Genomic DNA, 68,457 nt, shown 5'->3' with positions numbered 1-68,457 from the left:
CCGAGAGCTCCGCCTCGTCGTCCCAAGGGGGCCTCGGCTTTCTGGGCCCATGCCCGACGGCGTGGCGCCCGGTAGGACGAGGGGCCACGGCCGAGATTTGCACGCGCGAGAGGCGCCTGGCCCAGGCTGTGGCAGCTACTGAGGTCGTGCTGGACTCGGAACTCCCTCGGGGGACCCCCACCCCCTGCTCTTGCTCGCGCTCCTTGTCTGCCTGGCCGAGCGCCTTCGAGGCAGTGAGGTGGCAGCCCGCACCGTGTGGTTGGGTGACCGTGGCCAGGAGGGTGCGGGCGGAGCCCCGTCGGGGGACCGTTGCAGGTCTAGGCAGGATGTGACGGGGGCGGGACGAGACTCGGCCTCCTCGGGTTGGGACACGTCTCAGAGGCAGCGCTTGTCAGGACACGCCGCCGGGTGACACGTCGGGACGTGCCGTCAGGTGGACGTGGCGCGTGCGTTAAACAGAGCGGACGGGCACGGTCCCGGGCTCTGTGCTCGGTGGATGGCGACGCCATTTCCTGAGATGGGGACACGAGGGAGGAGTGGGCTGGGCTGGGGGCACGCGGGGAATCAGAAGTTTGGTTCTGGACACGTGAAATCTGGGATGCCCGCTCACCATGTGGGTGGAGAGGCCAGGCAGGCAGGTGGGCCTGGGGGTCCGGGTTCACGGGAAGCACGTGGGAGAGGCACACTGAGCGGGAAGATGGCCCAGAGCTCCGCACGTCCTAGATCAGGTCCGGAGCGGGGAGCGGGGAGCGGGGAGCGGGGACGGCGCCCAGTGGCTTTGCTGTCGGGGGCAGAGCTTACGGGCGGGGGTTGCCACATGGTCCCACCCACACCACGATGATGGCACCCACCCTGGGAAGTGTGGTCCCGTGACCCAGAAGAGCAGAGGTCGGGGGGGTGACCATCCCACGCCGGGAAGGGAGGAACACCGAGCCTCGCCGCATCTCGGAAAACCTGTGTCCTGACTTCTTTCAGGAATGTTCTCGGCGACACCACAGCCTGAGTTCTCCTGATGGCGTCGTGATGGGGGAGACACGTTTGTTTGAAACCTGTTCATAAAAAAACCACAATTTTGACTTTTGACAAAAAGAAGAATTGATCGAAAAACCCCTGGAACCAAGGACTTGAGGGCGACGAGGACACTCCGTCCCTGTCACCCCTCCTCCCTGCGTGTGGGTTCTGTTCGTGCTTGCCGACTTCCTCTCCCGGGTGACACAGCCCGTGCGGCCCTGTTGTCGGAGCCTGGGCGCCGGGGAGGGCCGTGTCGGCCGCACCGTGTTTCAGCGCTTAAAGCCTCGAGGGGGGGCTCCAGTTGTGCGGAGGCCAAGTGCCTGCCCCATCCGTCAGCCGTACTCAGGGTTTGGAGGGTTTGCGGCCGAGCACGTACCTCCAGCCGGGACCGTGTGATGGGGGCTGTGGAGCGGACGACCCCTCAGAATAAAAGGGAAGTGCTGCTGGACCCAACGATACATGTTCCTGCAAAACCAGGTCAATAAAGATCCGTCTTTTCTTGACCCGGGGAGGGACCTCCTTCACGGCGGACACAACGCTTCGATTATTGGCAAATACTCACTCCCCTCCCGCTGCAGGAGGGGCCGTGTGATCCGCACCATCGGGGCGGTGGAGGCTTGAAGCCCGTTTCCGTGCTGGGCTCACGCCCTCGTGCGTCGGCCTTCTCCAGCAGTGGCACACAGGCCACTCGTCCCTCAGGGACGGGAGACGCCGGAGCGGGGCCGTCCCAGCCGCGTGCACATCTGGCACCGGGGTCGGCTCCCCGTCTGCCCAGCTGCGCTCACACCCGCGGGCACGCGGAGTCCCCGTCGGAGCGCTGCACGGGGCCGGGGGGCTCCTTACGCAACAGCATTACCGCAGGGGAGCCAGCTGACACGGCTGCCGCGGCTTCCTGTCCCAGCCTCAGCCCCACAGGCTCTCTGGGGCTCAAGTTCACCCTCTTCTCTTTCCCTGATGCCCCTTCGGAGCCACGGACGCGGCCCGTGTCCTCCTCCAAACCCCGCACGTCTGCCGCTCGGGGTCTCCTGACCGCTCCTCGTCGGTCACTGTGTGGTCCTGGCTCGGGCCTCATCGTCTGTGCCCGACGTGACCTCAGCGGCCGCGGTTAGGTTCCAGAACTTGTAAAGAACTGTTCAACTCGGTAAAGAAAACAATTTGAGTTTTTAGGAGACGGACGCGTGCTTTGAACGGATGCTTCGTGAAAAGAAGGTACAGAAACGGCCAGTGAACACACAGAGGTGTTAAAACCACGATGAGGTGTCACTCCAGACCCACCAGAAGGATAACATTACGAGGACGGACCACACGAGTGTTGGCCGGGGGGCGGGGCGCCCGGGGCCCCGCGTGTGGCGGGGCTGGGGCACGGTGGCACGGTCACTTCGGCACATGCTGCGGCGGTTTCCAATGAGTTTGAGCTTATCCGTTCAGAACGCGGCAGCCAGAACGAGCCGCTTACCGCACGGCCCCCCGCAGTCCCACCGCTAGATGTTTCCCTGGGAGAGACAAACACTCAGTCCGCTAGGAAGACTTGGCGTGCAGCGGTTTTTAGCAGCTTTATTCGTGACCTCCCAAACCGCCGGGCGGAGAACGGATAAGCCCCTCGAGGTAGATCCACACGACGGAACGTATCGCTCGGTAATAAAAAGGAACAAACTTGATTTTCTCAACCGCGTGCACGACCGAAGCCGTTCAGCTGAGCGCCAGAAGCCAGGCGTGTGCGCTGACTGACGTCCCGTTTGTGGGATTTCAGGCCAGGGAAAAGGAGCCCCCCGTGACATCCAGCAGACCAGTGGCGGCCCGTGGCCAGAAGGGGGGCGTAGGGGACCGGCCACAAAGGGGCGCGAAGAGACGTTTCGGGGTGGTCGAAACGCTTCGTGCGCTGACGGGGATGTTGACACCGGTGAGAACTCACTGAAGTACACGCTTCAAGTGGATGGATTTTTATGTCTGGAAATCCTCCCTCAATAGCGCTGATGAACAGCCTGTTTTCCCGTCTTCCTCAGTAATCAGTCCTGCAGAGATGGTACCTCCTACATCACAGATCTGACCGTGTCTCTCCCCTGCGTAAACCTCCTGAGGTTCAGGGGCGCCCGGGTGGCTCAGTCGGTTGAGTGTCCGACTTCGGCTCAGGTCACGATCTCACGGTTTATGAGTTCAAGCCCCGCGTTGGGCTCTGTGCTGACGGCTCGGAGCCTGGAGCCTGTTTCAGATTCTGTGTCTCCCTCTCTCTGACCCTCCCCCGTTCATGCCATGTCTCTCTCTGTCTCAAAAATAAAAAAATAAAAAAATGTCTTTTAATAAAAATGATCACATGTATCCGATGCATGCACAAATACAGATTTATACATATGAGTGTTTTAAAGCATCGTATGAAACCCGGGGTGCCTGGGTGGCTCGGTCGGTTGGGCATCCGACTTCAGCTCGGGTCATGATCTCATGGTCCACGAGTTCGAGCCCCGCGCCGGGCTCTGTGCTGACGGCTCGGAGCCTGGAGCCCGCTTCGGATTCTGTGTCTCCCTCTCTCTCTGCCCCTCCCCCGCTCACACTCTTTCCCCTAAAAATAAATTAAAAACATTTAAAAACATTTTTGACAACCTCCCAAGGTTCCTCTTCCTTTTCGGCCCGTTCCGAGCTCCCCGAGCTGCCGTGGCCTCGGATCCGCATGTTCTCTTGGCGTGGCTGAGAGCTGGGCCAGCTGGGTCGGGATGCATGTCTGTCCTCCCCCCTGGCTGTGCTCAGGCTCGGCCCGACGGTCCTGTATCCGTCCCCAGGAGCCAGCTTGAAGCTGGCCTTCCCTCGGGGACGCCCCTGGCCCCCCGCTGAACTTCAGGTCCTGTTGTGCTGTGCCAGTGTCCCTGACGCTCTGTGGCAGAAACATCTGGGGCTTTGGGAGACTCTTGCACCGCGAGCGCCTGCTAACAGCGCCACCCCCGGATGCCGCGCGGGGCCCCGCCCGTGGCAGGTGCTCAGCGAGCTCGGGGAGCGTCGGCCCAGGCAGCGGCTTCGGGCTGTTCTGAGCTCTTGCTCCGCACAGAGCGCTGCCCTCGGGCGCCCCGGTCTCACCCGCTGTCACCGAACACACTTCTGCTTCCTCCCTTTCTGTTTTAGATCGGCTGTTCCATCCCGAGCAGGGGAAGTCCGAGGCCTTCTGCCACACTCACTCAACGGTCCCATTCAAACGGGCTCTTCTGCTGCGTACCTTCCCCCACGATGACATTCGGGGAGAGAAGAGGACTGCTTCCACTTTGCTGGGTGGAACTTGGTGCCAGAACCGATGTAGCTTCAGCCGTGACGTCAGCGTCGGGAAAATCCTCAGCGTGGCCGGCCGTGGTAGTGACAGAGCGCCGTGAGCAGGGCAACGGGTATCCAAGTAAGACGCGGACGGGGAAGGAGAGGCTGGTCCGGGCGCGCACCTGAGCGCACAGGTGTGAAGGACAGACTGGCGCAGTGCTCCAGGTGGCACACAGGCATTCTGTCTTACGTGGGACCGTTCGTAATTTTAACCTCCCCCTGGCCTTCCCCCCCCCCCCCTTCCATCCCCTTTGTGGCCTCTACAACCGTAGTTGAAAATCCAACCCCAGGAGCCACGTCTGTGGACGCCTCTCTCCAGCCCTCCGTGCCTCCCACCTCCCTTCCTTCCCAGCTCCGTGTTTTCTCCAGCACCCACCTAGGCCTTTCTCCCAAACACAACAGGAGACTGGGGCAGGGGGGTCCTACCCGCTTATTTCCCTCACATAACTTCCTGGAAATTTGTCTCCCTGGATGGAAAACAAGCTCCCACCAGGAGCCTCGTCACATTGGGACAGTGGCTTTTCTTTTGTTTTTTCTTTTTTTTTAATTAAAAAAAATTTTTTTTAATGTTTATTTATTTTTGAGAGAGAGAGAGAGACAGAATGTGAGTGGGTTAGGGGCAGAAAGAGGAGACACAGAATCCAAAACGGGCTCCAGGCTCCTAGCACAGAGCCCGACGCAGGGTTCGAACTCACAGACCGTGAGATCATGACCTGAGCCGAAGTCAGACGCTCAACTGACGGAGGCCCCGGGCGCCCGAGGACAGTAGCTTTTCTCGACTGGGAGTAGACTGGCCTTTGTTGTTTTCTGATGGTTGAGGCGTGGCCCCAGCAGACGGACGGAGGCGGATGTCCTGTGGTGCACATGCCCCTGCCCTTGTGTTGAAGACCGGTGCTCTCCGGAGAGGCAGCTCCCGCCGCGGCTCGGGAAGGGGACGCAGCTTGACTCTCTCCGGCGCGAAGAGTAAGCCAGGGCTGGGGGCTCCCCCGAGCCACCTCCTGGAGCAGCCAAAACCCCAGCAGTTTCCCCCACAGGTTCCGCCTTTGGGGAAAAGAGAAGTCGACCTCAGCAGCCTGTGCCTGAGGTCACGCACTGGGGCCCCGTCCTGGAGCTTGGGTTCCCCGGGCCACTCGCCAGCCAGGATAACCTCAGGGCTCTTCCCTCCTGCCCCCCATCGAACCCCGCTGGAACAGGAGGGGACTGATGACACAGTGGGAGGCATGAGATCCAGGCCACCTTGTCTCCGGGGGGTTGTGACCCAGGGGGTTCGCAGCCCTGCGGTGGCCTGGTGGGAGCGGGGCCGGGCAGGGCGGCTCCGGACTGCCTCCTGGATCCCTCCCAGGTCAGTTTCCTCTCTGCCAGGCTGCTGTGAGGACCACGCCGACTACACCGTGCGACCGTGTACGTCCGTGTGGGACCGTGTACGTCCGTGTGGGACCGTGTACGTCCGTGATCTTGCACGTGCGGCCCACATCGTGCCGGCCTAGAACATCCTGCCTGTCCTCTGACGCTCCTCTTAGCAGTAAAAGTGGCCTGCGTTTCCTCTCCTTGAATCGGTGTGGGCTCGTGACTACCCATCCCATAGGACAGAAATGGTGCCTCTGAGCTCTCGGCTGGGTGACGAACGGCCCGTCACATCCCGCACCTGCCACTGGAGCCCCTGAGCTGCCGCGAGACACGTGTGAGCCCTCTGAGGTCGCCATGCCGGAGAGACCGCACCGACAGACCCTGAGACTGCAGCCAGCCCGGCTTTCACACTCGTGAGGGAAACACTGGTTCAGGCCCCCGAGATCTGGGGTCTGGCCTGGGAAGCAGCGGATGGGCTGGAACCCGCTTGTGGAGATACGGTGACGTAGGTAAACACAGCAGAGAGATACGAGGCGGTTCCCGTGCAGGGATGTGGCAACAATCGCAATCCCACAGCCTAACGCCCTTTGCAAACGGAAGAGGTGGTCGGTTGTTAAGGTGACTCACGCTCTTCCGATTGTTCTCAAACGCTAATACTTCCCTCAGCCGGAGCCAAGGCGCCATGCTTCTCCGGTGGAAGCTTCCGGACGTGTACAGAGAAGGCCTTGGTCAGGCCACGGACGCTTGTCCGGTGCGGACAGATGTAGGAAACCACCTGTCATTTCCCTCCGACCGTCCGCCCCTGGGCCCACAGCAGATCAGTGGGATACAGGTGCGTTTCCAGAACTGGTGCTCGTCGTGTGTCCACAAACCTGGCTCCTCGCCTTAGGGTGGGCTCCAGGAAGGGGCTTCCTCTGATTTCCTCCCGCTGCTCCTTTCGCGGCCTCCACCCTCGCCTACTTTCTCCTACACCAAAACCTCCCTCCGGGCACAAATCTTCATCTGTAGCACCTAACACGGGGCGTGGATGCTTGTGGAATAACTGGGCCCCACTCATTCTGGCCCACTCCCTCAGTGCGCTCCGAGCAGACCCCCAATCGCATGCAAGATTCTGCGTGCGGACAGAGCGGCTCAGGGGACTGTTCGCTGGCCCCTGGTGAGTGCAGACCCGGACTGGGGTGGCATTGAGAGAGGTCACCGTCCTCTGTGTTCGCACCTAGTCCGGGGCCAGCTGCTCGTCCCTTCCACCCACCTCGGTCCCCCTGCACTTTCCAAAACAAGAAGTCATTCTCTCTGGTAGAGACTCTGTCTTTCTCTCTCCCACCTGTTCCTGCCTGGAAACTCTGAAATAAAGTAAACACGCTGCAATTTTTAAGAGGCTTTACGGCAACACCTTTGTGGATGCAGATCAGGCAGATGGAGCCCTGAATTCGGCTGGCCCCCGGGGTGATATAAATGCCCCTCATTTACTCACCGAAGACCGACTGCCCGCCTCCCGGGTGCGGCTGGGGCACTGGCGTGAGAGGGAAAGTGAGCCCTGGCCTTGCAATGCCTGACCGTGGTTCTTACAGCACACGCTTACACTGCTTTTCCGGAAATACTCGCGACCATGGGAGTACGGGGGGCAGTCTCAGGTCCCTAACACGCCCCATCCCTTCAGAGGTTCTCATGACGCCCAGCGGCGTCCGGAGGGAAGAAGGCCGCTGCTCCTGGCTTCTGCTCCGTGGGTGAGTGGACGCAGTGGTGAGGGCAGGGGAGGACATTCCCGGGGACACGCTCCTCCGTTCCGCGCGGGTCCCCTGTCACCCCGGGACTCCAGGATCAGGGCGTGTGATGTTCAGGTTTGTGGGGACACCCTGTGCGGGAGGCAGGAGCGGGGAGGCCGGAGAGGCCGGGAGGAGGAGGGAGGTTGGCCGGGAGACCCTCGCCCGCAGTGCAGTCTGAGAGCGTTGACGGAGGGGCCTATGGGGCAGATGTACCTGCTGCGGGGGGGGACTCGGGACGCAGCCGCGGGGCCGATGCCGTCACGTTCCTGAAGGAGGAGGCCCGACAGGTGCCCCTTCACGGCCACCTCGAGCCCCGTCGCCATCCCCTTCGGTCCCCGCGTGAAATACAAGTCAGCATGAATTTCCCCCGGTTTGTAGTGGTTCGTGGAAACTGACGGAAAGGCTCGCGGTCACTCCACAAGTGGATGGAAAGTGAACTCTGCTTCTCCAGGGAGCCCGTGTTGCCTGTGCGCTCTCTTTCAACCCCCACGGCTCCCGCCTGCTGGCAGCACGGCCGGCCGGGGACGGGGTGACCCCCAAACACCTGAACCACCGGGCGCTCTGCTGAGCAGACTCGAAATCCGCCCTCGGTCCCCGACGCTCCTCTCAGCCAGACACTTGGCCACGTCTGCCCTGGGTCCCCAGGCCGCTGCCCGAGCTCCAGACGGCGATAGGGGTGCCCTTCACGTCCCGCTGCGCACTTGCCCAGCTCCGTCCTCGCGGGGAAGCCGCGTCTCCTGGGCGCAGGGGCGGGTGCGGGGAGAGGGGTGGGGCCGCGTTCGCACAGCGCCGGCCGACCGGGCTTCCCGCCTTGTCCCACCTCCGCCCCAATGCCAGCCTGCCCTCCCCGTCCCTTCCCGTCCCATCGTAGAGATGCAGGGCCCGCGGTGGGCAAGGAGGGAGGCGGCGGAGCGAGGCCGGAGCCGGGGACCTGTGTGCGCGTAAGTCTAGAGCCCCGTCTGGTCCCGCGGTTCTGATTCAGACGTGGGATAATTTACCTGATTTCAGAACGTGGTGCGAGCAGGACTCTGCTGTGTGTCTGGCAGGGGGGAAGACTGAGGGGGTGCCGTCCGCCCGTGTCACCCGTGCTCAAGTCCCAGGGGGCGAGGGTGAGCCGCCAGAGCCTCGCTCCAGAGGCCCCTGTTCTGTCTGCTTCGGACGGAAGTTCCATCCCAGATCTTCACGAACCCGCGGCAGCCGCTGGGTGGCTCTGTGGGACACTTCTCTGCGGGTGGCATTCACACCGTGTGAAACGACCCGTTTACGAGCGGACAGGGCGGCCGTGTCCAGTATACTGACGGTGCCGTGCTCCCCACCGTCTCGTCACAAATCCCACCCTGTTCCCAGGAAGGAGTAGCCCCCGCCTCAGCCCCCGGCGGCCCCCAGTCGGCTGTCTCCACGGGCCCGCTTATTCCGGGCGGCCCATACTGAATGGAATCACAGCACCGCGCCTGCCTGGCTTCTTGCCTTGGCCCGTGGTGTGTCGGAGCCCCGTCGCTGTCGCAGCCCCGCTCGCTACCTCGTTCGTCTCGGGGCTGAGTGACGTTCCGCCACTTACCCGTTTATCCGGCAGTGACCGTTCGCACTGTGCAATCGAGCCGGTCGCCGTCCCCGGCGCTGCGGTGAAGGTCGCGTGCGAGGGTGTGGGCTCCTGTTTTCAGACCAGGGGCGAGCTCCACAGTGGAGCTGCTGAGCCGTCCGGTGATCCCACGCGCAACCCTCCGAGGAACGGCCGGGTTCTCGCGGGGGCCACCGCCCCGCCTGCCCGCCAGCCGCGTGGGAGCGTTCCGGCTTCTCCACATCCTCCCACGGGAGACGTTTGAGCGCCTGCGTCCACCGCTCACGGTTTGAGGAAGTGGGCTCTCGCCGAACCGTTTTCCTGCTTCACGCTGTCAACTTTCTCTTTCACACCCGGCCCGGGCCGAGTGACTGGGAGGAAGGATACCGCCCGGTGATGCAAAAGGAAATTTCCCCAGCCTCCACGCGTCGCCGTGCGTCACACCCCGCCGGGGGCCGCGAGCCTTCACCTGCCGTCACCTCGCCGCCTCCCCGAGAGCAGGCTCCAGACGGGGCTGCGCAGCGGGCAGAGGATGGCGGACGGCGAGTTTGGGTACGTTCTCACGCTGGCCCGGGACTATACGAAGCACGTTCTGCAGGGGCCCCAGCCCGGGTGCCACCCAAGCAGAGTATCCCAAGTGCTACAAGACGTGGCCTTCTCGGTCCAGGGGGAGGTTGAGAAGCAGCTGAAGCCGTGCCTGGACAAGTTCCACGTGGGGTCGGTAGACACGGCCAGGACGATGTTCCACCAAGTGATGGAGAAGGAATTTGAAGACGGCATCATCAACTGGGGCAGGATTGTGACTATATTTGCGTTTGAGGGCATCCTCATCAAGAAGCTTCTCCAGGAGCGGATCGTCCCAGACGCGGATGCGTTCAAGGTTTCCTACTTCGTTGCCGAGTTCATCACGAAACACACGGGAGAATGGATCCGGCAAAACGGAGGCTGGGTATGTGCCGTGGGATATTTCTCGTTGTTCTTACCTCTGAACTAGGAATTGACAGTTTCTCCCCAGTTAAAAAAAAAAAACGGTTTTCTTCAGGTGGTTTATTTTTAAAGGTTCTCGTTTTTATTAAAAAGCTTGTTTATTTATTTTGGTGGCGGGGGGGGGGGGGGCAGAGAGAGAAGAAGAGACAGAATCCCAAGCAGGCTCTGTGCTGTCAGAGCCCCGCTCGGGGCTCGATCTCATGAAAGGTGGACGCCTAACTGACTGGGCCGCCCAGGTGCCCCTGAAGTTTCTCATTTTATAATGAGAAGACATTTCTGGCTCATTTCCAGTGAATCCTAGAACTCTCTAGCTGGAAAACACATGCGGTTCCAGTTTTGACTCCTAAAGGCCTTACGAGTGGGGGTAAGATTTGGGAGCACGACAGCGTCTCCCCAGGGCACCTGTCAGAGGCGCAGTGCCCAGCGGAGGACTTAGCTGTGGCCAGGCTGTCACGACAACGTACAATTAGTACAGAAGGAGGTGGTATCAGATGCTGTTATACTTGGGTATTTACTATTTTGCAAAAGACGGGTACATTTTTGCAAGTTCATTGTTTACAAACTGATTTTCTTTTTTTTTTTTTTTTTTTCTCAATTTTCCAACATGACAAATTCTGGCTGTTAAAGCCTATTGACTAAAAATAATAATAATAACGTGCTATACCACCAGCAAGAAGCTTCATAGAAGAATTTCCAAGTAACAATTCACTTTATTATCAAAGCCTCAGAAAGCCCAGACTGGGGGGTGGAGGGGCTCTGTTAGAAGGCACTGATAAGGGGCTTTCCACGGCTGGATGTTCATGCTTGTCTTTCTACCCCAGTACCCTTAACACTGACTTATTTTTTCAACTTTATTTTTTAAATGTTTATTTATTTTTGAGAGAGAGAAAGAGAGACAGAGAGAGGGAACAAGCAGAGGACGGCCACAGAGAGAGGGAAACACAGAATCCGAAGCAGGCTCCAGGCTCGGGGCTGTCAGCACAGAGCCCGACACGGGGCTCGAACCCACACACCGTGAGATCAGGACCTGAGCCGAAGTCGGACGCTTAACCGACTGAGCCACTCAGGTGCTCCTTAACAACTGACTTTTTGAAACTACTTACGGCTCCATGGATCCTCTTTCCAACCCCCAGTCCTAGCCCTCTCCTCTCCCCAGAGGGGAGATATGCATTCTTAGCAATTATTTTCCACGCAAATCTTGCCTGTTGAATAACTCTATAGAAAATATACACACTACTTTTTTGTAAAAAATTTTTATACATATAAATACTACGTGGTACTTATTCTGGGTTTATTTTTCACCCAAGGGCCTTTAAAATATTATTTTAAAGAATACTACAGAAAAAAAAAAAAGAGCCCTACATCTATGCTGTTGTATGTAAATGCTGCTGAACGTCTGGCCATCTCTGGCTGATGGATATTTCAGTTATTTCCAGTTTGCGATCACAACAATACATCACAGAATCTCTATCCGTGCACTCCCTTGTGGAATATCAAATTGCCGGGTCCTGGTACATGTGCATTTTTTTGACGTACTTGATCCTTGCCCTCCAGGGGGGCTCTGCTAAGGCCCCCCCCAACCAGCTGACCAGTGTTCGGTCGCGGCAGCCTGTCCTAATTTCCCCAATCCACTGGGTTAAGAAAATGTAATCAGGGACACCTGGGTGGCTCAGTTGGTTAAGCAACCGACTTCAGCTCTGGGCATGACCTCACTGTTCGTGAGTTCGAGCCCCGCGTCAGGCTCTGTGCTGACAGCTCGGAGCCTGGAGCCTGCTTCAGATTCTGTGTCTCCCTCTCTCTCTGCCCCTCCCCCACTCATCCTCTCTCTCTCTCTCTCTCTCTCTCTCTCTCTTTCTCTGCCCCTCCTGGGATTCTCTCTTTCTTCTCTGCCCCTCACCTGTGCCCTCTCTCTCTCTCTCTCTCTCTCTAAAGAAAATTATAGCTGTCTTTGGTTATTATATTTTATTTTTATTTTTTATGTATTTATTTTTTAACGATTGTATTTTTAAGTAATCTCTACACCCAACGTGGGGCTCGAACTCACAACCCCGAGATCAAGAGTCGCACGCTCCACCGACTGAGCCGGCCAGGTGCCCCTGGTTATTACAAATGTTCTAAATTTTGATGCAGTCACATTTTACGGGATGTCCCCTGCATCTCGTTTAAGGCTTTCCGGTGTCATGATGGGGCATCCCGCACTTGGTCCCCCCCTGACTCAGACTGACTCGGGGCTGGATGAAGCATGGCGGGGGCGGGGGGCGGGGTGGGTCTTGCTCTCTTCCTCTCAGCTGTGGGCGACGGGTGGAAATTCCCACCGTGCCACGGAGGTTTCCAGTGAAAGCAAAACTCCTCTGGTGCAGACAAATTCAGTTCGCAGCTCTCTGCGGGCTCTGTGTCCTGGTGCCCCACGTGGTATCTGCAGCATACACGTTGTGATGAACGTTACTCGAAATCTAACGACTTAGCAGTGTTTTGTGAGCTCGTGGAGCCCTTGGCCGGGCGATGGGATGGTCTCTGAGAGTTTCCGGAAGCGGACTCATCTCTCAGGGGGTGGCCTGGTGTAAGTGTGCGCGCGGCAGGATGAAGCCTTCCCGAGTGGACGTAGACATACACACGCGTGCCCACGCACACACTCAGCCTTCACGGGGTCGTTGGGTGTAGGTAGGCTTGAAGCCCCGGACTTTCACACCTGGACGGCTTCGCTCGTAGACGTGACGGACGCGCTCCCGACAGCGCGCTCCTTTTCGGCCCACACGAGACACGGGTCGCGTGAAGGAGTCAGGATTTGAGTCCGAACACGTTAGCACGGCGGGCTGACGCAAGTAAACGTACTCGTGAGGGTTCATCTCGGGGCAGATGGCTGCGCTGCAGTCGAGATTTCCCGATCCGTGAAAATCGGTCAGACGTGACCGTCCGGAAAGCTCGTCACCGGCTCCAAATGAGAAATGCGCGTGCATCACGAAAGATGAGAAGGTCAGTTAGCGCACAACCAGAGAACTACTGTGATCTAAGTACTTCGCAAGTACGATCAGACACGTCATGAAAACTTTTGGGTCAGGAAGGCAGTATGTCGGCCGCTTGGATACTATGAGCACCGACTGTGGGTCACACGGTCCTGGGCTGGCTTCTGGGGTCATTCAGTGCCCGTGGGACGTCCACAGGCTACTACTCGGAACCTTGTTTCCTCGTCTGCTGAACGGGGAGAATAATGCTTCCTCCTCCCAGGACCCGGCGTGACGATTAAATCAGTTAGTGTTACACACGAAGCGCCTGGCATAAGACTCAGTACAAGTGTAGGGTTATTGTTAGCGGTAATATTGTCAAACTTCCCCGATTAACCAGGTTCGGTCCTCCCAAGTTATACCAGCCAGGGTTAGATATTAGTCGCCATCTAAACCAGATGCCCTGAAGGGAAAAGGTAAGAGCAGCGTATCGCTAGGACCAGCTGTGAAGGGCACACGGGAGATTTCAAGAGGCTTCACTATGTAATTCGGAAAACCACCCTAACGCGGAAAGAAAGCCCCTTTCAAGACGGGGACGCACAGTCAGCACTGGTACTTCCCAAGCAACCGCAAGAGTCAGAAGGGGCGAGACGAGCCGTTTTTGTTTGCTTGGTTACGGCTGTTTATGATCTTCCTGCTCTAAAGGATGGTCTTTGTGCACCAAACAGAAGGACACACAGAGACCTGTGCCCGCGTGGCTGGGTGCCCGGCTGGCAGAGGCGTTTCCGAAGTGTGAAGCACAAGCAGCGAGGGGACAGAACCTCCCTGAGTCTCTCACATCCTCTGCTTCGTTAGATTTGGGGGCCAAGTTCTCCCGATATTCCTCTCCAATTTTGACTTGAGATTGAAAGTCATTGAATGAAAAGAAAGACGGAATTCTAGCCCCCCTCCCCCACACCTTGGGCCCTTCGGGAACGCGCTCTACCTGGGGCGTCCCTCTCCACCCCTCTCCCTCACACCCTACGTCCGGGGCACGAGCCAGTCCTGTCGGTCGGTCATGCACCCAGCCCACCCGGGACGCGTCCTCCTTCGTCTGACGCCGGCCGTAACCTCTTACGGTTTCCATCCTTGCCCTGCTACAGTCTGTTCCCCACACGGCAGCCAGAGTGATCTCTGAACGACGTGAATTCTCTCGTGTCCTGGCCTAATCGGAACCCTCCCAAACGCCCCTTCGCCCGGGAGCAAAAATACAATAAACGTCCTGACTGCTGTAGTCAGAGCCCTACCTGGTCTGGCCCTAAATCCCCAACCAACCCCACCTCCTGTGAGTCTTTCCTTTGCTTCATAGCTCCAGCCTCCCTGGATAAGTCAATCACACTCCGCCCTCAGGGCCTTTGCACTTGCTGTGGCCGCTGCCTGGAATCACCAGGGGTCTGCATCGGCCCCGCTGCCCTTCCCAGGGGTCCGTGCCACGGTTGCCCTCCTCGGGGAGTCTTCCCTAGCCGTCCCGTCTCTGACGGCACCACCACCGCTCTATCCTGTACCCTGCTTGACTCCCTCGTAACTGCTTATCTGTTCCTTGTCTTTCTCTGTGACCAGAACTCAAGCTTCGTGAGGCCAGGGGTCCTGCGTGTTTAGTTCACCAGTTTGTTTCAGACAGCGCCTGGCATGTGGCCGAAGCTCAGTAAACGTTTGTCGGATGAGTACACGTAGTGAATAATCGCCAGGGAAACGCGGGGATAACGTTGGTGTCTTCCTAGATGTCAAACATCCTGAGGATCTGGGTTTCTTTGCATTATTGATGCAGGACGTTATTTTACGGCTTAGGCTTTTCTGAAGCCACGGTACCCGAACCTAATGAACTATTCCTGGAAAGAACCAGATCTGTGCGCTCCTTCTTTATTCCCACATTACGGACAAGATATCGAATCCCTGTTTCTCTAGTTTCATACAATGGTTTTAAGATACAAATAGTGTCACTGGAAATATGTTTTTGAAAGAGGAAACGTCTCTCCTGCCACTGTAACCGTCTGCGTGCGCGTGTCCTGTGCAGTGACGATTGAGGAACGTGAGTTTTCTCCTTTGAGATCACCTGCCTAATGTATTGCACGCCAACACTTGTAACGTCTACAGAATATCCCAATTTTATGCGTCACAATTACTTTACCAGTTCCGAATCGTTGGACATTTGGGTTGTCTTCCTTCTTGGAAATGATGCTTCAAGACTGGCCCCGGGTGGGTTTTCCGCCCCATCGCTGAGCAGGCCGCCTCTTGATCGGTGTCTAATGATGGATGGCCCATCGCACTGCTCCCAGAATGCATACTGCCTCCCGAAAGCGCTCTATCAATGGAGGGACGACCCAACAACCCCACCAGCCAGGGGGCAGGACCAGTAAAAATAATTTGGGGGATTTCACAAGACTCAAAATAACGAGGTCAACTTAACAGGTCTAAAAATCCGTAAGACCGTATTACAATGTGAATTCTTTAACTGCCGGTAATGTTGAATTTTCCCCCACACCCTTGTGCGTGATTCGTGTTTTCTGCTTTCAACAGCCCTTGTCTTCTCAACTCTTAGGGGCTCGATGATGAGTCTCTTACCCTTGAATGAGCCCTTTCATGATAAATGTAAATATTTTCCTGGTCAGTTCTTTTCTGTTTTTTTATTATTATTATTATTATTATTATTATTCTGTTAAAATACACGTAACGTAAAAGGTACGGGCTTAACCATTTCTAAGCGTGCACATCAACAGTATTAAATACTCGCACTGTTGTGGGACGTCACCAGGATCCACCCCCAGGACTCTGCACCCCCCCACCCCGGATCGTGGTAGCCACCACCCTACTTTCTGTCTTTATGGGTTTGACTATTGTGACCACTTTGTGTAGATGGGGTTAAACAGTATTTGTCTTCTCGTGACTTGCTTAGCTCACTGAGCCTCGTGTCCTGAAGGTTCATCCACGTTGTGGCAGGTGTCAGAACGTCCTTCCTTTTTAAGGCTGAGTAGTATTCTGGTGTATGTATGGACCACGTCTCGGTGACCCATTCCTCAGCTGAGGGGTGCTGGCATTGCTTCCATGTTTTAGCTACTGTGAATTCTCTCCTTCTTTTAACTTTAGCTTTTTATGGCTAAAAAACCTCTAATCTTTTTTTTTTAATGCTTATTTATTGTTGATAGAGAGACAGAGCAGGAGTAGAGGAGGGGCAGAGAGAGAGGAAGACACAGAATCTGAGGCAGGTTCCAGGCTCTGAGCTGTCAGCACAGAGCCCGACGCGGGGCTCGAACCCACGAACCGTGAGATCGTGACCTGAGCCCAAGTCAGACATTCGACCGACTGAGCCACCCAAGCGCCCCAACCTCTAATCTTCTAGCTGGATTTGTCAGTTACTCCTTTTTTTCACGCTCTTTAGCTGAGAAGTTGAGTGTATGTCAGATGATATGCTACGTGCCACACAGTGACCACTGTCCTAGCAAAAGCGGTCGTTGGAGAGTGCCTCGTTGCTGAGGGTCACGAAGATCCCGGGAAGGGAGGCGGTGAGGGCGCGTGGGAAACGTGTGCGTGTGCAAAGGCGGAGGGGGAGGAGGGGGGAGAGAAGGAGCAGCCTGTTCCCTGCGTTAGGCCATGACAGCGTGTGCTGGGCATGACTCTGCACTTGACACTGTGGGGACAGAAGCCGGCTTTCTTGGGCAACCCTTCGCGTGCAAAATCCCCTTGACCGCCGTCTGTGCGCTGGCCGTGCTCGGGAAGAGGCCCCGGGCGCCGCATAACGGGTCTCTCCCAGCCCCAAAGTGGAGCCCCCCGGGCTCCGAGCTGCTAGCAGGCGGTTGTCACCCCAGGACCTGGAACCTGCCGGGGGCAGAGCAAATGTTCACTAGGCGAACATTTAAAACAATTATTCCGACAATTTTCTAATCCTTTGGGTGATCGTTTGGACACTTGCAGAACGAAAGAACAGCGTTGGCGTTCCCGTACGGGCCCAGGCGCTAGGAAGTCAGGTAACTTCAGGTAGCTTACTTTTTTCGCATTTGTCAGGATAACGGAGGGCGTCAGGCTGGGCGATCTCAGAGGTGTTTTGCCGTAAGGATGCCCTGTAATGATAGGTCATAAATTACAGTGGGCACTTCACACTCTGTTGTTTTAAAACCCCGATCAAAAAGAGAATGAATCCTGGTTTTCTTGGGCAATCCTTCGGACGGAAAATCCCCTTGACCGCTGTCTGTGCGCTGGCCGTGCTCGGGAAACCACCTTGTCACAGGCTCAGAGGCACCGACTGGCTCTGGCTTTATTGTGGGTCCTCCTGACTCTGCACAGTACCGCTTACAAACATACATGCACATCGCAACACCAGACAGTTGAAAAAGAGGGGAAAAAATGAGACCTTCCTCCAGAGCTGTGCGTCCAGTATGGTAGCCACAAGGCACCTATGGCCGTGAACACTCACAACGTGGCTAGTCTCAGTGCAGATGGGTTGTGAGTACAAAACGCATGTCAAATTGCAAAGGTTTGGTACAAAAGATATAAGATATCTCAAGCATTTTCATACCGATTACATACTGAAATCATAGTATTTTCGATAAATTAAATCTATTTTTAAAATTAATTTTACGTATTTTCTCTTACTTTAAAAGATGTGGCAGGGGAGGGGTGGGGCGTCTGGGGGGCTCAGTCAGTTGAGCGTCCGACTTGGGCTCAAGTCATGATCTCACTGTTCATGGGTCTGAGCCCCACGTCGTGCTCTGTGCTGACAGCTCAGAGCCTGGATCCTGCCTCTGATCCCGTGTCTCCCTCTCTCTCTGCCCCTCCCATGCTCGTGCTCTGTCTCTCTCTCTCTCTCTCTCTCTCAAAAATAAATAAACATTTGAAATGAACCGACATTTTAACTAAAAAAGTAAAAAGTGTGGCTAGGGGCACCTGAGTGCCTCAGTCCGTTGAGTGCCCCACTCTTGATTTTGGCTCAGGTCACCATCTCGCTGTCTGTGGGTTCGAGCCCCACATCAGACTCTGTGCCGACAGTGCGGAACCTGCTTGACATTCTGTCTCTCCCTCTCTCTGCCCTTCCCCTGCTCACTCTCTCTCTCTCTCTTAAAATAAAGAAGTAAACTTAAACACATAAAATAAAAAATTAAAAGATGTGGCCGGTGGAACCTTAAACTTCCCTCTGTGGCTCTCACCGTACCTCTGTCGGTCAGCGCTGCCCCGGAGAGGCCCGGAGCAGGGCTGCGGGGCGGTGATGCGGTGGACGGAGCGACGCCGGTGCGGGCGCAGAGGTGACCAAGGAGCTGCCTGTTAAGCGGGGGTCCTTTGCTCTCCATCCCAGTAAACTGTCGCCCCTGATTTTTAAAATGTGAAATTTATTCTCCAACAGGAAAACGGCTTTGTAAGGAAGTTCGAACCCAAGTCTGGCTGGCTGACCTTTCTGGAAGTTACAGGAAAGATCTGTAAGGTATTGTCTCTCCTGAAGAACTACTACTGAGCGGCCAGAAGCACAGAACAGTCTGGATTGTGAAACCTGCCTGGCTGTCTTGACTCTTGCACTAAGTGTTGCCGGCACGCACTTCCACTGGACAAACGACTTTGGTGATGTAACTCGATCTTGCAGAGTTACGGGGATTTTGTTCTCATTTTGATAAATAAACCGTATTTGTCTCAGTACGTAATTTGCGTCCTGCCTGGGAGTCGAGCAGAAGGGCAAAGCTGGAGGCAGGGGACGGGGATTGAAGGAAGAGGGTGGGGGGCCAGGAAGGGGGCGCCTCCTCTGCCCTGGGGCAGATTTTCTTAAGGGGTGCCCGTTACCCAGAAGTCATTCGCCAAGTCGCTCCTCCGACTGCGTGGGGGTGAGGTCTACATCCTGCCTCCCGGTGGCCCCCGTGACCCTGGATACTTAGGGGATTCCGCAGATGCCCTCCCCACAGACTCTGCTCCCTGGCCCACCACTCAGAGTTGACAGACACGGCGGGAGGTACCCAGGATGCTCCGGGGCAGTCTGAACGCAGACAGTTAGGTCTGACTCATGCTGAGTCATTGTCAAACTTTCCTCTTAACAAATGTCATAAATCACACAACTGTGTCTTTTCCTAGACCCTGAGTTCCAATTCCGAGGTCAGTAAATTTGACTGCAGTTCAGGAGCGCCAGGCTCTGTTCTAGAACCTCCCAGTCTTTCTCCGTGTCCTCTGGCCCTCGGGGCTCGAGTTTCCGAGGAAGTAGCTGACGGATCTGATCAAGAAACCAGGGCCTCCCGGGGCGCCTGGGTGGCTCAGTCGGTTGGGCGGCCGACTTCGGCTCAGGTCATGATCTCGCGGTCCGTGAGTTCAAGCCCCGTGTCGGGCTCTGTGCTGACAGCTCAGAGCCTGGAGCCTGTTTCAGATTCTGTGTCTCCCTCTCTCTGACCCTCCCCCGTTCATGCTCTGTCTCTCTCTGTCTCAAAAATAAATAAATGTTAAAAAAAAAAAAAAAAAAAAGAAACCAGGGCCTCCCTCCCAGGCTCTGTGCATTTCCACAGGGGATTTCACTTAATTTACACTTTGCTTCCTCTGTGATTCTTTTTTTTTTTTTAAGGCTGATTTGAAGAAACCCCTTTAGAAATCACCCTTCAAAATTTTTTTTATGTTTATTTATTTTTGAGAGAAAGAGAGAGACAGAGTGTGAGCAGGGGAGGGGCAGAGAGAGAGGGAGACACAGAATCCCAAGCAGGCTGCAGGCACAGAGCTCAACGCGGGGCTCGAACCCACGAACTGCGAGATCATGACCTGAGCCGAAGTCGGACGCTCAGCCGACCGAGCCACCCAGGCGCCCCAGAAATCACTCTTAAAGTAGGGGTCTACTCTGCACACCTGCACACAGATTTCACACGCACGCACGCTCTCACCGCCCCAGTCTTACTGCTTCCCATGGCTGATGCAAGGTGCAGAGAACAAGACACCTGTAGACTTGGCCTTTCTATCAGCTCATCCCATCCTGGTAAGTGCACTTCCTGATCTCCGCCCCCTTGTCCCCTATCCCTCACCCACCTCTCCTCCGGTGACCGTCAGTTGGTTTTCTGTAGTTAATAGTCTCCTGTGGTTCTTTTTTTTTTAAATTTTTTATGCTTATTTTTATTTTTTTATGTTTAATTTTTTAATGTTTTTTAATGTTTAATTTTTTAATGTTTATTTTAATTTTTTAATGTTTATTTTAATTTTTTAATGTTTATTTTAATTTTTTGTTTAATTTTTTATGTTTCATTTAATTTTTTATGTTTAATTTTTTATGTTTCATTTAATTTTTTATGTTTGTTTAAATTTTTTAATTCTTTTATGTTTATTTATTTTTGAGAGAGAGAGAGAGAGAGAGAGAGACAGAGCACCAGCGGGGGAGGGGCAGAGGGAGGGAGACACAGAATCAGAAGCGGGCTCCAGGCTCCCAGCTGTCAGCCCAGAGCCCGACACGGGGCTCAAACCCACAAACCATGAGATCACTACCTGAGCTGAACTCAGATGCTCAACCGACTGAGCCCCCAGGCGCCCCGAGTCCCCTGTGATTCTTAACACTGGGGATACGACACTGGGGCAGGTCAGCAGGGAAACGTTTCTTGCAGAAGTGACTTTGGCGTATTCAGCCAAGCCCATCTGAGAGCCAAGTACCTGGGCCTTGCGTCTGCCCTGAATGGGAACATTTCTACCCCGTTTCACCTCGGTGCCTCCCCGCCCCCTGCTCAGTGCGTGAGGTCCTACTGTGTGTTGGCATGAATCAGAGCTAAGTGTAGGGAGGAAGCATCACGAGTGGACATAACAGAAGTGTGTGTCCGAGTCCTGCCAGCTGGAATACATTTGCACAAGAGACCACAGACCCTGACCTTTATACCACAGCGATCTCGTTAACAGAGCAACACCGGGGAATCAGTGACATTTCGGGCTTGGTTTGTGACCTGGTCTTTCAAAGTGCAGCTCTGTGTGTTTTATTACTAAGATAACAGGGGGAGGGCTTACCCTTAGCGAACACCGCACACAGAGACGGAGGTGGAACAGGTCGTAGACCGAAAAGTAAGCTAAAGCCATAACAATCCCGGAAGAGACATCGGAGAAAATCATCACAGCCTCGGAGGGGGTCAAGATTTCTTAGCTACAACAACAAAAGCCTGCGCCAGAAAAGAAAAAAGGACCTAAAAATTATACTCTAGAGACATGATTTAGAATTCTGTCTCGAAGCTGTCAAAAAAGAAAAAAACAAAACCCGATCTTCAAAACAGCAGGCCACCGAGTGGGAGGTAACACATGTCACACTGGTAACTGACAAAGGACTCGTGTCCAGAATGTGCGAAACACAATTCAGGAACAACGCAACCATCGACTGAATTTAAAAATGGGCAGAAGACGGCAGGCGGGCAGTTCACGTGGAGAAGGTGCGAGACACCACTGGCCACCAGGGAAGGGCAAGGTGAAACCACGGGAGACCTCGGCGTACCCTCCAGAACGGCTCAGACAAAGGCCACCACCGGTACCGAGCTTTGGGAACGCCCTGGCGCGCTGCTGGCGGTTCTTGAACCGCGTGGCAGGTTCTTGTAAAGCGAAACCCGCGCTGACCCGGGGCGCGGCAGCTGGGCTCCTGGGTCTCCGCTCAAAAGCCCCCGAACATGTCCCCACGATTCACGGCAGCTGCACTCACGAGGGCAGAGAGACCCGGACACAACCCACGTGTTCCACAAATTGCAGCCCGCCCGCGCAAGGGACGAGCCCCAGCCACGATCAGGTGTGGGCTGGCGCCACGGGATGAACCACCCTCAACACGCGTTGAGCGAGAGAAGCCGGTCACGAAAGTGTACGTGGGGTCCAGTGTCGTCCACGCGAGACCGGAAAAGACAAATGTGATGTGTCCGGTGGCAGAAAGCAAGTGAGAGGTGGCCTGTGGCCGGGGTGGGGGTGGGGGGTCGGGAAGCCGGCCGGGAAAACTCTGTCTGGGGTGATGAGGATGCCCCGCCTCTTGGCTGTGGTGGGAGAAGCGTGTCCAACATTCACAGAGGCGCTCCCTTAAAACAGGTGCATTTTACTGCAGATGATAACGTAGCTGATTGTTAAAAAGCTCCGGTTTTTGCAAAAGAAAAAAAGAAAAAAAACGAAAAAGGTGAACGCTCATTGTGAACAGTGCAAACGCAGGAGAATAAAAGGAGAGACACAAGCAGGACCCCAGATACCAGTTTAAGTCCCAATAAAATCACGAAGCACTATTATTTTTGCCTCGGTCACTTAGAAGGATCTGTCGGTGTGCATGACAGCCCGTGGACACCACCAGGCCTGCGGGCGTGGGGCCCTCCCTTCATCTGCCTTACCACCCCCCCCCCCCACCCCGTGGTGGCCCGTGGCTCCCGTGGCTCCGCTGGCCTGTTTCCAGCACCTGCTGCCACAGACTCTGCTTAGGACACTCCTCTGCCTCGTCCCGCCCAGGCTAACCCGGCCTGCAGATTTCCGCTCAGAGGTGGCCGCTTTAGGGACGCCCTCCCCACCGGGCTCCCCCTACAGCCTCTGAAAACACCACTGTCTCCATTAGAGCCTCACATCTGTGCGAGTTTCAGTTCGGTGTTTCCCACCTGACAGCCAGCTCCGGGAGGGCAGGAACCGCTCCTTCGCGTCTCAGAGTCTGGCTCACAGCCCGCTGAAGGCTCAGTGACTACTGTTCACAAAACGCACGGATGGACGCGCATCGGTTCCCGAACGGGCCGCCCACGAGGCCGGGCACCGTGTTCCCCGCGGCCCCGGGGCAACGGCCGCCTCTTGTATGCTCCTGGCGCACTAGGGACTTCAGAGAAGTGATGGCCTTTAATTGTCAGGCGGTCTCCAAACTAGATACTATCTATCCCCACTTAGAAACAGGCTGGGAAGCGGGAAGAAACTTGCGCCTTGCAGGGGGTCACGGGGGCGAAGGGTCCCTTGGGGTCACGGGGGGATGGGCTGGTCCCTGGGTGCACGGGGTCATGGGGGTGGGTGGCCGGGTCCCGGGTCCCTCGGTGCATGGGGTCACGGGGTGGGGGCTGGGCAGGTCCCTGGGTGCACGGGGTCACGGGGGGCTGGGCGGGTCCCTTACCGCCCTGGGGCGTCGTCGTTCTGCACCACTTCCCCCTGACCCCACGGCCCCACCCAGATGCCTGCTTCCTTCCCCATCCCGCTCACGGGCTCACAAGCTCACAAGCTCACAGGCTGGAACTGTGTGCAAATGCCAGCGGGGTGGGGCTGGCTTCCCCACCGACGGTGACATCAGTCTTCGACAGCCAGGCGGGTATCCTGATCTCCCTGGTCTGCGCCCCTCACCCGTTTATGCGCGGTCTCCCTGGAGACCTGCCCCGGCTCGAACTGGTCATGGCTGGTTCGGATCCGGAAACTTTTTGCAGGTCTCCATGACTCCGTGGGACCTGACAATAAACCCTTTCTGGACGGCTGGTAGCCACGGGTGGCTATTTACCTACTTATTTAATTTTTTACAGTTTGCATCCGAGTTACTTAGCATACGGCGCAGTAATGATTTCAGGACTAGAACCCAGCGCTCATCCCAACAGGTGCCCTCCTCAATGCCCCTCACCCATTCAGCCCATCCCGTCTCAAAATAAATAAACATTAAAAATTTTTTTTAAAAAGGGGCGCCTGGTCGATTAAGCGTCTGACTTCAGCTCCGGTCATGATCACATGGTTCTTGGGTTTGAGCCCCGTGTCGGGCTCTGTGCTGACAACTCAGCCCGGAGCCTGCTTCGGATTCTGTGTCTCCCTCTCTCTGCCCCTGTCCCCCTTGTCAAAAATAAATAAACATTTATTTGTTTAAAAATTTTTTTAACCTTTATTTATATTTTTGAGACAGGGAGAGACAGAGCATGAACGGGGGAGGGTCAGAGAGAAGGAGACACAGAATCCGAAACAGGCTCCGGGCTCTGAGCTGTCAGCCCAGAGCCCGACGCGGGGCTCGAACTCACGGACTGCGAGATCAGGACCTGAGCTGAAGTCGGACGCTCAACCGACTGAGCCACCCAGTCGCCCCTAAATAAACGTTTAAAAAAAACCATGTAAGATAACTTGAGTGGATAGGCCATGAGGACGAAAGGTACAGCGCATAGTCAGTGGCATTGTAACAGTGTTGCACGGTGACAGATGGTAGGTACGCCCTGTAACGATGGAGAAGTTGAATCAGTCTGTTGCGCACCTGAAACTAACGTGACACTGTGTGTTAACTGGACTTCAATAAAAAGAAAAAGAGAAAAGTGTAAGATGACATATGGTTCCTCTCCACTCGAAACTCTCCAGTGCTTTCCACCTCGCTCCGAGGAGAAGCCGAAATCCTTAGAACATTCTTACGATGGCGCCCGCCTGCCCCGCGAACCGCCTGAGTTCATCCCTGCTGTGCCAGGCACCCTCTTGCCCGTGGTGGAGTCTGACATGCTCTTCTCAGTCTACTGATTTCTGCCTTGGATGCCCTGTGGCTCCCGAGGGTGGGACTTGGGGACACACAGATGCCGAGGGCTCCATCACGGGGCTCCCCCACAAGCCCACAGAGAGCTCTGGAGATGCGGAGATCCAACCAACACCGTCCCTCATGTTGCGTGTACATATACGTTCACGGAGTCCTTGATGGGGACGCTGCGTATGGCTGCTGAATTGTCGTATTCTCAGAGATGTGGAGTAAACGAGGAAGACGGTCAAAGCTTTACTTAAGTAGACGAGGCTCTCTTATGGTCAACGGGTGCTACCCAGAGTACGGAGCCCGCCAGAGTAGCCACGGACACGCAGCAGAACAATGCCTCCGGAGTTCAGCAGGGGCGTTTGAACAACAGCATACCCCTGCCCCCCAGAGCCCTGGGGCTGCCTCCGCTAGGGAGCCCTCGGAGATCTGCCTGCCCGGTGACCGTGTCCTCTCGTCTTCAGCCTCGTCGATGTTCAACCAGCTGCTGAAACCGTGAAGCTGGTTTCTGGGAGTCATCCTTGAACCTTCCTTGCCCTCCATTCCTGTTCTCCAACCAAAGAGTAACCAAGTCCTGGCCACTCTACCTCTTAAATATCTCTCGATCCGTGCTTGCCCGTCCTTCTAGCCCCTTACCTCCTACACGAATGCAAGCCACCCTCACTTCCACGCAGACCGCTGCTCCAGTGGATGTGACGCTAATCCATCGCGGGCCCCCTCTGGTGGATTCAGTGCAGCGAGCATACTCGTCTGAAATGTGAATGCAGCGTCACCCCTCTGCTTAAAATCGCCCAGTGGCTTCTCATGGTTCCTAGGAACTCAGATTCTGCCACCAAAGCCGGGGTCGTTCTTTCTCTTCACTTGAGTGTGGGCTGGACTCACGCTCAAGAACAGAGCGTAGGAAGGAGAAACAAAGGTACCAGGGAGGAGCCTGGCCAGGTGATCGCCGGTGACATCACCAGTGACCAGCCGTGTTGATAGCACGAACCTTTGGTATCTTGATGAAAAGGGCACGAAATCTCTGTGGCATTCTTCCCCAAGCCCACGGCCCCGGGAAAACGTCAATCGCAACTTGAGGGACAATGTACAGAGTCCCTGACCAGTGACTCCCCAAAACTGACTAGGTCATCAAAAAACGAGGGAAGCGTGAGGGGTGGGGGCAGACGAGATGAGCTGTCAAGACACGGTCGGTAAACACAGGGTCCCGGACGGGACCCTGGCACAGAGCACGGGCATCAGTGGAAAAACTGACCCAGATGAAGTGTGGAGTTTGGTTAGCAGCAACACGCCCATGCTGGCTTCTCAGTCTCGACAAAGGTCCCGCGGGGTGTCCGGCGTTACCTCTGGGAGGGCGCGGGAGAGTTTACGGGAGCTCTCTCTATTGCCACTGTAACCTTTATGTCAACTTAACCTTTAAAGAGGTTCGCTGAAACACACAGAGGCAAATCAAAAGAACCCCGTGTCGTCTAGCCTTATGTCACCCCTCTCTCCTCCCGGCTCTTTGCTGGGGAGAATTTCCTGCCATCTCTCAGTTCCTCGAAACGTCACGGGGTTTTTCCCTTTCGGGCCTGTGCACACACGGTTGTCTCTTCCTAGAAGACCCTCTCACCTTCCCCGCCTCCGTTCTCACTCGCCCTCTCGCCTGGTTAGTGCTTACTCAGCCTTGGAACTTGGTTACTTCCTTGTGACGGGGGCGGGGTGCCGGGGGAGGATGTGGGGATCACCAGCCACCTCCTGACCTGTCTAGACGGAGGGGATGATTGATCTGTGCAGGCTGACCACGTTAGAGTGTGCGGGATCGTTCGCGTCCTTGCAAGTTGACACGTGCTTTATACACCAATCCGTGGTCGCGTTTCCCGAACGTTTGTATGAATACAAATCACTTGGGGATCATGTTAAAATACAAATACAGATTCTGGGGACGGCCTGAGACCCTGCCCGCCTGACAAGGTCCCAGGTGGTGCCGATGCGGTCGGCTCAAAGCAGCAAGTTTTGGTAGGCGGATGGCACCCGGGGTGCTGACGAGAATTAAGCGTTAGGTCTGTAAATGCAGCAATGAGGCCACGCGCTTCAGTAAATCCATGCCTGTCTCACCTTAGAGGATGGAAACTCTGCTCGTTTCTGCCACTCTTTCCTCCACCTGCCCCTACCCACCCACCTGCTCAGTTTCCACACAACTCCTTGAACTGAAGGTATGTAACCACTTTGGCATCACAGAGGTGAGTCAATGGGTTTTCCCCGCTGATGTGACCTTTCTTTTTTAATTTCCAGAATGGCTACCTACTACCTAGGGCGGAGGGAGCCGCCCTTTTCTGGATATTCCCTAGTTTGTAAAATTATTCTTTTTTTAAGTCTCTTTTTAATGTTTATTTTTGAGAGAGAGAGAGAGACAGAGAGTGTGCGGGGGAGGGGCAGAGAGTGAGGGAGACACAGAATCCGAAGCGGGTTCCAGGCTCTGAGCTGTCAGCACAGAGCCCAACGTGGGGCTCCAGAGGCGGCGCGGGAGGCGCTGGCCGTGGTTAGTGGTATTATTCCAGCTACAACGGCAGTTCTGCCATCTCCCAGACCAAGCAGTCCTGTATTAACCCTGAGAAGCTACCCGCATGGCCGTGCCACAGGGACCACTGAATAACCCGGCAGGGAGACAGGGAGGGAGGGTTTACGCCAACCGTCCAAGAGCACACAACCCAGAAAACCCTTCTCAGACACTCGTTTTCCAAAGTCCTCCCTGCCCCCCACCGTGGCTTCCAGGGACTTTCCTCCCTCTCTCTCCCCTCAAATGCAGGGAGGGGAACTAACTGTGTGAGCTCCCCAACCCTGTCTTTCCATGTGACTTACTGACCCCCCCCCCCTTCCCTCTGGGAAGCGACATAAAGTCCTCTGGCCATCTGACACAGACAGGTGAGGTAGGAGCCGTCTTTTTATTATTTTGGCTTTCACTCTATCACCCAAGTGGCTTCTCAAAGTATTTCTTCTTAAAAACACTAAAGTCATATGGTGCTTTCCTAGGACGAGTTGTGAGTTCTGGTGAATAAAAAGGACCACTGTGCACTCAGCTGCCCCCGGGGGGCTCCAGAAGCATGAACCGCTGAGCCAGGGAGGCTGAGCCAGGGAGTGGGAAGCTTCAGGGCTGTGCAGGTGTGGCCCAGGTAGCTGAGAGGAGCTGTGTTCCCATGACAGGTGTGCACCAAAGGAATTTTCTTTTTTTTTTTTTTTTTTTAATTTTTTTTAACGTTTATTTATTTTTGAGACAGAGAGAGACAGAGCATGAACGGGGGAGGGTCAGAGAGAGGGAGACCCAGAATCCAAAGCAGGCTCCAGGCTCTGAGCTGTCAGCACAGAGCCCGACGCGGCGCTCGAACTCGCAGACCGCGAAATCGTGACCCGAGCTGAAGTCGGCCGCTTAACCGACTGAGCCACCCAGGCGCCTCCACCGAAGGAATTTTCAAGAGGGACAGTGATGGGGTGAGGTTTTCCTTCCGAGGAAGCCGTGTTTGGCAGTGCTGTGACCAGGCGGGAGGAGAGTTTGATCGCTGGGAGATCAGTTAGGGCCTGACGCAACAGGCGGTTAGTAATGTTTGTTGACTTACACTTGGGTCAAATAAAATTTCCACTGTTTTCACAGGATGATCTCTCCCATCGCAGGCTTGCACAAAGTTTACTTATTTAACAGGTTTTTTTTTTTTTTTTTTACCTTTTCTTTTGAATTTTAATCTTACGGAAATTCATAAAAATAGACTTCCCATACACTCTGAGTCCAACTTCCAATAACAACATCGTCAATGTAATGGGCAATTATCCAAAGAGAGAAACGCACACCGATACCCCACCATTAACTAATGTACGAACCTTACCTGAATCCACCAGTTTTCCCATTAACGTCCGTTCTCTGGTCCCGAAGCTGACCCAGGAGAGCCAACTGTATTGAACTGTCCTGTTGTGTCTCCTCACTCTCCTCCAATCCCGTCTTTCTTGGTCTTTCGTGACCTTGAGACTCGTGAAGACCACCAGTCAGGTGTGTGCTAGAACGTCTCTCAATTTGGGTGTGATGTCTTTCTCATGATTGAGGTTTTCCTGATTTTCCTGTTGGGAGGAAATACCACGTGAATGGAGTTGTGTCCTTTCAGTGTGTCCTCGGAGGGGCCACATGTTCTTGTCACATGTTAACCTGTACTGTCTTGTGGGGAGATGGTTCAAGACCACAGAGATGTTCTTTTGGTTTCTTATTCTCTTGCCCACTGGTTTTAAGCCCGTTAATGGTCCTTGCCTGCTGATTAGAAGGGCAGTGTTTGCCTAACGGTGATTCTCCGTTTCCATAGTTCCTTTCACATTTATTAATGAGAGCTCTAGGATAAGGGGTTATGCCTCTTTGTTTTGTTGTTGTTATGGATCAGTATTCATTTATCAATCACGAGGCACTTACGGATATTTATGTTATTCCATGGGTTATAAAGTAAGACTATTTTTTTGTTGCTCAAACTGTCCCAGCTTTGCCCACTGGGAACCCCCGTTTGGGTCCCGGCTCCCCTCCTGACCTGCCCCCTTCCATTGTGGTCACCCCCTTACTCTGTGGCACCACTAAATCTTCTAGGTCCACCTTGGTCCTGCCTCAGCTCTGGAAGCCCTATTTTTTGTTGTTGGACAATGACATTTGGAAACCAGGATCTGGATGCTAGATTTCACTGCTATGGAGGGTCATTGCTTCCAGGTCTGCTCAGGAACAGGACTAGGAAACATAAGCATATGTATCTAACCCACATCTCTATTTCTGTGTCTATGCATTTCTGTATCTACTTAAAATCGCAAATTTACATGGACACTTCCAATTCCAACCCAACACAACAAGGTTCATTCCAACCTTCCCTCATTCCTTATTTGTTACTTATTTTTCAGGATAGGGAGAAACTGGGACTCTCATCATCTACAATGCGTTTACTTATTTTGTTCAATTCTAGAACACAGATAAAGCAGTTTCACAATTACTAATTTATAACCCTTTGAAAAACAAATGTCTTAACTAGAGTGGCCATATTTGTGTGAAGCTATTTTTGTCGTTAGTCTTACAGAAAATCAAAATGCTGTTTTCCACAGTTACTTAAGTTAGTTCTTCTTTTCTTCTCCAGCATTCGTTGTAATTGTTAATCGTGTACAATGCACTTCAGTTTCCATGTGCCGGCTTGCACTGTTCCTGCTGTACGAACGGGTGCGTATGTGTATGCAGACGTGGTCAGCATGGTTCGGAGGGTCAGAGCTACACAGACAGGTGTCATCAAAGGAACATCCCCTCCCCCCTCTCCCCCACCGTCCTCACCCATTCCCTACAGGTACCCAAGCTTGGTTTCTGGTTTATGTTTATTTCATTTTTTGTCTTGCAGAAATGAGCAGATTATGTGTACGTACTTTTTTTTATATTGTTTTTTATTTTAAGGACATGTAATTGACATTAAATTCACCCTTTTAAAACGTCCAGTCTATTTGGTTTTAGCACATTCACAGTGTTTTGCAATTATGACCTCCATCTAATGTTAGAACATTGTCATCGCCCCCAAAAGAAACCCTGCCCTCCTTCCCTCGCAGCCCCAGGCAGACACTCATCTACGTGCTGTCTCTGTAGATTTGACTGTTGTGGATATTTCATGTAAATGGGATCACACAGTGTGTGGCCTTTTGTGTCTGGCCTTTTACTGAGGTCCATCCGTGTTGTCGTGTCTCATATTCCCGTTACTGTGAGGGTTCCTTTCTTCACACCCTCACCAACACTTCCGTTCTCGGTTATAGCCCCCCTAGTGGGTGTGAAATGGTAACTCTTCTCTGTTTTGTTTGCATTTCTCTAATGACTAATGCTGCTGAAATCTTTTCATGCGCTTATCAGACATTAATCTTATGTGGAGAAATGTCTATTTAAGTCTTTGCCCATTTTTACATTAGATTATCTTTATTGATGAGCTGTTAAGAGTTCTTCATGGGGGCGCCTGGGTGGCGCAGTCGGTTAAGCGTCCGACTTCAGCCAGGTCACGATCTCGCGGTCCGTGAGTTCGAGCCCCGCGTCAGGCTCTGGGCTGACGGCTCGGAGCCTGGAGCCTGTTTCCGATTCTGTGTCTCCCTCTCTCTCTGCCCCTCCCCCGTTCATGCTCTGTCTCTCTCTGTCCAAAAATAAATAAAAAAAAAACGTTGAAAAAAAAATTAAAAAAAAAAAAAAAAGAGTTCTTCATGTATTCTGGATTCAACTCCCTTATCATATACATGATTTGTTAGTCCTCCCAATCTATATTTTTTTCATTTTCTTGATGATGTGCTTTTGACATACTGATGTTTTCAATTTGGATGAAGTCCAATTTACTTCTCTTTTGTTGCTTGTGTGTTTGGTGTCAAAACTAAGAAACCACTGCCTAATCCACAGTGATAAAGGTTTGTGCCCATGTTTTCTTCTAAGAGTTTTGTTTCAGCACTTACTTTTAGGCTTTTGATCTACTTTGAGTTAAACTTTGATTATGGCGTTAGGTAAAAGCCCAACTTCCTTGTTTTCCACATTCCAGCACCATGTTTCTGGGAATAGACTATTCTTTCTCTGTTGAATCATCTTGGCATTCTTTTTCAGGACAATCAATTCACCATAAATGTGGACATGTATTTCTGGGCTCTGAATTCTGTCATTTACCTATCTTTCTTTCCTTATGCCAGGACCACAATGTCTTGATTACCGTAGCTTTGTAGTAACTTTTCAAGTTGGGTAGTGTGAGTTTTCCAACTATGTTCACTTTTTTCAAGACTGTTTTGATTATTCTGGACTCCTTGCATTTTCACAAGAATTTTAGAATCAGCTTATTGATTTCTGCAAAAAAACCAAGTCTGATAGATATTGCATTGACTCTATAGATCAATTTGGGGAGCAGTGCTATCTTAACAATATTAAGCCTTCCAATTCATGAATGTGGGATGTCCTTTAACTTATACTTGTTTTCTTTCAACAATGTCATGTGGTTTTCAAAACTCTGACACTTGTTAAATTTATTCCTAAATATTTTTTTGATACTATTGCAAATGAAATTGTTTTTTATATTTCAGACTATTTATGTTATTATAAAAATCTTAGGGTTCTCTAGAGAAAGTGAATCAATAAGAGAGATATTTTTATTATGTATACCTATATCTTGTTATATATACCTAATCTATTATATATACTTGACATTAAATGCATCATGAAATATCATATGCATCTCTTTATATTATCTCCCGTGTATATATGAATACATAGTTGACCATTAAACAATACAGGCATGAGCTGTGTGGGTCCACTTACACATGGATTTTTTTTTGATACAGTCCAGTACAATAAATGTATTTTCTCTTATGATTTTAATAATTCTTTTCTCTTACTTTATTGTAAGAATTCAGTATGTAATACATGTAACATACAAACTAGTGTTCATAACTGTGCATATGATCCGTAAAGCTTTCATCAATGGTAGGCTATTAGTAGTTAAGTTTTCAGACAGTCAACTGTGTGGCGATCAGTGCCCCTAATCCCCATGTTGTTTGAGGTTCAGCTATATATGTAGCACAACAGAACCAAAAGAAGATATCTATTTAAAAAATGTTTTTAGTTTATTTATTTATTTTGAGAGAGAGAGAACACAAGCAGGAGGGACAGAGAGATGGGGGAAAAAAGAATCTCAAGCAGGTTCCATGCTGTCAGCACAGAGCCCAATGTGGGGCTCAAACTCATGAACTGTGAGATCGTGAGCTGAGCTGAAATCAAGAATCAGACGTTCAACTGACTAAGCCACCCAGGTCCCTCAGGAGATATCTACTGATAACAAGATTTATGATAAGAATTGACTCATGTGATTATGGAGGTCAGCAAGTCCAAAATCTCCAGAGCCACGGTCCCAATCTGAATCCAAAGGCTAGGAGCTGCTGTAGAACTGGAAGAGCCAGCAACACGTCTAGTATGAAGGGTGTCAGGCTGGAAGAGGTGTGCTTGTATATTGGTCTTGTATCCTGCAACTTTGCTGGGCTCTACTTCACTCGTCCTAACGAACGAGTTAGATCCCTTAGGACGTCGGTATATGAGGTCATGGCATATGCAGAGACAGTTTTACTTCTTTCTTTCCAGTCTGGGTGCCTGTTATTTGTTTTTCTGGTTTAACTGCCCTGTAACCCAAATTTTTTTTTTTTTTTTTTTTTTTAATTAAGAGAAATTAACCCTTGGTCTGTGGTTTATGTTGCAAGGATCTTCTCTCAGTTTGTCAGTTGTCTTTTAATTTTGTGTATGGCTTTTTATGCTATAAAAAATTATAAGAAACTGTCATATAGTTATGTCTCAATCTTCTCTTTTATTGCCTTTGGATTTTGAGTCACAGCGAGGATGCCTTTCCCTAAACGGAGGTTGAAGACGAATTGTCCTTTTCTTCTACTACTGGTATAGTCCCAGTTTCCACACTTGGTCCTTAATCCATGTGGTTCTTCTTATGTATGGTGTGAGGTACGGACATGATTTTATCTTTCAAAAAATGGCTGTTCAGCTGTTCTAGCACCATTTACTAAGATCATGCTTGCCCCAGTGATTTGAGATATAATCTTTGCCATACTCTAAACTTCCATATGGTTTCAGGTCATTTCTGTTGTGTGGTCTACTGTGGGTTTAAGCAGCAGTACCCTCCTGTTTTAATTATAGAGGCTTTATAGTATGTTTCAAGGTTTGGAAGGTCCAGTTCCCCAAGGGCCTTTCATTTTCAGTGTTTTCCTAGCTATTCTATTCTATTCTATTCTATTCTATTCTATTCATTTTTTAAAAGTAGGCTTCATGCCTAGCACAGAGCCCAATGTGGGGCTTGAACTCACAACCCTGAGATCAAGACCTGAGCTGAGATCTAGAGCCGGATGCTTAACTCAGAGTCACCCAGGGGCCCCTTTCTGGCTGTTCTTGAAAGCTTGTTTTTCTGGATGAACTTTAGTAAAGTTGATTAACATAAAATTTACTAAAATTTCTCTACACTTCCAATTATTTTACAGTTCAATCTCTTTATCCGTTAAATTAGCCCTGTCACCTTTTCAAGGGCCCTCTGATGTCAACGTGTGAGGGCAAGAGTCTCTCTCCACACCTACTTACTCCCTTGAATTACCCTCTTCTCGCTTCCCACTGCTGGTAAACGCTCTGCGAGCAAAGAAAACTCGGGTGTCTCCGTCTCCTCCGTGTTTGCTCCTGTAGGAACAGCGCTTTCACAGGAGGAGCGGGCACCAGGCGTCCCACAGTGAAAATACTGCTGGACCTTGAACGTGTCGCGAATAGGGTAACTTACTCTGGGCCCTGAGTTCTCCAGAGGTGAACACGCTGATCTGGTGTGGGAAAGTCGGCCGACGCATCAACGGCCCGTCCTACCCCTCGGTAATAAACCGCCTTCCTCCGACCCACTGGAAACGAAAACGGTGTAAAATGCTTTTGCCAACAAACAAATAATTGTCCCTTTAACCAGCAGGACTGCGCATCCTGCGTACTTCTCACCGGCCCGCCTGGGCGCTCTTTTCGGGCCCCACACAGCCCCTCGCGACGCAAGGTTCACGCACCAGGATCTAGGCTGGCGCTAGGGTCTGACTGTGCCCCTCTCCCCGAGCCCACGATGGGCCAGGGCCGCGCGGCCACTCGCTCTCGGCCAAGGAGGGCGGAGGAGCCGCCTCCCCAGAGCCGCGCTGAGCCCGGACAACAGCCGCCCTCCAGCGACCCTGCTCCGGAGCCCGCAGCGAGCCCAGACCCCCCCGCCCCCCGCCCCGGGCTGCACCGATCCGTCCCGGGGGCTGCACCGAGCCCGGACCCTCCCTTGGACTGCGTCGTCCTCGGAGCCTCACCCCGGTGCCCCGCAGACCTCGGACCCCACCCCCACCCCCCGGGTCCCCGCCGAGCCCGGACCCTCCCCTTGGCAGCGCAGAGCCCGGGTACTGGCGGGAGGCTGGAGGCGGGCTGGGGGCGGGACTCCGACAACCCGGAAGCGGGGACGAGCACAGGGGCGGGGCTGGTCCGAGAGATGGCGGCGGCGACGGCCGTGAGCAGCGCCAAGCGGAGCCTGCGGGCCGAGCTGAAGCAGCGTCTGCGGGCGATGAGCGCCGAGGAGCGGCTGCGTCAGTCCCAACTCTTGGCCCAGAAGGTGCGAGACCGCGGGGACCGCCAGCATTGCGGGCCGCTCCACTCACGGAACGGCCCTGCGCCTCTGGGCTGGCGGCTCTGCGCAGGCGCAGGCCCCGGCGCGCGCACGTCGGCACGGGCGCGCGTGCGCCCCCGCAGGTGCCATAAGGACCCTTCCCCCCCTCCCAGGCGCAAGCACGTCCCCTCCGCGGGTGCCGGGGCCATCCCCCGGGCGCGCGCACGTCCCCCTCACGTGCCGTCAGGGCGATCCCGGGCGCGCGCACGCCCCCACAAGCCAAGAAGATCCCGGGCGCGCGCACGTTTCTGCGGGGGCGCGCACGACCCTCCGACCCGGCCCCTCACTAAGAGGGGGTCCCGGGCTGAGGAGGGCCAGGGTGGAGGTGGATGGCGGCCCGCCGAGGTGAGAGCAGGGTGGAAGCAGGAAGTTCTGGCGGGCTGAGCGGTGGGCGCGGAGCAAGGGGGACCCCGCGAGTGGCCGGGAGCCGTGGACGCGCAGCGGGAGTCCCGCCGCTTCAGGGACGCGGGCGGAGAAGCGCGTGGCCGCTTCCGACGGGCGTCCGACGGGCGTCCGCGCGCTGCCCCGGGGTCGGGGAGGCGGGGCGGGTCCGCGCGTCCAGACGGGTCCGCCCCCCGCCTCCCCCCCTGGTTCTGACGGGCGCCCGAGCTCCCTGCGAGCGGCAGGCGGTCCCTCCTGGAGGTGCCTGCAGCGAGCTGCGCCTCCAGAGTTCCTTCATCGCCCTGCCCGCTCTGTCAGCCACCTATTCCTTACGTGCAAGGTCCCCTTGGGTTAGTGGAGCAAAGCAAGCCCCCCCCCCCCCCCCATCTCCTTGCACGTAGGTGTGCGGGGCTGGGGTGTCCTGGCGCACCGAGGTGTCCGAGCTGCTACCTACGAGAGGCGCTGGCGGGTGCCCTGTGCGCGCAGACGGGTACGGGAGCCCAGCCTCGCTCGCAGGTGCCCGATCTTAGCGGGTTAGCTGGCGCATGGGAACGCACTCTGTGGTCCGCACTTTCCAGTGTGCGGGGTTGCAGGGATGAAAACCGTCTGGTCGTTGCTCTGAAGGAGAGTCTGCAAGAGGCAACAGACTCGTGAATAAAAGACTCGCAGTGCTCCCAGATGCGTGATGTCGAAACTCGGGGGAGGGGCTGTGCTGTAGGAAGATGTTTGAGATGCACTTGTTAGTCTAAGATGACTTTTGTCAGGGGAAGGGAAGATGGCACGTGCAGGAATATTTTGGTAAGAGAGGGAAGGGCACAATTGGACCCGGCCTTTGGAGCGCCACAGATCTGGATTTAATCTGGCCCCACTGTATTTTAGCCGTATGGGGCCGTGGCCAAGTCTCCTAGTCTTTCCCAGGGTCTGGTTCCTTACCCATTAAAGGGATGACGTCATCCTTGTAGGCCTATTGTAAATGTTTAAACAGGTGTGTAAAGGGTACATTCAGTGCTTCACATGTTTGTTTTGTTTTGTTTGTTTTTGAAAGACCTTATTTTATTTCTTTGAGGAGAGGAAGAATCTCAAGCAGGCTCCTCGCGGGGCTTGATCCCACAACCACAAGATCATGGCCTGAACTGAAATCAAGGGTCAGCCGCCCAACCGAGCCACCCAAGCACCCCTAAAGATTTTATTTTTGAGTCATCCCTACACCCAAGGTGGGTCTGGAACTCACAGCGCCAGCTCCACCAGCTGAGCCAGCCAGGCTCCCCAACACATGTGTTTGATAGATCCTTTAGGAAAAGCACATTGGCGGCATTTGGGAGACCGGAGTCAGTGCAGTGAGAATCAGCAGGACCTGGGAACTGGTCGGATAAAGGGTAGCACTGGAAAAGGAGGGCAGTCGCCTGTGGTTTCAGAATTCAGAGATAGGGGTTTAACGTCACTAAGCACGAGGCACGTAGGAGTTGGTGCAGAATTTGGAGTGGCATGGGGAAAATAAAGTTCATTCTGTCTGCCTGTAGATTAGAGTTCATAAATTTTAGGTGGGAAGAGTAGCTCTACAGACGTAGAGCCAGTGACAGAAAAGGGTGACAACTGAGAACTGGCCTCAGAAGAAAGAAAAGTTGAAAAGCAGACCATGACCCCCAGTAATAAATACATTTTACCGCCTGCAAATACACACATATATGAAATGTTTCACAGCCCAGTGTTTCACAATTGTTACTATACACTGTGAACTTTAATATACTCTATTTTATTTAAAAGTGCTGATTGTAAGTAACCTGCTATTGATTCTGTGACCAACCAATGGATCATGGCCGAAAACATCAATGTGCTGTGATGAGAACTGTGTTTGCTATAGTGCATGTTCAAGAAAGGTATTAAATGATGCCTTTCTCTCAACGATTTTCTTTTACAAGGCATATTTATTCTTAATGACACAGCACCTTTTTTATAATTTAGAAATTTATCGGAAAAGCAATGTATGGTAAAGAATTTCAACCTTACGCCATAGCTTGACTTCCCAACCAAATAAGATGAGGAAATTAGTGCCCTGTACTCACTTTGTCTTGTCCATCTGCCTCTTTCTTTCTTTCTTTCTTTTTCTTTCTTTCTCTTTCTTTCTTTCTTTCTTTCTTTCTTTCTTTCTTTCTTTCTTTCTTTCTTTCTCTTCCTTTCTCTTCTCTTCTTGTCTCGTCTCTTCTCTTCTCTTCTCCGAGAAAAAGAGCAAGAGAGCACAAATGGGGGAGAGGGGCAGAGGGGAGAGGGAGAGAGAATCCCAAGCAGGCTCCACACTTCGTGCAGAGTATGATGTGGGGGCTCAATCCCATGTCCCTGGGATCATGACCTGAGCTGAAGTCAAGAGTTGGATGCTCAGCCAACTGAGCCAGCCAGGAGCCCCATATCTGCTAATTTCTGACTCCTGTATCATTTTTCTTAAATTGTCAAGTTTCATAATATTTGTATTCTGTTTTATAATTACAGTGAGTCTACTGAGCATTTTCTGTGGCTGACTGCCAAATTTGGATTTTAAGTAAATAGTATTTACGATATTTCGGTTATATATGTGGTATTCACTGTAGAACCGAGTTGTATGGTTGTACGAAAAGGATATATAATTCTGTCATGAGATATGTGTGGCTAGGTGGAGAATGTTTCAAGTGTCATTACCAAATCCTTTCTCTTTTGTTATGCTCTACAATTGCTCAAAATCATGACATGCTTTAGTCTGTTCCTATTTGGAGTATACATTTCTAATTTACCTCTTTTTTTCAAGGAGTTTTTGATTGCCTTTAATTTTCCTTTTTGGCAAAACAAGAATATGCGTTTATCTTGTTAGTAGATTCTTTTTCATTTTGTCTGTTAAAAGAAATCCATTTTCTTTTTTTTTTTTTTTTTTTTTTATTTATTTTTGGGACAGAGAGAGACAGAGCATGAACGGGGGAGGGGCAGAGAGAGAGGGAGACACAGAATCGGAAACAGGCTCCAGGCTCCGAGCCATCAGCCCAGAGCCTGACGCGGGGCTCGAACTCACGGACCGCGAGATCGTGACCTGGCTGAAGTCGGACGCTTAACCGACTGCGCCACCCAGGCGCCCCAAGAAATCCATTTTCTTGAAAGCACTCTATAGCCCCCTGTTCCCTCTGGTCTAGCCCATTGCATAGCCATTGTCCTGGGGTTTCTCTTACCCTACTTCTGAGTTAGAGCTGTTGCTTGAACCCATTGTTTTCTTGTTGGATTTCTTCCTTCCTTCCTTCCTTCCTTCCTTCCTTCCTTCCCTCCTTCCCATCTTATTAGAGTATATTCTCAAGTAATTTTTTTTGTTTGTTTTAGAAAATATCTAAGGGCGTAAACTTTTAAAGACTTTATACATTAGAAAATGTCTTTACCCTCATGTTTGATTGATGGTTTGAATTTCAAGTTTAAAAATATTTTTCCTTGTTCTGCTCAGCACCCATGACCTCCATTCATTCTGAAGACTGGTATCTTTATCTTTTGTATCTTAGATTATTTCTTTTTCTTTGTGCTTTTCTATAATTACTGTTAATCAAATAGTAAAAGTCATATGTCAGCTTTCTGTGTTTCTTAAACAGATTTTTCTTTTACTTTCCTCATTTCTTTGCCTTTTTCTCCCACTTTAAGGCTTTCTCCTGAATTTTAAAAAAAAAAATGCTTATTTATTTTCAGAGAGAGAGTGTGAGTGAAGAGTGGGGGAGGGGCAGAGAGAGAGGGAGAGAGAAACCCAAGCAGGCTCTGTGCTGATGCGGGGCTCTAACTCATGAACCGTGAGGTCATGACTTAAGTTGAAACCAAGAGTTGGACACTTAACCTACTAAGCCACCCAGGCGCCCCTCTCCTGAATTTTTAAATTTTGGTGTTCTTAATTTTAATTTTAATTTTCTTTTCTTTTTTTTTTTTTTTTTTACCGTTTATTTATTTTTGAGACACAGAGAGACAGAGCCTGAACAGGGGAGGAGCAGAGAGAGAGGGAGACACAGAATCTGAAACAGGCCCCAGGCTCTGAGCCGTCAGCACAGAGCCCGATGCGGGGCTCGAACTCACAGACCGTGAGATCATGACCTGAGCTGAAGTCAGACGCTTAACCGACCAAGCCACCCAGGCGCCCCTTAATTTTAATTTTCAAGTATTATTTCTTAATCTCTGATTGCTTTCTTTCCATAGCTGTCTGTTGTTATTTTATAGATGCAACTATCTTCTTGAATTTGTCTGAGATAACTAATTAGAATTAAAAAATTCCCCATTCTCTGAATTATCTCAGTTTCCTGCTGGATCATCTCCGCCTCCTTAGTCCTTCTATTTTGTGTTTTAGCTTCCTAGAATGTTTGATGAATCTTTATTGTGGGTGCGTGTTTATGAGTGAGGGCATGACAGCTCCTGGGTCTCTCCTTTGCCTTTTGTGGTCACTTTGGGAGGAGTGGGTCCTGCCTGACCTATGGCCACGTCCTCTGAGTGCTGTGTCTGTTGCTGTTTGTGTAAATAGCGCCCATGTGCACCGTCTCACAGAAATTAGTCCAGTCTCCGTTCTCTTGTTCTCAGTGTTATAATGGCTTTCTCTTTTTGTGCTTTTTTACTGTCCGATAAATGAGATTTTTAAAAGCAAGAAAGATAAATGTGTATGCACAGTCTCACACTGAATTTTAAACCGATGTTTATTTCTGCTTAATCAGCTTGTGATGTTTTATATTCTCTTTAAAGAGAACACGAGGGGTCCCTGGGTGGCTCAGTCGGTTAAGCGTCCGACTTCAGCTCAGGTCATGATCTCACGGTCCATGAGTTCGAGCCCTGCGTCGGGCTCTGTGCTGACAGCTCAGAGCCTGGAGCCTGCTTTGGATTCTGTGTCTCCCTCTCTCTGTGACCCTCCCCCATTCATGCTCTGCCTCTCTCTGCCCTCAAAAATAAATAAACATAAAAAAAAAAATAAAGAGAACACGATAGACCTTGACTTTCTCAGAAACGACTTGCGTGCCAGAAGCCTCAGGTCTGCCCATGATCTGGGTTTCACATTTGTTTTGTTTTGTTTTGTTTTGCCTTATTTTAGCCTCACGACAGCTTTGTGACTTCTCGGAGATGGAGTGAACTTCCTTCCTTGACACCGGTCTTCTGTGCTCCATCTACTGAATTTCTATGTGCTCCTTTCTGTTAGGAATAACTCGACTTTCTGTGCCCGTCTGTTTCTGCCAGTCACGTCGATAGGCCTCGGGGGCAGCATCTTTTTCTTCTGAGCTCGGAGGAACAGAAAAGGAAGGGAACAAGAGCAAAGGGGAGCCAGGAGCTAACTTCCGAGTCTGGGGCAGTTCTGAGATTGTAACTGTTGTGTGGCTGGCACAGCTCTGCCCTCTCTGCCCGATGCACCATTAAACTGAGCAGGAAGGAGCAGGAAGGCGTTCTCTGACTCGGGGCCGCCTTCGCACAACTTGGCACTTGTTTCTGGAAGGACTTCACCTCTCCAGGATCCGCCCCCCATCTCTGTGCCACTTTAACACCCATGTGAACAGAAGAGGTGCAGGCGATGGGACGGAGGTGGACAGAGCTGAGAGAATTACAGGGCGTGTCCTCTGCTCCCAGGACCCTGCGGACTGGTTAGAATACCACCGATTAGTAACCAATCCGATCCTACATAACTGTTAGGTTGTACGTGAACTTTTAAGTGTTGTAAGTGCTCTGCAGAAGTCAGGAGAAGCGAGGGCTTGAGTTGGCTTAAATGGGCAGAATTTTGGAGGGGAGAAGCCTGGCTGTCCAGGCAGTCGTGGGAGCCGAGGTTCAGAGTTAACCCCAGGCAGAGCTTGGGATGACCGGAGGTGGCCGCAGCAGGTGGCTGGAGGCCAAGCCCGGAATTCTCCGCACAGACAGCAGGGCCCACGGCGACTCTGTAATGAGTTTTCAGTCCTGGAGGAGGCGGGCCAGAGAGGCCAGAGCCGTCAGAGAGGTGGTTGCCGTCTCAGAACCAAGCGCTAGGCTTCAGGACGCAGCACTGTCTGACCCCCCTCCACCTCTCCGCGTTCTTTTGCGGCCTTGGGTTTGGGTAGTTGAAGAAGCTGGAGAAGTGCAAGCTCAGAGAGAAGGGGGCACGTGCAAAATGTATCGGGGGAGCCGCTGGATTTTACAAGTGTAATCTTGGAGGAAAAGGGTAATTGTCATCATTTCCCATTTAGGTGATAGCTCACAGTCAGTATCAGAAGTCGAAAAGAATCTCCATCTTTCTGAGCATGCCAGACGAAGTCGAGACAGAAGAGATCATCAGGGACATTTTCCGGCAAGGGAAGACCTGCTTCGTCCCACGGTACCGGTTCCAGAACAACCACATGGACATGCTGAGACTGACGTCCCCCGACGAAATTTCGTTACTTCCCAGGACGTCCTGGAATATCCTTCAGCCTGGAGAGGATGAGGTCCGGGAGGAAGCCTTGTCCACAGGCGAGTGTTAATGGTATTGGGACTGGCACGTGAGGGTGCTGTGGGACTGTGGCCCACCGGTCACGTGTGGGTCACTGGGGGTCGATTTTCTTACCGGGATGAGCCCTGTGGTGCTTACATTCCAAGACACCCTTGTTAGCTGGCTTAGGGTGAGATGCCCTCTAAGCCGTCAGGTGCCAGCCCTGAGAGGAGTGCGGTTGCCTCTTCTCAGACTCTTGCCCTTGTGCGTTGAATTAGACATTGTCCCCGAGTAAGGTGATCGTTTCCCGTGATTTCCGTGATGGGCTGTGAATTAATGGGCGCATTTCCATTAACGCGCGCATTTCCATTAACGCTAGAAGCTTTCACCTCTCCAGGCACCTGCCTTGTGGACATCGCCTCTTGGATGTCACGTGGGCCTCTCAAACACAGCGTCTTCCAGACGCAGTCACGTTCCCTCAGCCCCTTCCGCCATGTGTCTCTCTGGGCGTGGCACCGGCCGTGCTACCGTCAGCCACCCAGCTGACCGCGCAGGGGTCTCTAGGTCAGCCTTGCTTGCTCTTTCCCTCTCACGCCTGTCATGTGGTCTCGCGCCGAGTCCCCACGTTCATACCTGCTGTATCGAACATGCCGCTCCCCCCCCGCCCCCCTGCGCTACGCCGCCAGGACGTCCCGGCCACCGGCTTGTCGCGACGGCCTCCTCGCTGCTCTTTCTCGCCGCACAGTGTATCCCCTCCTCCCCTGTCGGTCCACTCTCTGCACAGTAAGTGAAGCAAGACTCCCGAAACGCAGATCTGACCGTTTCTGTCCCCCTGGGTAAAGTCTCTCGGTGACTTCTGCTGCCCGCCCTTTCGTGGGAAGGGAACGCCCCTCAACGAGGCTCTTCCCGATGCGCCCTGCGCTGCCGTCGTTTTCACCTCTTTCTCCTCCCGCCTGCATAAGCCACGTTCCGGCCCCTCTGAGTGTCTCTGCCTCCCGCCCCTGCTCTGCCTTCTCTACCACAGGACCTTTACACATGCTCTTCCCTTCCCACAGTCACTCGGGAGATTTAATCATTAGGAAGCAGCCAAAGAGCTAAGGACAAAACGAGCTAAGAGTCCTAGTTTGTAACACCGAGGTTCAAACCTTTCTTCAAGGTATATTTTTAAGATTTCAGTGGTTGGAAGGAAACCCAAAGCAGCGTTATGCCCTTGCCTCTCAATTTCTGTTCTCTTCCAGTGTAACCCCGTAACCTACAAAATCAATAAGATGGGGCGGGAGGGGATTGAGTCAGGGCTCGTGGTATTCGGGGGGTTCCCTACTCTGCTTCCTTAGCCTCCCCCTGTTGTCCAGTCCTGCCCTTTGCCAGACATTTAGGCACCAAGGGTACACTCAGACCACCTCCCTGCTGGCCCTGCACAGTAGAGCAGACGAGTGCCAACATTATCAGACTCTCGTGTTTTTAAGGGGAAAGCTTGCAAGCATTTTAAGACCATGAGACGATGAGGGGGTGCGGTATATCTCGGGGGCGGCCCAGGCATAGAAGATGAGGCCCTGACGTTGCTCAGACTTAATGCAGCCGCGTCTCCAGACTCGCAGGCTTGACGGTGGGACCCAGGACGGTCCACTTCCGTCTGACTCTGTGTTAACTGCTCCTCCAGTGCTCACATCACCTCCGTAACGCCCCTGCTGAAATTCCGGAGGCCGAGCCCACCGTCTTTGCTCTGTCCATTCTGCAGTGCGTTCCTTAGGCTGAGCTAAAATGCATCAGCCTGAACTTCTATGCTTTTGTTCTATTTCTACGTAAGTACAGCAGCTGGAAAAGTAAGGACGAAGCGTGATCTTTCCTCCTAATTTAGTTGCACTTCCTGGTTAGATAAACTCAGGCCAAGTAAGTGAGCTAACTCATTATGTATGGTTTTTAGCACGTGGCTCGCATGATTTGGCACGTGGACAGAGTTCCTCGTTTTACTATCAGCTCATTGCTAGCCAAGGATATAGCATTTTGGTAATTTCTAGCAAATGTTTCACGAGCATCTGCGTTGTGTGAGACACTGTTAGGTCTGCAGAGACGAGGTCCTGGACTTCAGGGGGCTCACACTCTAACTGGGGAGACAGCAAGTGTATGTACGTAGAAAAATACCCCAGCCTGCAGTGTATGTCAGATCCAAGAGTCAAATGCGAAGGTACAGAACGTTACGAATGTAGACGTTCAGGGCTTGGCTCTGAGTAGAAGGAAGCCTACCCAAGACACTTCACTTTTTCCTCCTCCGTGGCGTCTCCACGCCGTGGTTGTGGGACCAGCTGCAACCCCCTGTGGGTTCTTGGCAGGTGCTTGCAGTCTGGGTTGCAAGGGGATAGGGGATTACGGCTGGTTTCTTGAACCGCCGCCTGGGAGGGGAGGCTCTTCGCTGCTGTCGGGAGAGGTGTTTGAGCAGGCAGCCTCCGCCTTTTGTTATCTGCCCGCGTCGCACTCCGGACGCGGGTGTCCCCGGTATCAGCCGCTAACAACGGGCCAGCTTTGGGGGAAGTACAAATCTCGCTTCACAGCGCGTGGGACGAGCTGATTAGAGCTCAGACTGCCGTCCCGCCGTAGCTCCCGTAGCCAGTTTATCTTTCGGGTTTGCTCGAGTCATCGCCGCTTAGAAAGGAGTGACCTGAGCAAAGGTCCACCTGGGGTTTGCTACCTAACAAAATAGCAGATTGCTAAGTGGAGTAGAGGGGCCGCCTCTCTGCTGAACTTCTCCTCAGAGTGAGGGCTGCTCAGGCAACTAGATTAGCCAGGAGTCTTTCCACGGAGAGTACGTGATCTGAGTCAACCTGGCTTAACGGAAAAGGGGATTTTATTGGCTCAGAGACTGAGAAATCCACAGAAGGGGGAGCTTTTGATACACTAGACCGAGTGATCAGGGTCAACTCTGGCTCTGCTGTGTGACTCCGCTGTCATCTGTGTGTTCCAGTTGCTACATGGTGGCCCGTGGTGGCCTATGGTGGCCCGTGGCAGCTTTGGGTTCCACAGCACACTTGCTGTTAGCACTCACGGAAGAAAGGAGCAAGTTTGCCAGTAAAATCCTGGTCTTATGCTCGCTGACCCAGGTTGGGTCAGATGGCCTTTCCCAAATCGGTCACCGTGGCCGGGGACATGGACTGGGCCAGCTCCCTCATGCCCTCCCGGTGCCATTTCCTGCGACCGGGGAGAAGGACGTGCTGCCCGGTAGGGGGTGCTGTGCTAACCACTGAGCTGACGTGACAGTTGGGTGGGTGACCCCCTACGGGGAAGAGTAGTGCGCTTTGAGAGCAAGGGGAGCAGGGGCCGGAGCATCCACGTTCACTGCCACAGGCACTGCTGTCCTTCCTGAAATCTGCAGAGGACAGCATGCTGCCGTGTCCTCACTGTCGGCCTTTGTGTTTTATTTCTGATCTTTCCAGAGGCTCTGTGTGTGGGTGCCGAGTCCTCACGGAACGATCACAAAGAAGACTTTCCATCCCAACCCAAACCCTCCACGGTAGTGGCGTGGGACCCTGCCGGGGACACGGTCTTGAGCGTGTGGCGTGTGGCCTGCGGCTTCCAGCTCGGTTGTTCGTGCTCTGTGCTTCCGGGCGGGCTATGGCTGCTTTGCTGAAAGTAACGCCCGTGAAACCGACCCCGTTTCTTTCTTTAATAGGGTTGCACGGCCTCTGAAAGAATGTGGTAAGGAGAGTGGGTTTGAATTTCATCGAGGCGTCTGACTGAGTCATGATGTCCTTGAGGACAAGCTGGCTAAATTCAGACGGATGATAATACTCTATTCAGAAAATACGTATTGAGCGCCTGGTCTGTGTGGGTGTGATGGGGGCACAGCAGGGAACGGGGCGGACCTGTCCTCACCGCTGGGGAGCCGGCAGCTGTCCTCGCCACAGCGGGGTCGTGCTGGCCTCTCACCGGGCTCTCTGTCCCTCTCAGCTCCCCCACTGTCCCCGAACTTGAGCATTTGCGTAAGTTCCTTCTGATCATTCCCGCTGTGCTTTTCACATTTCTGGGAGAAGCCGGTTTGTGGACGTAGGATGCTCCTGGTCTGTTTTGCACCCTCCCAGGTGTTCAGATAGCGCCAGAGTTTCCTGTGCAGTTTTTCATCACCTGTTTCTGATTCTAGTTTGGGGGAATCTTCTGTCCACCGTTTTGAGTCTTCATTTCAGTTCCTTTGGAATAAATTTCGAATTGGTTCCTGGACATATTAGTTTTCCTAAAATACCTTTGGGGATAGGTCACCTGCCCTGTTCACGCCTCTTCCCCGGATGCTGGACGGGCCTGAGCTCCCGAGCAGACCACGGTTCCTGCCAGCTAGTTCTGGCCAGAGGAAGGGACATCGGGTAGAATTTGAATATTCAGGCCACCCGCTGGGCCTTACCTGCCCTCCCACCTTGACCCCGGCTTCTCTGTGCCACTCCTCTGCTTTGGCCGGAGCGTCTGCTGGAAGCCAGCCTTTCCCAGCGGTCAGACCATAGGTTGGAGTCCGATCAACCGGGTGTGCGTTCTAGTCTGGCTGCTTGCTGACTGTGACTGTGACTGGAAAGGTGGCTCGCGTCCTTTGAGCTCCAGTCTTCTCCTCCACAGACGGATGTCGCGGAGCCGCTTCCGCGAGATGGCGTCAGTCGGTGCCGCTGATCTCGCTGCCGGAGACCCGTCGTCCGCAGGCACGCCGCGCGCGTCACCGTGACACCCGCGTCCGCTGTGTTTCCGGGCTGGAACGTCTTCCGTGTTTGTTCCTTCAAGGCCGTGTCTTTTAGTCTAGTGCTCACGCTCCCTGCCTCTGGAGGCAGACTGATCCGAGTTGGAATCTAGGCTTGACCATGTGGGAAGTTACCTGCCTCTCAAAGCACGTGTTTTTTTCATGCGACAGTTGCGGGAGGGGGGATGTGACGACGTGCAGGAAGTGCCTCGTGCAGCCCCTCGCGAGGGGGTCCCCAGACGTGGCAGTTACGATTCCGGAGCTCAGCTACCTTTCCACACCTCCCCCGGCTGCCCCCCGATACCCAGTCCCCTTCTCTAATTCCCACTCACCTGGCTTCTGACACATGCTCCCTGTTTTGTTAATTCTCCTTGGGGTACATTTTTTTTTTATTGCTGACGGACTTTGTGAAATTGTGATTGGTGATAAGAAATACGTATACTTGCTCTTTGGCCCTGGTTTCTGGCACAGAGCTCCTAGAACCCGTGGAGTGTCCTGAGTGGTAAGAGTGATAAAGGTGTCTCAGTATTCATCAGTATTCAGCCCCGCCCCAGTGTATGTTAATGACATCATGTTCCAGTGCACCCAGGGATGGGGGCTGCTCACCGGGGAACCAGTCGCGTCTCTGGAGGGCTGGAACTTTCAGGCCAGGGAGGCCAGTGGCCAGTGATTCAATCGCACCTATGTCTTGAAGCTCCCGTGAGAACCCAAGAGGACGGGTGCAGAGAGCTTCTGGGTTGGTGAACGGAGGGAGCTTTGGGAGAGCGGTGCACCTGGAGAGGGCAGGAAAGTCTTGTGCCCATCCCCACACCCAGCCCTCTGCACCTCTTCCGTCTGGCTGCTCCTGAGTTACAGCATACTTTTTTAAAAATTAAAAAAAATGTTTTTTAACTTAAATTCAAGTTAGTTAACGTACCGTATAGTATTGGTCTCAGGAATAGACCCCAGTGATTCATCACTCACATACAACACCCGGGGCCCATCCCAACAGGTGGCCTCCTTGATGCCCGTCCCCCATCCAGCCCATCCCCCCACCCAACACCCCCCCAGCGGCCCTCAGTTTGCTCTCTGCCTTTAAGAGTCTTGTGGTTTGCCTCCCTCTCTGTTTTTATCTTATTTTTGCTTCCCTTCCCCTGTACCTCCCTTCTACCTCCACACTGTTTTCTGGAGCAGCTGCACCAGTGTGCATTCCCGCCAACAGTGCAAGAGGGTTCCCCTTTCTCTGCATCCTCATCAACACCCGCTGTTTCCTGAATTGTTCATTTTAGCCATTCTGACAGGTGTGAGGTAGTATCTCCTTGTGGTTTTGATTTGAATTTCCCCGATGATGAGTGATGTTGAGCATCTTTTCATGTGTCTGTCGGCGGTCTGGATGTCTTCTTTGGAGAAGTGTCTATTCATGTCTTCTGCCCATTTCCTCACTGGATTACTTGTTTTTTTGGGTGTTGAGTTTGTTAAGTTCTTTATAGATGTTGGATACTAACTTATCCGATATGTCATTTGCAAATATCTTCTCCCATTTCATTGGTTGCCTTTAGTTTTGTTGATTGTTTCCTTCCTGTGCAGAAGCTTTTAATCTTGATGAGGTCCGTAAGCCAGTAACCTGGTAGGTAAAATGTTTCTCCGAATTCTGTGAGCTGCTCTAGGAAATTAACCAAACCCAAGAAGGGGCCGTGGGAAGCTCCGATGTATAGCCCATGTGTGAGAGGTGCAGGTGACAGCTGGGACTTGGACAGTCGTAGGGGCCTGGATCCTTTACCTGTGGCATCTGACGCTGTCTCCAGGTAGATAGAGTCGGAACCGATTTGCATCGAAGGACATCTGTCTGGGGTCAGTGAGTTGCTTGGTGGAAAGAACACACACCGGCACTTGATCCGGGAAGAGCAGACCTTCTCCTAAGTCGCGAGCTGCTGGTCAGTGGACTCCGGGTACAGGTTCGTGCGATGGGGCCAGCGCTGTTATTGTAAAGCCAGAGAATGCTTATGTAAGTTCACGGATGGCCAGTATTTTATATCCGGTAAAGAAAGGCTGGATTTTAAAAATGATTAGAAGCATGTACCTAGGGGCACTTAAAGAAGTATGTCAGAAGTAGTTGTTTTATAAGATGCTGTGTCATTGTTGTTTGGTGCTTGTGAGTAAAGGGTTAATGCGGGTCCTGGGCCGGAATCGCGTTGGAGTGGATCTCGTCCCAGCACTGCTTTGGGGAGGCTGCGGAGTGAAGGTCCAGGTGGAATGTTATCCCTGCCTCGTCTGCTGTTGCTTCCGTACCCAGGTTGGGAGCCCTGAGTGGGCTGCCTTGGGTCTGGGCCTCCGTTCGTGTAAATTATCACGACTAAAAATAAAGCAACTGTGATTCTGGACGAGTTCCTGCATGTCATGTGTGCCCCTGTGGGACTGGGGTGACGTCCGCACGGACGGTTGGCCCTGCGGCCCTCACGTGGCTGCCTCCAGGGCACGTGGGCAGGTAATGACGCGGCCACGTCACCTGCTCTGTTTTCCACTCCAGCGCCCGTCCAGGTGCCCTTTCCTTCCGGGCGCCCCATTCGCCCAGAGCGCGCCGCGACCCGGCCGTCCCCTCTTCTCCTGGCACCTGCCGGGTGGGCACCATTGCTCACGGAGCGAGTGATCCCGGGAGGACTCCCGCCCTCCCGGGGAAGAGCTTGCGTCAAGTTGCTGTGTCTGAAAGTACGCTGGTCTTGGGGCTGAGAAGCTTTTTCTTCAGGCACCTTATCAAGTACACACGCGGGAAGAACGGCGGGGCCTTCATCCGGGCACCCAGTGCGCTGGGGACGGGCTTCTTGGGGCTGTTCTGGAACCGACGGTCTGTCTCCTGCAGGACAGAACATACTGTCATCCCACACGCCGCTCATTGCCTCCTGGTGAACGCCCAGCCCAATAAGACGGCAGCTTCCTCAGGGGCCTCGTCCCGTCCTTCTTGCCCAGCTGGGCTAGCCCGCCACCCGCTGTGTCCCGGCACAGGGGTCCAAGGAGCCACCCAACACTTTCTGTCACTAAAGGATGAGCCCAGGTGACAGACTCCTCACAGGTGGAACCTCTGCCGTCTTGTATTCTGTTTGGGGAAAACGGGTTGTTTTTGCCATTTCCTTTCCTCTGCGTCCTTCTGCCTCTGGTCCCGGTGGTTGCGCGTTCCCGTCTGTCACCGTGAAATCATTCTTGAGCCTTAAATTCTCGCTGGCGTCGTCCACGTCACCTGTATCGACTTTACTTCCTGTAAAAGACAAGAAAGTGAACGTGCTTATTCTTCCTGGTTTTTATCAACGTAACCTGGGATTTTAAAATCAATAATAGTCATAATTCAAAGATGTGTGTCTATTCGTTAAGGCATGTGTTTTTCACATTTGATTATTTACTTACTGCGTTAGTAAAGGACAGTCATTTTTTTTTTTTTTTAATTTTTTTTTTCAACGTTTATTTATTTTTGGGACAGAGAGAGACAGAGCATGAATGGGGGAGGGACAGAGAGAGAGGGAGACACAGAATCGGAAACAGGCTCCAGGCTCCGAGCCGTCAGCCCAGAGCCTGACGCGGGGCTCGAACTCACGTACCGTGAGATCGTGACCTGGCTGAAGTCGGACGCTTAACCGACTGCACCACCCAGGCGCCCCAAGGACAGTCATTTAAACTCAACCCTAAAGTTGCACAGATTCGTCATTCCCTGCTTCTGCTTTTAAGCTGTGCCTTCCTTATTATTGATTTCTATGTTTTTATTAATTTCTTCACCAGATGGAGAATTCCTTTAATTTTTTTTCAGTGTGGTGTTTTCAGAATGCTTATTATTATTATTATTATTATTATTATTATTATTATTTTATTGATATTGTCTCTGTACATGTCAGTGGATTCTAGAATGGGGACTGAATTGTTGGGTCACCCTGGTTTTCCCGCTCGTGATTCTAGACCAGGGATCGGCCAACATTTTCCATCAGGTGCCGTGGCGTGAACGTTAGAGGCTATGCAGGGGTCAGGCGGTGGGGCTCCTGGGCTGGCGAAGGCGGTCCTGGCTCCACCAAGGGGAAGGGCAGGACGGACGCCAGAGGAGAGCGGATGTTCAGACGGACAAGAAGCCCCTGCCGTACTCAGCCGTGGCCGACTCCGTGTCGGACGCCGCAGGCCCGTTTCCTGAAGAAGCGTGCACATCCTGCACGCGGAGGTGAACTGTATCCTGTAGGTGCTGGGGAGTTCTGAGATACTTTAGCCGGGGGTGGGGGTGGGGGGCGTGACACGGACAGTCTCTGTTTTGGGAAGATTGTTCTGCCAGCCGTGAGGAGGACAGGACCAAGGAGACTGGGGGTGCGGCATCCCCTGGGAATGTGATAGGACAGGAAGGAGAAGTGACCGTCATTGAAGAATGGAGAGGACACATGAGCTCTGACACACACGGCGTGTGGTCCGTAGGCCTCGGTGACTGCCCACTCAGGGCCACTGGGGCCCAGCCCGGCTTTGCCACCAGGGTGGGTGCTCTTCACCCAGTCAGGGAGTGCAGGAGGGAGGAGTTGGGGAGTAGGTGCTGAGCCCCGTTGGAGGTGGTCCTGGGGCCTCTGGTAGGTAGCTCGTGGGAGGCCCAGATCGGGAGGTCGGGAGACGGGACTGGCCGGAGTGTGGTTGTGGGGCGAGCTCGCGGCTGTGAACAGAGGCTGGCCGGTGGACGGTGTGTCTGATGTACACGGGCCAGACTGATTGCTCTTCCCTCTCTAGATGAGGTGGGTTTTTTTGGGTCATGTGTTTTTAAAGTGATTTCTTAGATCAGCATAGGGTGTAAAAGTAGAGAGAAGTCGTAAATGTACATTTGGAAACGGTTAGCTAAGGGAGACAGCAGGATGTCTGAGTACGTGGAGGTGGGTGTTGGCAACGTGCTAGACGTAAGGGACCGCAGAGTTCCTTGCGCCTCTGCTTTGGCTGCGAGAAAGGCGGGGTGCGACGGCAAGGGACTGTCTTTGGGGAAGGTGGGCTTTGGTCAGGGCTCCTACGATGGACGAGCGAGAGCTGCCCAGCCCCTCGCCCGCCAGCCGTGGCGGCGGCCCCTTCCAGGAGTAATCGTGAACTTTGTGTCCTCGGTTTTCAGTTCGTGATAAAACCGTAAGGAAACGCACATTTAACCAGCTGTCCCTGGGCAGGACACACCTGTCTCAGGGACCCTCTGTGGGTTTAACAAGGAGAGTGAAACATGCTGAAGGAAGCGATGATTTTACGTATTTGATTTCTGCTGGTGGGAAGGAGGCATGTCCACGCACAAGCAGCCCAGTCCTCACAGTGAGGACGTGGTCTTTGGACGAAAGAGCAGCCACGGGGGAGGCAAGGCCAGTCCATTAACCGTCCCGTGTGTCCCTGCTGCCAGTGCTCCCACGCTGCTGGTGCTCACGAACACACAAGGACAACCCAAACAGGGAGCCAGGTTCCTCTGTCGTTCATGAAGTAACTACGTGCTCAGGGTAAACCACTTCAGTGGCTTAGTCAGGGACACGATGAAAAGTTACGTCCAACTGACCCATTCCCCAGATGTGAGTGCCGTGAACATGGCTGCTACCCTTCTCCGTCTGCGTGTGCTCATTTTTAAACATCTTACGCAGATGGGATCATACTCTACATTCTGTTTTATGTTTTGCTTTTTCACTTGTTAATGAACCTTAGAATTATTTTCATAGCCGCACAGGGTGATCTGCCTTAGTGTTTCAGATGGCCGTGTAGCATTGATGTGCTCTAATTTTTTTAACCAATGCTCTGGTAACGGACATTTAGATTGCTTGCATTTTTTCAAATTTTTTAATTTTTAATTTTAGTGAGAGAGAGTGTGAGTGGGGGGTGGGGGGAGGACAGAGAGAGAGAGAGGGAGAGAGAGAGGGAGAGAGAGGGAGAGAGAGGGGCGGAGAGAGAGGGTGGGGAGGGGAGGGAGGGAACGAATCTCAAGCAGGCTCCACGCTCAGTGCAGACCTTGACATGGGGCTTGATCCCATGACCCTGGGATCATGACCTGAGCCTCAATCGAGAGCTAGACGCTCAACCGACTGAGCCATCCAGGCGCCCACCCCATTTTTAAAAATACTACAACAGCATGAGGAAAACCCAGATATATTTCAGCTTACACGAATGCCTCCGTGGGGTCACTTACTAGCAGTAGAGTCTCCACACTGGTTTCAAAAAAGGCTAGGCCACCTCGCACACCCCCCACCATCACGGACGAGCGTTTTTTCCTTTCCCCAGATGGATGGATGGATACAATAATGAATGCACACGCACTCATGAGCGCCTGTTGTGTACAACGGGTGGTGTCCTGGCAAGGAAGAGACGCGGTCTGTTGATGACGGAGCCGCGTGGAGGAGGGAATGGGGAGGTCGTGACGGGAGCGTTGGCCTCTGGGGACCGGTTCTGTCGCAGACTGGCTCGTGGGTGCGCGCAGCCCTCGCCCTCTCTCTGAGTCTCGGCCCCTCACCTGAGGATGGATCATGCTGCCCGGCTCACTGAAATGCCGAGAAGGCCGAAGAGAGTTTGTGTAAGGCTTTTCCACTGCCTGGCACATAGCAGGTGCTCGTCGACGGCGGTGATGACCCTCGCATGTAGCATGGTGGCCCCAGGCCCGGCGACAGCGCCCGCCACGGTGGTGTGCCCACAGCGCCCTGGGGGCCCAGGGTGGAGGGTGCTCTTTCGTGCGTTCCGGAAGGCGGAGCAGAGCCGTCTGTAAGCGTGAGTCGTACGAAGTTCGCCGTGAGGTTGTGTCGGGGGAGAGACAGTGAGTTTCTCAAGACGAGCGTGCTGGCGCAGGAAACCGAAACCCCACTCATACGTCGGAAAAGTTGGTTGATGGTCTCGGGAGAAATGCATTTGTGCTGCTTGAATTCCCAGCCTTGGAAGTAACAGTGTTGGCTTGTCCGTGTTTCTGGTTTCATTTTGAAGAAGTTATCGAAAGAGGAGTTCCTCAGTTCTGTTTTAATTTCCTTTTTCCTCCTTTAAAGAATTACAGTGGTTAGGGGCGCCTGGGTGGCTCAGTTGGTTAAGCGGCCGACTTCGGCTCAGGTCATGATCTTGCGGTCTGTGAGTTCGAGCCCGCGTCGGGCTCTGTGCTCACAGCTCAGAGCCTGGAGCCTGCTTCGGATTCTGTGTCTCCCTCTCTCTGACCCTCCCCCGTTCATGCTCTGTCTCTCTGTCTCAAAAATAAATAAACGTTAAAAAAAAAAAAAAAGAATTACAGTGGTTAACGTGCATTTACTGTGGAAAATGTCAAATTATGTAACAAGCTGTATATTGAAAAAAATTTTTTTTGGATGTTTATTATTTACATTTGAGAGAGACAGAGCGTGAGCGGGGGACAGGCAGAGAGAGGGAGTCACAGAGTCCGAAGTAGGCTCCGGGCTCCGAGCTGTCAGCACAGAGCCCGATGTGGGGCTCGAACCCACGAACCGTGAGATCATGACCTGAGCCGAAGTCGAACGCTCAACCGACTGAGCTCCCCAGGCGCCCCTGTGGGAAATAAATTTATTTACAACATTCAGCCGTCTTCAGGAATATGGCCACGTCCTCAGTTGTTCAAGGCTTTTATTCCGTATTCCTTTGTAGATGTTTTTGATTTGAGTCACGTTGGTTCTGCACATTGCTTGTTGAGTGTATTCCTAATCAATTGATATTTGTTGTTATTGTGAATAGGATCTTTCCATTATGTTTTCAAGCTGGTTATTTTTATTATATAGCAAAGCATAGGAACGTGGCTCAGATTTCCACATGGAACTGGAAGTCTCTGAAGTAATTTTAAAGTTATTTTTGTTGGGGCTCCTGGGTGGCTCAGTTGGTTGAGCGTCTGACTGCAGCTCAGCTCATGATCTCATGATTCGTGGGTTCAAGCCCCTGCATTGGGCTCTATGCTGACAGCTCAGAGCCTGGAACCTGCTTCGGATTCTGTCTCTGTCTCTGTCTCTTTCTCTCAAATATAAATCAACGTTAAACATTTTTTTAAGTTATTTTTGTCAACATTTTCTTAAGTTCTAGAAAATCAAATCTTAGAAAACTTAATTTCAAAAGATACTTGCATCGATAACATGTTTTCAAGGTGAGGTGTCCAAGACTTTTCTTTTTTTTTTTAATTTACTGTCAAGTTAGCTAACATACGGTGTATACGGTGTAGTCTTGGTTTTGGGGGTAGATTCCCCTGATTCATCACTTACGTACGACACCCAGCGCTCATCCCAGCAGGTGCCCTCCTCAATGCCCATCACCCATTTTTAAAGGCTCCCAGATTTTAGAGGTTGAGATGTGCCGAGTGGTTTCCCCGATCTCCAGCAGGTGTCAGCGTTGGTCCGAGGTGGCGGTTTTAGCTGTGGGATCCCGCATTTACACATCCTTATTCCCGCAACACTGGGGATTGTCGAGCCGGAAGGGATATTGGAGATCATCCACGTCAGCCCTTCCGTCTGGGAGCTGGCCCGGGTGGGGGGCGACCCGTCCAAGGTCACACGGTCCCGTGGGGTGAGACTGACATGACGGTGAGCGTCAGTCCCCAAAGTCACGGAGGAGGAGAAGGTGTCGCCCCAACATATCGAGGCTGTGTTTCGGTGGAGCGGAAGGGTGCTGTTCAGCGTGTTCGGGTGAGTGGGGACCCGCCCCTGGTGTCCGGAGCCCGGGGGGCAGCCCGGAGGCCTGGCGCTCTCAGCAGCGCTCAGCCGTGTTGGCGGAGTGCGGGAAGAGCCGGCGGTTTTGTGACAAACCTTACGAGCAATGAAATCGCTTACCGAGGAATATTCTCCGGAGAGCTTTTTAAAATGGCAGAAAAAGGCCTGTTTCCGTTTTTTCCCGCGATCCCGAAGATGCCGTCCACTTGTTCTGTGACTTCCTCACGCGTGGCCCCATCTCCTTGTCCCACAGCCTGCATGCGTGGAGCCCTGCTCTTTCCTTCACTTCCCCCTTGGAGGCTGAGCACGGGGCTCCCTGGCTCAACCTGCAGAATTCGGAGGAGTTCTTGCCCTGGCGCCGGAGGCCCCTCTAGCGTGCTCTGTGTGCCTCCTTCGGCCACCTTGCTCCTGTTCCCCGGGTGGGCCCTTTCGCGGGGAGCCAGTCCCCGGCCCCGCACACGCTCGTGCTCTTCCAGCTCTGTGCCTCTGCTTGTTCTCGCTCCTGCCTCTCCACCCTGACCCTCAGCCTCCTCCTCTCCCTCCCCCGGCCGGTACCGCAGGCCACCCCCTCGGTGAGGTTTCCCCGGGCGCGCCCCCTCCTCTGTGGACCCCAGCATCCTTCGTTCCCCACTTTCCTTCCTACCTTGTCACTAGGTCACCCTAGTACAGTTACTTGTGTTCACACGATTTATTGGGCGGACCTGTAGCTGTCCAGGGTGCTGTCCTGGGTCCTCTGGGCCCCGCAGAGAGGCTGTCCTCACGGCGAGCTGTTCCCAAGTGTCACCGATTCACTTGGTTGCACCGGATCTCGAGACCTGCCGTCTTCGGAATCCTTGCTGTCCTTCCTGCCACGCTGCCCTGGCAGGTTTGGGGGAACATTCGGGGCTTCGGGAGCGTTTCTCCTGCGCTAGAAGAAGACATATCAGAGCAGATGACAGGGGCATCTGGAGTGAGAAACGCACTCGGAAGCCACCAGGAAAGGACGTTCCGTAAACACCAGATAACTGTAAACACTGTTATTTGGAAGTCACGGGTTACTTTCTGTCAGGCTTGCTCCGCGTGGCGCAGGCTGGTGTCAGCCAGGAGGCAGGCAGGCCCTCTGCGGGCACAGGAAGACGGCCAGCGGAAGAAATATGGTGTCCCCGCAACTTTATTTTAGTTAAATGCACTGCACCGCAAAGTTTGCGGGACCCTGAAGTGCTTGCCTGACGTCTTGGTAAAACAAACGGCGGAAGCCAGGGAGAAGTTTCCATCTTGCTAACGAGCTCTTACGGCTCGGGGGTCATGCAGAGCTGTAATTATTTAGAATGACGACTGAGCTCTCAGCCCCTAAAAAGCGAGGACAATAGAAATGGCTCCAGGAACACCCAGACATTTCTGTATCTGAAGAACTCATTCTTTGCTGTTCCTGAGCCCAGCCTCTCACGACCCTGGGCCTCCTGCCACAGTCCCCCGACGCGGCCCGGCACCCACGTTCTTACTCGGTTTTCCCGTCGTGGCAAAAACGCACACACTCTGCCATCTCAGCTGTCTTCAGGTGTCTGGCTCAGTCATGCGAGGTACACGTAGTGTTGTAAGACAGACACCCGAAACTTTTCCTCTGGCAAAACTGAAAGGGTGCCCCTTAAACAGCTCACCCTGCCCGCTGCCCCAGCCCTGGCGACCATGGCCGTCATCTGCTTTCTGTCTCCGAATGTGACTTCTTTAGTTTTTAGAAAATGTTCATTTACTTTGAGAGAAAGCACAAGTAGGGGACAGGCAGGGAGAGGGAGAGAGATTCCCAGGCAGGCTCCGCACTGGCAGCACAGAGCCTGTCGTGGGGCTCGATCCCATCACCCTGGGATCGTGAGCTGGGCCGAAATCGAGAGCTGGCCGCTCAACCGACCGAGCCACCCGGGCGCCCCTGAATTTGACTACTTTAGATACTTCGTGTAAATGGAATCATGCAGTGTTTGTTTTTCTGTGACTGGCTTCATTTATTTATTGATTGTACCAGACACATATACGAGGAATTGTCCTCAGCATCCTCAGAATCACTGAGCTTTGGTTGTAAACAGATCTGAGAAACTGAAGAGCTCTATCCGCTCACTTTACAGATGGAGGAGGAAAATCGGGCGACCAGAGGTTGCCTAAAGTTAGCAGAAAACCATATGAAGTTCTGTAACATCTTCTCAGTTTTCTAGGACGTTTTAAGGTCCGGCTGGTTGTCAACAGCAGTGTAAGTATCCCAAGATCAGAGCCAGAGTAAATGTCACATTTAGAAAATGACACTTGGATAAAGCTGTTGCCGCTGGTCCTATTTTCTGCCAAGCATCGTTGCGTATCGACAATAAAGCTGTTTAATTCTTTTTTTCCAGCAGCGTTTACTTTGGTCGATATCTACCAAGATAGGATAAGCTGAAGCATAGTTTTATTTGTTTATCATTTTCCTTTTTAAACTGGGAGATGTCACAAAGCTGGATGTAGCAAACTTTTCCCGTAAAGGGCCAGATAGTTAACATTTGGGGGCTGTGTGTGCCCCACGATACCTGTTGTAACGATTCAATGCTGCTGCTGTAACGTGAACGCACAGCGTGACTGTGTTCCATAAAACTTTATTTACACAACAGGCAGTGGCCAGATTTGACCCCCAGGCTGTGCTTCACCCACCCCATAGCCAGGTGGCCGGGCGTCGCTTCTGCGTGTTTTGGCCTTCGCACCTTGGGGGCTGGCTCTCATATAGGAGACACTTGCGGTGGTTGTTCATGGGGATGGTGGTGATGATTTTAAAAATGTAATTTTTTACATTTGTGATCAAATAGTCACTTCCTACTGACTTTTAATAATTTAATAAGTTTGGGAGTTTTTCCCTACATACCATGCTAGATAGCTTCACGATATAATAAAAAGTATACCTAAGGAAATAGCTAACGTGTCTAAAGTACATCTTTGAAAGAAGACTCAAAATTTTTCTGAGCATTCATAAAGGTATTTCTTTTTCTAAAGGAAAATTATATATTTCTAAAGGAAAACATGTATACATATTCTAAAGGAAAATTGTATGTATATTTCCTTGTATAAATATAAGGAAATAAACCCAACTCCCAAATCTGGAGGGAACCGCCAGTCACAGCTGTGGGCAAACCTTTGCCGGGTCCCTTTGCTCGGCACCTCGGGACCCACCCGCTGTCTGTCACGTCCACTTGCTTGGTGCCTGGGGAGTTCCGCCTGTATGGACGACAAGTCCTTGTCCTGGTCTCCGGTTCTGCAGCCAGGGGACAGCACCGCGGGGACCAGGGTGGCGGAGAGTGAGTGGGGCGTGTCCTCCCTCCTGCCCCTGGCCGCAGTGCGTCGACTGCCGAGAGCCGCGCTCCGGTCAGGTGGCCCCTCCAACTGCAGCTCTTTGGGGCCTACACTCCTGCCCCTCCCACTCCCATCCCTTGACCTCCGGGCCTGGAGGTGGCCAAGGCTTCCCGGGCAGCACCACTCTGGGGGGCCACCCGTCTCTACTGCTCTCTTTCGTGTGTCCGGTTCCGTGTGCTGCCTGCCCCTCCCTGTGGCCCTCACCCGACCGATGCAGTGTTGTGTCCACCTGACTGGCCCCCCCAACCGTAAGGCAGGCAGGTAGCAGGCTCACTGCCCAGGCAGGAAGCAACGAGCTTGCACCTGTAGTAAGAGCCAGGAAGTCAGAGTTCACGTCCCAGCTCTTGCGCTACCAGCTCTGTGACTCCGGGCGGGCTACGTGGTCTTGTTGAGCCTTGGTTTTCCCGTTGGAGAAAGGGGATGATAGTGTCTCCCTCTCGGGACCGCTGGGGACGTTCAGTGAGGTCGTGCCGGTGAAGTGCCGTAGCACAGGGTCTGGCACACACGTGGTTTCTAGGTGGCAGAAGGGACTTCCGTTTTCCTTCGTTTGTCAACAGACTCTCCTCCAAGGATCCTTTGTGAAGGGGAAGGCCACGGGGAACAGGGGAACTCCTTTCTGCGACCCCCGTCTCAGGGACTGTGTGTGTACTAGAGAGGCGGCCGGCCCGCCGCTGCGCTCAGGACCGCCCCCTGCGGGTGTCTCTGGTGGGCCCATTCCCAGCTGGGACAGCAGGTGGCTGTAGAGAGTCTCAGTTGCAGGTGGTTTGGCCTAAAGGAGATCCGCGTAGCGAGCGGCTCAGCATGTGGGTTCGTGTTGCAGTTGTCTGGGTTACTTGAAAAGAAACGACTTCCAGAGTCAGAATGAAGAGAAGAGGTGTTACGCACACCCAGAGTTTAACGAAGGTAGCACTTATCGGGCACGTGCTAGTTTCTTCATCCGGACGTTTCTCTCTTCTGTGACTCTTACTGCAGACGGTAGTGTTTCCATCTTAGGGAGAAGAAACTGACTTGTAGAAGACAAGTGGCTGGGCATTTTTCTCGGCTAGTGACTGGTAGTCCGGGGATTCACACGCAAGTGTCCTCTCTAGAAGCACACTCCGCTGCCGTGTCACCCCACCTCCAAGGCTCTGGTCCGAGCAAGTGGATGTTTTAAAAGGGTTCTGATAAAAATTGGGGTTATATACGAACGTGGTGAAAAGGTCCAACCGTGCAAAAGGATGGGGCGAAAGCGTGAAGCGTCCTTCTCATCCAAGGCCTCCCGTGGCTGGTTTCTTTCTCCAGAGCCAATCTCTGTTGCCGGCTTCTTTGGATCCTTCCTGACATAACCCTAATAGGGGTTTACCGGCATCCTGGGAAGGAGGGCGATTGGTCTTTACGGCACATCGTAGCCTGACTTCTGTCCAGTTGTGCTCAGTGTTTCCTAGGCTCTCTGGGTTGGGTGGGCAGAGGGGGGCTCTCTGGGTTGGGGGGGCGGGGAGGAGGGCTTTCCGGGTTTGGTGGTGGGGGTGGGGGGAGAGAGGCTCTCTGGGTTGGTTAGGTGGGGAGGAAGGGGGCTCTCTGGGTTGGGGGGGGTGGGGAGTGGGGCTCTCCGGGTTGTGTGGGTGGGGAGGAAGGGGGCTCTCCGGGTTGGGGGGGGCGGGGAGGGGGACTCTCCAGGTTGGGGGGGCGGGGAGGGGGACTCTCCAGGTTGGGGGGGTGGGGAGGGGGACTCTCCAGGTTGGGGGCAGGGAGGGGGACTCTCCAGGTTAGGGGGGGCGGGGAGGGGACTCTCCGGGTTAGGGGGGGCGGGGAGGGGGACTCTCCAGGTTGGGGGTGGGTGGGGAGGGGGGCTCTCCATGTTGGGTGGGAGAGGGAGGGAGGCTCTCTGGATTGGGTGGGTGGGGAGGAAGGGGGCTCTCTGGGTTGGGGGGCGGGGAGGGGGGCTCTCTGGGTTGGGTGGTGGGGGGTGAGGGGAGGGAGGCTCTCCAGGTTGGGTGGGTGGGGAGGGGGGCTCTCCGGGTTGGGGGGGTGGGGAGGAAGGGGGCTCTCTGCTTTGGGGGGGCGGGGAGGGGGGCTCTCAGGGTTTGGTGGTGGGGGTGGGGGGAGGGAGGCTCTCCGGGTTGGGTGGGTGGGGAAGAAGGGGGCTCTCTGGGTTTGGGGGGGTGGGGAGGGGGGCTCTCAGGGTTTGGTGGTGGGGGTGGGGGGAGGGAGGCTCTCCGGGTTGGGTGGGTGGGGAAGAAGGGGGCTCTCTGGGTTTGGGGGGGTGGGGAGGGAGGCTCTCCAGGTAGGGGAGGCGGGGAGGGGGATTCTCCAGGTTGGGGGGGGCGGGGAGGGGGACTCTCCAGGTTGGGTGGGGGAGGGAGGGAGGCTCTCTGATTGGGTGGGTGGGGAGGAAGGGGGCTCTCTGGGTTGGGGGGGCGGGGAGGGGGGCTCTCTGGGTTTGGTGGTGGGGGTGGGGGGAGGGAGGCTCTCCGGGTTGGGTGGGTGGGGAAGAAGGGGGCTCTCTGGGTTTGGGGGGGGTGGGGAGGGAGGCTCTCCGGGTTGGGTGGGTGGGGAGGAAGGGGGCTCTCTGGGTTGGGGGCGCGGGGAGGGGGGCTCTCCAGGTTGGGTGGGGGGAGGGAGGGGGGCTCTCCGGATTGGGTGGGTGGAGGACGCCATTGCTGAGGCTCCCAGCAGCTAAGTCCCCATATACTATTCCTGCATCTCTAGCCTTTTCTGGAAGGGTCTAAATTCCTGCCATCCCTACTTTCTCCATTTCAACACAGAGTGCATTTCACAGGGCTAGTTGAAAGCCTTGAACTCAGAAACACCTAGGTGTAAATATAAGGCTTGCCGAGACTGTCTTACGACGTGAATGCCTAGTTAGCGGACTAGTGGTGACCGGTCATGCCTGGGCACAACCCTGCACGTGGCTTCCTTCTGTACCTGGTACTGTCACGACACTTGTAGTCCCTGTGTTTTGACACAAACGTCAGTCAGGTCCTGTGTTCAAAGAAAGGATCTTAGAGGAACAACACAGAAACGACCAGTCACACGACAGTTTGTGTCTTTCGAAGATGATTTTTACATCTTTTGATTCTGTGTTTTACACGTTTGCCTCTACAAGGGGATTCCCAAATGGCCGAAACCCATTGTGACCAAACACAGCAGAAGCAATGAAGGTGCATTTGCAGTGGAATTAAAGAAATGGCTTTTTGCCTTAGCTGATTCAGTCAAATACTCTTTCAGAGTGGTACGGAATTGCAGGGAAAGAAATGTTCAAAAAACCCAACTTTTAAATGTAATCGCAAGTTGAGTATTTGTGACGCCTGTGATCACGAAAATGGTTTATTCCCCTGCTCTACGCTCCTACCATGACGAGGGAGTCAAGCGGCCGTGCCCCCGTCTGTGGTTTCTGAGGCAACCCCGACGTGAGCCCAGGGGGTATGGGACTGATTTCTGAGAGCTGTGCTGTGTGCGCTGTCTTGACTGTGTCTGACGGTCCCAGCCGCCTCGTGTTCCAGAAGCGTGTCGGATGCCAGTGCGCGTGTCTCCGTGATTGGCTGCGGGGCCTCGGGGGGGTGCATGCGGCAGCTGGTTATGACAGCTGGGGGACTCTACGTTCGCATATGCCCATCTGTCTTCGACGGCAGGTCAGGGTGGCTCTGAGTGATGCTTCGTCGCTGCCGGGTACCGGTGCCGGGACACGGCCCGGGCACCCTGTCCGGCAGACTGCACGCTCGGCCCCTCGACACGTGCCTTTCCCATGTCCCTCCGTCCCTTTGCCGGACCCCACTCGAACCTTTAGCAGCAGGAACGGTGTGTGCTGAGTCACCATCCACCTGGACAGCAAGCCCTCCGCTGGGTCTCTACCTGTTACTGTTCTTTCTTTCCCGGTAAACAGAACCGAACTAGTATCCCTCTGGGGAAAGGAGAAAACAGTTCCCAGAAGGTGGGGAAAGGATTCCTCTTCCTCTTTTTTTATTATTATCAATCTTTTAAAATTTTTAATGTTTTACTTATTCTTGCGAGGGCACGAGCGGGGGAGGAGCAGAGGGGGGAACAAAAGATCCAAAGTGGACTCCGTGCTCACGGGAGTGAGTCCTACGCGGGGCCCGAACCCACGAACCGTGAGATCGTGACCTGAGCCGAAGTCAGAGGGTCAAGCGACTGAGCCACCCGGGTGCCCCGGACCCTTCCTCCTTAACGGACCGGGGCCGTGTCACCGTGTAGGACAAGAGCTGGTCGCACCAAATCTCACGTGCAGGGAGGGCTGCGTGGCGTCTAGCTGAGGCTCGTTGACGTGATGATGTGGGGACCAGACAGGTAGATACAAAGACAGGTGGCCCCTGCAGGCGGGAGGCCTTGCGGCCGTGGGAGCGGTGGGGGGGGGGGGGTGATGGTGAAGGCGGGGGTACCCACCTGGTCAGGGAGTTTGGGCGTTGTCTTTAAGTCACTGTGGTGGACTAAAGGTCTCTGAGAGAGACGAGTGAGGACGGGGCCAGCGGGGCCAGGCGGCGGGCGCCCGGCTGGACGTGCGGGGGAATCGGCACCCACAGAGCGACAGGTGGAGGCGAGCGCCCTGCCAGCCGCGTGGGGGCCCTAGGGGTGGATCCGCAGTCCCGGACCCGCAGGAAGGGGGGGGGAGATAGACGCCCATGAGGCTGGAGTTCGATCTGCACAGCTTGTTCGGACGCTCAGCACCTGCAGCAGGGTTGGGGCAGAGGGAGCTGGGTGGGCCGACAGGATGCTCTGAGCAGCCCGGGACGGCGGTCTGAGGTCAGGGTGCCCGAGGGGGGTGGGGCTTAGCTGCTGCCCCCTTGGCCAGAGCTCAGAACGACATTTTGTGAAGGTGGCCTGAATCCTCGGTGCTGGCTTCGTGCGTTCGGGGCTGAGAGCAGGTACTGGCACCGGCCGAGTCCCCCTCCGGCGTTTTCCTTCAGGGCCTGGTTCCGCTTCTTTGTCGACGGAGGTCCTGCAGCTCAGTGTCTGTCCTCACTCCCCGCTGAGCGCGCCCTCGCCCCAGCGATTTCCTCCTGCGCCCAATCTGATAGACGTTTTCCCGGCCCCCCCTCGCCCTTCCTGCCAGCGCTCCGCTCCCTTCCTCCTGAATATCTTTGCTCGTGCCCTACGACGCGGCAGCACCCCGCAGCCTGCCGCCAGACCCGGCCCACCGCCTGTCTCTGCGGGTAGAACGTTACGGGAGCACAGCCACGCCCGCCCGGGTTCGCGTCCTCCGTGGCCGCTCTCGTGGCACCTGGCAGAGCCGAGTCGTTGTGACAGAGGCAGGAAGCCCGGAAAGGACGAGTGTGCGTGTGTCCTAAGTATAGACGACAGAGCGCAGCTTGCAGCCCGAGGGTGGTCTGGCAACAAGAAGGGACACGGAGGGAGCCAAGTGTAAGTGCACAACAGGAGAAAGGTAACGGTCAGTGACCGGGGCCTCTCCGCGAGTTTGGATGGGAACAGACCAGCAGGTTTGTGCGGAGGGACAGAAGGACACGGCCGTCCTCGGAGCCGGGCCCTGCTAGAGTTCGGCGGGTGTGGCCCGGCGGGTGTGGGCTGGGAGCCAGAGAGAAGCCAAGTGCACCTCGTGGCTCCGCAGGGGGCAGAGCGGCTGTTGGCCGTGGGGGCCGGGCCGGCTGCCGTCTGGACGTCCCTGCTCCCGACACCCTGTTCAGACGGTTCGTGGCTTCCAACCCTGGTGTGTTCCCGGCAGCAGTGCTGCAGAAGGGGTCAAGGCAAGCCCTGGATGCCCTTCCGGAGGCCGAGGACCAGTACGGGAGGGTCCCCGGGCACGCCCCTGAGTTGGACGCGTGGGGTGGCTCTGGAGCAGCACGGATCCGTCAGTCTCCCTGGACGAGGCCGCGGGGACCCTTCCGTGGGCCTTGCGAGCCCTTGGAGATTCTCCACCTCATGGTCCTCGCCGCCTTCTTCATGAGACCCCCTCACACCTTCCCCCGTGGCCGGGTCTTTACAGCCTCGAGGACCCCGCCTTCCAGCCTGAGCCCCAGCCTGCTCGGTCTTGATGACGCCGTGGCCGGCTCTGATCCCTGTGGTCCCTGGGAAGGTTCCAGCCAGAGGGCCGTTACGGGGACCCATTTCATACCTTTGGAGCACCCCTGGTAGGCCAGAGCCTTCGGTCACGTGAATCCGGGGAAACCGGACGACCAGGCAGGCCTTGCCTCTCCGGTGGGAGGGCAATGAAATTTGCAGGTGGCGTGGCCCTCTTCCTGCCCACTGCCCTGGGGAGCAGCTCTGTCCTTTCTGGCTTTTTTCTGACCCTCTCTTGCCCCTCCTGGGACATGGGCCCCCTAGCCTGGGAGGCACCTAGGATCGTACGGACACTTAGAAGAAGAAAGGAAAAAAGTTCTTAGGCCCCATCCATGGAATTCTCTTTAGGTGTGGATGGGGTCTGGGAATCTGCATTTTTGTACTTACAGTTGACCCTTGAACTACTCGAGGGTTAGGGGCGCTGACCTCTACACACAGTTGAAAACACATACAACTTTTGACTCTTCCAAAACCTACCTTCTCACAGCATGCTGTTGACCAGAAGCCTTGTGATGACACAGTTATCGCATGTTCTGTGTGCATTATGTACTGTTTCCGTACAGTAAAATAAGCCAGAGAAGAGAAAGTCATAAGGAAGTCATTAAGTCATAATTAAGAAACCGTAAGGAAGTGGGGCTCCTGGGCGGCTCAGTCGGCTAAGTGTCCGACTTCAGCTCAGGTCATGATCTCATCGTTCGTGGGTTCGAGCCCCGCATCGTGCTCTGTGCTGACAGCTCAGAGCCTGGAGCCTGCTTCGGATTCTGTGTCTTCCTCTCTGCCCCCACCCTGCTTGTGCTCTCTCTCTCTCTCTCTCAAAAATAAACATTAAAAAAAAGAAACTGTAAGGACGAGAAAATACATCTGCAGTACAGGACCATATTGGGAAAAGCCACGTAACAGTGGACTTTCCACAGTTCAAACCCATGTTGTTGAAGGTACACACAGAAGGGCGTCGGAGGGATGATTGACGGACTTAACTCAATTGCCGAGTAATTTTTATTTCCTTCTTTGACCCTGTGCTTGTTGGGTTTCCTAGAGTGCTCATATATTTCTTTAGAAATCGGAGAGAGGGGGGTGCCTGGGTGGCTCAGTCGGTTGAGCGACTGACTTCAGCTCAGGTCACGATCTCGCGGTCCGTGAGTTCGAGCCCGCGTCGGGCTCTGGGCTGATGGCTCGGAGCCTGGAGCCTGCTTCCGATTCTGTGTCTCCCCCTCTCTCTGCCCCTCCCCCGCTCACGCTCTGTCTCTCTGTCTCAGAAATAAACATAAAAAAAAATAAATAAAATTTAGAAATCGGAGAGAGGCTAGACGCCATCCGAAAGCAGGAACCAGATCCGCGAGTGGTCCGTCGCTTTCGGAAACCGTTAACGCTCTTCTGTGTGTTCGTCTCTTCCACAGGGGGACTTGATCTCATCTTTGTGCCGGGTCTCGGGTTTGACAAGCATGGCAACCGGCTGGGGCGGGGCAAGGGCTACTACGACTCCTACCTGACGCGCTGTCTGCAGCAGCGGGACTCGAAGCCCTACACCGTGGCCTTGGCGTTCCGAGAACAGATGTGCCTCCGGGTCCCCGTGGACGAACACGACGTGAGGGTGGATGAAGTCCTTCACGAAGACTCCACGTAGATCCCGATGCCTGCGGCCCGGAGAAAAGCAGAATACGTGTTTCCCCTCGTCACGAGGTAGCGTGCGTTTTGCCCACTGATGGTGAATATGGACTGCGTTGTTTCTAGTGGAATTGCAAACGCCTCACATTAAAGCATCTTCCAAAACCAATAGTGGCACGTTACTTAAAGTGGAGGCTGTCACGCGTGATGTTCCTCCCGCGTAACTTCCTGCCGTCGCCGTGGCGGGCTGATCTTTCCGCTCTGCAGCTTAGGCTAGATGTGTGTGAGGACCTGTGTCCGGCTCGGGGCGCCCGGAAGGTAGACCCCCCCTCCCCCAGCCCACACCCGGTTTCAGCGAGCCCTGTCTGGACTGGTCAGTCTTTGGTGGGCGGGCGCAGGAGACTAGGCAGCTGCTAATTGCTTTGTTGGGGTTTGCTCTGCGTACAGAGTTCCCAAGAATATTCTAGCACTTCATCATGACTGCATTTGCTCACCCTGAGATTTTACGTCTGACACTTTGTGGCTTTTGATGGTTCGTGGACCGAGACCTTTTATGATTTAAATACTTTAGTTCCGTCTCTGCTGTGCCGTGTGTCGGTCCCTTCCGAGTCTAAGATCTGATATCCTGTCAGTCAGAAATTGTGTGTTTGCTTGCTGTGTCTGCTTTGGAAATGAAGTTTGCTGCGGGCTGGGAGCTGGCAGATGGCAAAACAGCGAGGGAAGATTTGGGCGGCTTCCTAGACGCCGCTCTCACACCCGGCGCCCAGCACGTGCGGGGTCCTGTGGAGCGTGTAGCCGTCCCCTCCCCTCCGTTGTCCCGTCGTCCCTTCTGTCCGGGCTCTTAGCACTCCACTTTATGTCTCTAACCACGGTCCACGTGACCTCACAGAACACGGATGTGATCGGGAGGTGGCCCTGCTTGGAGCCTTTCGGTGGCTGTTTGGGGCCCACGGGGTAACGGCCAGGTGGCTTCTCCCTGCGAAGCCCCCGGCCGGCCGGCACAAACGTCTGTGCGCGTCCCCGAGCAACACGGGCCTCTCCTGCCCCTTACACCTGGTGAGTGTGCTCTCTCCTCTGGCCTTTCTTCTTTTGTCCAACCCGGAACTCCTGCCTATCATTCAGGACCCCCCAGGCCCCCTCTCCGTGAGGCCTCCCCCCACCAGGCCCCGTCTCCCGTGAGGTCTCCCCACCCCCCAGGCCCCCTCTCCGTGAGGCCTCCCCCCCCCAGGCCCCGTCTCCCGTGAGGTCTCCCCACCCCCCCAGGCCCCCTCTCCCGTGAGGCCTTCCCCTCCCGCCAGGCCCTTTGTCCCGTGAGGCCTTCCCCTCCCGCCAGGCCCTTTCTCCCGTGAGGCCTTCCCCCCCCCCAAGACCCCCTCTCCCATGAGGCCTTCCCCCCCCAAGACCCCCTCTCCCGTGAGGCCTTCCCCCAGGCCCCGGATGGAGTTAGCACCTCCTGCACTTGTGTAAACCCCCTGGTCACTGTCCTCCTTGTCATGTTGACATGTGTGTCCCTTCAGACGGCTCCAGAGGGGAGGGTGATACCGTCACTCATACTTAGCGGATACCTGCACGTATAGTCCGTGTTTGAGGACTTTTTTGAATGAGTTAATTAAACATCCAGAAAGGTTTCACTTAAAACATGGATCCATATTCTTTGGACAATAGCATATGACTTGTGTTTTATGCACAAAAGTAAAAATACTTTAAAACGTGAGATTGGTGAGATTTGGGAAAGGGTCTCCCGCCTGGGAAGGGTGGCCCTGGTGACCGGGAATGGGCAGGGGTCATCGTGCAGAGGGTATTGGGAAGGGAGCACCCCGAGGCTGCAGGTGGCTCCCTTCAGGGCAGACTCAGACACTGAGGACAGGCCTCAAACCCGGGGACGAGCCAGCACGATAAGGGGCGTGGTGAGGGGCAGCCCCGGTGTGGGAGGAGCGGCCGCTAGATTTGAGCAGAGACGGTTCTTAGCCTTGGGGAACTGGAGACACGTTGGAGCCCCGGCGTCTGTCTCCGACGGCTGCCTGTTCTCTAGAAGCGTGTGTCATTTAACTAGAAGGTCACCTCTGTCCGGCTCTAGTCCGCCCAGCAGACGTCAGTAAGAACAGTGCACGCGCAGCCAGGACAGTGATGAGCGTGGGCGGGTCTAGGTGTGGACGGCCTGTTGCACAACTCGGTTCCTGGCCCCGTTCTCCGTGTTTCCCGCAGAGATCACGAATTCAGTTACGCTGCATTTTATTTTATTTTATTTATTTTTTATTTTTTTAGTTACGCTGCATTTTAATCAGATCACGCGTTTGCACGCTTGCTTCCTCGTGAGCCGATGAGCTCCTCGCGGGCGGGTTCTCTGTGGCATGTGGGGTTCGCCGCAGTCCCCAGCACAGGATAAACTCCAGTAAGCCCCTCCTGACAGAGGAACTGGCATGCGGGCTCCCTGTCTTGTGCCCTTGCTGCCTTATACGCTGGTCCCGATCTGCTGCCGAGATTCTGCCCCTTCAGCGTCGTCCCCGGGTCGGATTCTTCTAGAACGCGGTCTCTGTTGCTGTGGTTTCACGGCCTTCCTGGACCCCTCCACGTGTGGGTCGCGAGGTCTGCGCTCTTGGCCCTGCGTGTGCCCTCCACGCACCTCGTGGTCTTTCTCCCTCCCCGCCGCCGGCCCGTTGAAGGGCCCTCTCTCATCTCTGGGAGCCCCCACCCCAAACACTGGTTGATACGCTTGGAAATAAGTAACAGATTCCCTTCCAGATACTACCTTACGCGTTTTAGCAGACACGCGCTAGTGAAAGAGGAGAGACTGAAACAGTCTGTTGTCTGTAAATTGCGCAATACTTAATTTCTTTTATTTTGTAATGTTTGTTTATTTTCGAGAGAGACAGAGAGAGAGTGAGC

At 53.9% G+C, this 68,457-nt stretch overlaps 2 protein-coding genes and 1 long non-coding RNA gene across 6 annotated transcripts; 2 read left to right on the top strand and 1 right to left on the bottom strand.

Annotated features, from left to right (window-relative positions):
• The first annotated feature begins 9,298 nt into the window (after positions 1-9,298).
• Positions 9,299-18,560, top strand: BCL2A1 (BCL2 related protein A1). The gene is made up of 2 exons (XM_019460463.2): positions 9,299-9,922; positions 18,274-18,560. Exons 1-2 carry the CDS (start codon positions 9,506-9,508, stop codon positions 18,379-18,381), a joined length of 525 nt encoding a protein of 174 aa, XP_019316008.1. The 5' UTR covers positions 9,299-9,505; the 3' UTR covers positions 18,382-18,560.
• Positions 16,808-33,898, bottom strand: LOC109273565 (uncharacterized). Of its 2 annotated transcripts, XR_002083136.2 has the most exons (3): positions 33,624-33,898; positions 28,176-28,404; positions 16,808-16,996 (listed from the first exon to the last, which is right to left on the bottom strand). It is a non-coding gene; the product is annotated as an uncharacterized LOC109273565 (long non-coding RNA). The 2 variants fall into 2 exon arrangements; XR_008416830.1 differs by lacking the exon at positions 16,808-16,996 and having other exon boundaries at positions 27,885-28,404; positions 33,624-33,897.
• Positions 33,899-33,926: 28 nt separating this feature from the next.
• On the top strand, positions 33,927-65,740 carry MTHFS (methenyltetrahydrofolate synthetase). 3 transcript variants are annotated; one of them, XM_019460467.2, is made up of 3 exons: positions 34,297-34,463; positions 41,072-41,333; positions 65,364-65,740. In XM_019460467.2, the coding sequence occupies exons 1-3, from the start codon at positions 34,344-34,346 to the stop codon at positions 65,588-65,590; spliced, it is 609 nt and encodes a 202-aa protein (XP_019316012.1). In that variant the 5' UTR covers positions 34,297-34,343; the 3' UTR covers positions 65,591-65,740. The 3 variants fall into 3 exon arrangements, with proteins under 3 accessions (XP_053744579.1, XP_019316012.1, XP_019316013.1); XM_019460468.2 differs by lacking the exon at positions 34,297-34,463 and adding an exon at positions 34,637-34,862; XM_053888604.1 differs by lacking the exon at positions 41,072-41,333 and having other exon boundaries at positions 33,927-34,463; positions 65,364-65,478.
• The last annotated feature ends 2,717 nt before the right edge of the window (positions 65,741-68,457 follow it).

This window comes from Panthera pardus, unplaced genomic scaffold (assembly GCF_024362965.1).
Source record: "Panthera pardus isolate Hobbes unplaced genomic scaffold, ASM2436296v1 HiC_scaffold_23, whole genome shotgun sequence".
Classification (NCBI taxonomy): Eukaryota; Metazoa; Chordata; class Mammalia; order Carnivora; family Felidae; genus Panthera; species Panthera pardus.
Note: the sequence above shows the minus strand (reverse complement) of the source record. Positions and strands in the feature narration are given on the sequence as shown.

Coding starts and splice junctions, on each gene's coding strand:
- MTHFS (XM_053888604.1), top strand. CDS start 33,942: ATGGGCCAGGGCCGCGCGGCCACTCGCTCTCGGCCAAGGAGGGCGGAG. Junction 34,464..65,363: donor CCCAACTCTTGGCCCAGAAG/GTGCGAGACCGC, acceptor TCTCTTCCACAG/GGGGACTTGATCTCATCTTT.
- BCL2A1 (XM_019460463.2), top strand. CDS start 9,506: ATGGCGGACGGCGAGTTTGGGTACGTTCTCACGCTGGCCCGGGACTAT. Junction 9,923..18,273: donor TCCGGCAAAACGGAGGCTGG/GTATGTGCCGTG, acceptor ATTCTCCAACAG/GAAAACGGCTTTGTAAGGAA.